We start from the raw sequence: 72089 nt of genomic DNA on the forward strand, positions 1-72089 counted from the left end.
TAGTGGGATGTTAACAATTCAAACTTTACTTTCTCTCACATCAAAGCAACTGTTTCCCTCCCCATCCCATTACATATATGTATCTCACCCCACCCCCACGTAATTCACACAAACCCACATTCTCCACTTCTTCTTCAACCATCTCAATAGTTTGCATGTACTAAATCAAAAATTAATCTTGATGATCAGCAATATATAAAGATGTAAGATTTTGTTTTGATTTTTTGCTAATATTTGAATGTATCTTGGATTTCAGCACTTTCATGTATCTGATTTCTGACATACATGCTTAAATATTTAAGATACATCATATTTAACTCAACAATATTATGAATTATCTATAAAGATACACACATGTGAAAGCGAGATACATGCTTAATCAAATTTACATGCTATACAAATCATTAATATTAAATATTAGACTCTTACATTTTAAGAATGATGTATACATTATTGAAAGTTATACATTATTTATCCGAGATACTCACTAAAAAATTAAGATACACGATAAAAACACATTCAACTGTACAACTAATTTCATTTTTATCATTTTTTTCCTGAAATTCATGATTATCTCCATAGATACATATCAACAAACTTCCAAGATACATCCAACAAAAAAACGAATCTGACTAATATCTTCCTGTCCCATTTCGTTTCTAATTTTTATTGGAGTAAAATTGTCTTTCATCGTGTATCTAATCTCCATGCTTGTGTGTACAATCGATTCCTAGTTGGGTTGAAATACCATCTACTAGATCGTTGTAGGTTGTATTATCTCTCAAAAGTATTCCATCAATAATTTTTGTTTTCAATTTCAGAGATCCACAAACATGAATGCCTCAACAATACTGTTATATTGGCCATTTGAAGAAAAAACACCTCGAAAATTGAAGCTTCAATAGAAGGAATTGATGAAGAAGATGATGTTTACAAGTTCAGAATTACTAACGTTTATGATCTGAATTTTTTAGTAAAATTAGTATAATAGTTGATACAGATTGATCCTCTAAATTCGTTTTATTGGTTAATTTTTCATATTCTACTCCTTTAATCAAGGAAATAAGTTACAACATTTAATTCAAAAGTCACAAATCATGTATCTCTGCCTTGATACACGTATCTGATGGGCCTTGATACATGTATCCCACAATAAAAAATGGTGTAGAATGTAATATCAAAAACTAATGAGATTCGCAGTAATTAGGATCTAAAGTAGGGGGATTTATGTAGTTTACCCTATTATGAATGGGGGAATATTGTATGTTGGGCTGAGAGAATGAGAGGTGTTTGGGTTGGATTGGAGAAAAATGGGCAGATTCACGTGTTGGGCTCCTGGGAAAATAGAAAAGAGTCCAAAATATAGATTCTTCTGGTGGGTTGAAGTGAAATGGCTACCATCACAATTAAAATTACAACTAATTGAGGTCAAAACTTTACCGAATCCAAATTGAGTGAGTGAAACGGCTAAAAGTTATATAAGACGAATTTATATAAATTAATTAAGGAACCTCTTAGTCTTAACGAAATAAAATAATCAACTTAATTATAAATTAATCATTTAAATAACTCAAAATTATAACTATAAATACTACTAAACTAAATTAATAAAATATTTATTTTAACGAAGTAGAAATCTTTTGAACATGATTTTCAAATATTTATAGAATATACTAATCATACATATAATTATATGAAATATATTTATCATTCAAAATGTTATAAAAGTCGATTGAAATTATTTAAACTAACCTTGAAACTATTTAAATTTTGTAAAGCTAATTATTCTAAATCGTTTGAAAATTAAGAAGCTCTGAAATTAATTATTATCAGGGAGGGTCGAAATTGGGTGTCAACATGGTTGTTCACTTGTTCGGGGTTTTTAAGTGGTTTGTGCAAAGTGTCAAGTGTTCTACGGTGAGAATTGACCCAATTAAATAATAATATCAGCATTTTAGGTCAAATTATTAGAAAAAAAGACATCTTGGATCAAACTATGAACAAAATAATTTTTTATTCAATTTTGCTTAGTGTAAAATTATTTGTTATCCTTTTCCATTGCTTTTAAAATTATTCATGAATTTTTTTTCCTCCCTTTCAACATTGTGGTTGTTCACTTGTTTGGGGATTTAACTGGTTTGTGCAAAGTGTCAAGTGCTCGACAATGAGAATTGACCCAATAAAACAATAATATGAGCAGTTTGGGCCAATTTTGTTTTTAAAAAATACATTTCTGAACCAAACTATGAACATAATAAATTTTTTTCGATTTTGCGTAGTGTAAAATTATTTATTATCTTTTTCATTGCATTTAAAATTATTCATGGGCATTTTTCTGACCTCCCTTTCAACTCTCTGGTTGTTCACTTGTTGGAGATTTAAGTGGGTTGTGCAAAGTGTCAAGTGTTCTAAAGTGAAAATTGACCCAATTAACTAATAATATGAACATTTTAGNCCCCATAAATTCTCGGAGGAAATGAAAACCTCTATATAAACCTCTTTAAAAAGGTTGAAATGGAGGATTTTTTGAAAAACAAAAACGTTGTTGTTGGTGATGTTGTTGATGATCATCATCAACAACATCATCAAGTGCCACAAGAAGATAACTCATCAGACAAGGAGACTAATCTTAATGACACTCCGCCTCGAGCCGAAATCAGTCCTTCACGACGTCGTCAATGGGGAATTCCATGGACTAAAGGAGAACACTCGTAATTAAATTAAATTTTTCTTTTTCATTTATTAAAGTTATGAATAACTTATACATAAACTACTTTACAACCTTTATTTTTATGTTTTCACACACATTTACAAGTTTTGTTTTGTTTTTTGCATGTTAGATTTGATTATTTTTTTTGCATGTTAAATTTGAGTTTTCTTGACATCTCCTTTATATGAAACCTTTTTTTTCTTGAAAAAAAATAAATAATAAAAAGAATGAAACTTCAAGAAACTCATCAAGAACTCAAATCATTCAATCTCAAGAATGAAATTTTGGATTTAAAATCACATGTTTGGCATGAGGGTGAATGAACCCAACACTATGAGAGCTTACATACCTCTTAGGGATCAATCCTTGGCAGTTACCTACTTGTCTACCTTAGCCCATAATCCAATCACATCCCAAGAACCCGTCTCTTTACTGGTTTATTCTTGTTATTTGTTGATGTTGTAGTTGATAATTACTATCAAAACCCCCATATTTGACACTTGTGTCACCCCTTAATTTGGAACCATGCTTTTATTCATAAATATTTTACCTATGATTGACTTGAACATATTTGTACTTGGCTCTTGAATCTTAACCATGTACCACTTCCTATGGGATTCGACCCCAACTCACTTAGTTGGGTTATATTACTGACTAACGATCATTGGAACTTAGTAATGGAAGAAGTGTTCTGATACATGAAATTAAAATGGCACCGTTGCCGGGGAGTGGTGTTTTTTGAGACTTTTTAGGTAAGTTAAATTTTGTTCTTGTTAGTTATAGTTGAACTTACTTAATTTTAGTTTTGTCTTGTGTATTTGTGTTTTGAAATAGGAAGTATGAGTGTGAACGGAAACAATGGTAGCCAAGTAAGCCACCAAGATGACATCGGAAACCTCAACGATGTCAACTAGCCTAATTCTAATGGCCCCCATCTTATGGGTGGTATTGGTGCCATTCGCTTGCCTCCGGCCGAAGGGAAAGCTGTGTTCCACATCATAAGTACTATGTTGCAGCTCTTGCAATTGAAGGAGCTGTTCAGTGGTTTGGCTCATGAGGATCCCCATGAGCATATACGAAACTTCATAGATGTTTGCAGGTTGTTCTCCTTCAAGAACATATCCCAAGAGTCGGTCCGGTTGAGGTTGTTCCCATTCTCTTTGATGGGAGAAGCATGCAAGTGGCTGGCTGAGTTGCCACGTGAATCAATCACTTCGTGGGAGGAGTTGGTCATCGCATTTAATGTGTGATTTTTTCCTCCCTCAAAGATGATGACTCTTCGGGATAACATTCAGAGCTTCAAGCGTCTGGAAGGCAAGCCAATTCATGAAACTTAGCTACGATTCAAGAAGTTGGTGCTCCAATGCCCAACTCATGGCTTGCCTGACAATGTGTTGCTGCAGTATTTTTATCGGAGCCTTGACTCGGTAAATAAGGGTGTTGCTGACCAACTTTATCCGGGAGGTTTGATGCAGCAACCTTATGTGATAGCAGCTCAACTATTGGATGACATGACCACGATAAATCGGGCTTGGTACACCTGTGAAGACCAGGTCTCCCCTCTCACGTTTAAACTGACCAAGGAGCAGATGGAGAAAGGCCAAGAGAGGGACCAGAACATGGCCAAGATCATGACACAACTTGACATTTTGTCCAAAAATGTCATGGGAGCTGGTGCTCGAAGTGTCAATGCTGTGGGTGTCGGGTGTGCTAATCCTGATGAGGCAAAATTTGAGGCTTTGTACAGCGAAAAGGTGAATTTCCTAGCCAACCAAAGTGGTGGTTATCGTTCAAACTACCCGAGGCAGGGTGGTAACCAAGGTTGGAATAGGGATGAAGGTTGGAATGATATGCTTTCTCGATCCTTAACAAGGTTGAGGGGTCAGATAAGATTTTGAAAGAAATGAAAGAAGATGTGTCGACCCTTAGCCAGACGGTTACCTCCCACTCCGTATCGATCAAACAGTTGGAAACCCAAATGGGTCATATCTCATCTCATTTGAAACCGAGACAGTAATGGGGTTTGCCTAGTGATACTATGGCCAACCCCAAAAATGAGGTTTGAGTGTGGACTTGCGTCGTGCCACGACGTTAACTAAGGCGCTGCTTGGGAGGCAACCCAAGTTTTTATTTGCTTTCTTTTTGAGTTGAAATAATGGTGTGTTAATTGTGTAGGTCAAAGTGGGGAAAGTGTTTGAAAAGTGCAGGTTGGCGAACAAAAAGTCCAGTCGGTGCATCGTCGAAGAGGTCGGCGTGCCTGACTTGATTCGCAGTTTGACTCAAGATAATTGGAAATTGGAGTTTGTAAAACTTGGCGAGCCCAGAAGCAAATTGGCGAATCGCCAACCAGGTCGGCGATCCCAACATAGACCACCGTTTGGACCCCCACAATAACTGGAGGTTCTGTAAAACTCGACGAGGTAAGTGCCCACACGGCGTGTCACTGAGTGGGTCGGCGAGCAAAACTAATGTCGTCGAATGGGCGCGAACTGGATGGTTTTTAAAGTCCAAAGGTTTAAACTTTCAAACTCTTTCACTTTCCCTCACTTTTGAACTTCCCAAACTCACTCCCGCACTTTAGTCCCTATATTTCTTGCATTTTCTTCGCATTTTAGTCGTCGAAATTGTGTTTGGAGTGGATTACTTTGCCGCCTAGCATTTCAATTTGTTTAATTGGCATCTAAGGTTGCTTTTCCGAACCCCGAATCTTAATTTAGCAATTTTGTACTCATTTGCAATGATTTTGTCTTAGTGTTGTGTGCTCGGCCTCTCTGATCTTAATTTAGTTAGTGTGTGCTTGTGTTAATTCTAAAATCTTGCCCATAATGCCTTTATTATTGAATTCCCGTGATTTTGTGCCTTAAAATTACTTAAAATTTATGGGTTTGTGCTCGCATGTTATTGGGTCTAGTCGGGTGATGTCTAAATAGCCCGTATTTGTGCCAAATGACGTATTTTGCCCAATGATGGAGCGGTTGACGTCATTGTTAAGGGCAAAAGTTGTCAAATGGCCAAATTTGGTTAAACCGGGAGAAGTCTAAGTATCCCGAGGGCATGGGAGTAATGGGTCTTAGTTTAATTTGATAGGTACATGTTTTGATTTTGTTTTCGGGGATTGCGGGGTTGAATTTGAGGAGTTAGGTTGAAAGTAGGCACGTTGGGTCGTTTGGCGAGTTGGGTCGAGCTCGCCAAACCACTCGACGGTTCGCCGAAGTTCCCCATACCGCCTTTAATTTCATGCTATTTGTGCAGTTTGGTTCTATAACTTTCGGCACGAAGCCTGAGGTCGCCGAATGCACTCGGCGACTCGCCGACAATCCTCCTTAATCACCCTTTGTCTGCGCCCCTTTCCCTTAATTGCACTGTAACCTTTGGCGGGCTAATCCTTGCTCGCCGAATGCTATCAACGATTCACCTAAAGGCCTTCCCATCGTCGACATGTCAAATTTTTCTGAGATTTTTGAGCCCATCCTTTCGGGTAGCCTAATCTAGCTCGCCAAAGAGATTCGGTGACTCGCCGACTGGTTCGGTGAGTCTATCTGTAACTATTTTTCTGTGCTTTTGCTTGAAGTGTTTCTCACTTTTTCCTGATGTTTTATAGATATAGTAAGGACAAACATCGACATCCCACCCCGAAAAGAGCATGGGGTATCAGAATGAATGAAAGAGGAGCAAACCCTTCCAAAAGGGGCAGAACAGAGCCTCCAACGGGAGGCAAGGACAAAGTCAAAAGGCTTGCATCTGAGGTTCCTGAGCACAACAGGGAGAAAATGTTTGCTGACTCTAGGGTAGCATTATCTGACGATCAGCCCCTACAGTCCCGGTGGATAGAGCTTCGTGCTAGAGCTCGTCATGACCTATCTAGGGTCCTAACGGCTGCTACTCGTCCTGCAGCTGATACAGTGCCAGCTCCGGCACCTTTTGTGGCTACAGTGCCACCTGTGGTTACTCCTCCCCGACTCCTTAATAGATTGAAAGTAGATGGGTTGCAGACTATTTTGGAGGAGAAATTGCTTTCTATAGAGGGCCTTGATGGCAGATATTCCGATGTGAGGGACATCCTCCACTTCCACCAGTTCGAGTAGTTCACTAGGCCCCGGGGTCCTTATATTCCTTCATGGGTCTGGGAGTTCTACACAGCGTATGGTGACTTGGTTCCAAAGAGCAAGAAGAAGGCAGCAAGTTTAGATCGGTTGAGTTGGTTGTGGTCCGGGGTAAGGAAGTTGGATGCAATAGCGAGTACCTCAATAACGTACTTGATAAGAGGTATGACTTTGACTACCCCAACCTGACTATCAGTACAACATCATTGGATGAACTCAAGGGCTGGCTAGCGCCCCTCATCTCAGACACTACCAAGAGGTGATTAGAGGCAGGAGTCCCGATCGAAAAAAGGGACTTGAGTGTAGCTGCACGTTATTGGTTTGGATTCATCAGCAGCTCTATTATGCCTTCCTAAAATGAGTCTGTTCTCTGTCATCCTAAGGTGGCCTGCCTTGGGTTAGTTATTTCGAGGAAGAGCATTGACTTAGGTTTTATCATATAGCAAGGGATGGTCATGAGGGCCAAATAGAGTCAGACCTCCTTGCCATTCTTGGTCCTGATCACGGAGTTGTGCCGGCGTGCTGGAGTACCTCGAGATTGCGAGAGATATTGAGGTTACCCCTTCTTCCTTTACTGACATCTAACGTATTGAGGCCGAGTACACACGAGAGGAGGCCGACAGGAGTAGAGCAGCTCTGGTGGATACATCCTCGGAGGTGGACATTTATTTGATACATGCAGAGACATCTTTGCCTACTCTGGCCTCCGGGCCTTCAGGTACATTTGCTCCAACTTCTTCTTCTTCACAGGCTCCAGGTGCATCTACCTCTGCCCAGCCCACCAAGATCACTCAGGCTATGATCCTGAAGATGGGGCCCTGGCCCTTTCAACTGATGTGAGGGCGACTAGACTAGAGAGATCTATCCCGTGGATGATCAAGGCTGCTATCTTAGCTGCACTTACCACTCTTCATACTTTCATTGACACTTTCACTACGAGAGTTAAGGCTTGTGAGAGAAATTAAGGGGAGACCTCTGGGGTTACGACTTTGAAAGCCGAAGTAGCAGATTTAAGGAAGGATGTAGACTATCTAAAGTCTTCTGACTTCACTTCATTACTAGAGGTTGCTGATGGTGTGGACGCTCCTGAGACTTCATAGATTCTTCCGGCAACTACTGGAGATGTACATAAGGATGATACATCAGTTGATGAGTTAGAGGCAGAGACTGATGATAAGTAGATAGAGTTAAAAGAGGAGAGAATATATGGAGAATTGCTAGATCTTGAGGAGATGACTACGCAGTCGGTGATCCAGCAGATATCACTGATAGAGACATCCATGGTAGCTCCTAGTGGACCTACTTCTTCTGAGGTGACTCCGGGCACTGGTGCCTAGGTTCCAAGCACCACACCGGGCACTAAGGCCCATATAGATGGAGCGACTGTGTAGAAATTATCCCCTTTTTTACCTCCCTCTCTGTCTTACTTTTTGACTTGTGGATATTATTTTTGCTTGCATTTGAGAACAAATGTTTTTTTTTTGTGGTGGGGTGAGGCCCGCTTTGTGTGATTGTTTTTCTATATATATTTTGGTTTTTGAACTATAACTGTGTTTTGTACTGTTTTTGTGGATGATTGAGCTTGTGGCTCCTTGTTTTTAATTAAAATGATTTTTGGACCGTTCCGAAAAATTTTGTGCCACCTTTTGTTTGTGTTTGAGTGTGTCCGTTCTCTTGTAAATTTGAGTATCGGTCTTGATCAATACCGATGACTTGAATAGTGCTCATAATCAAACAAAAATGAATGTGCAGCTACGATGAGGCCAAATGAAGTTGCATAGACAATATATGAACTTTTTGCATCTCGTTGTGACTAGCCAAGTATCGAATTGAGACTCTTGTGATGAACATTGCAGACTAGCGAAAGTGTGAAGTCTTGTTTTACATTGGTGTCAATGCCTTGTGTGATGAGCTTATCGTAAACCATGTATGATGACACTTAGAATTTCCCCGTTGGTCTGGTTTACTAAATGATGCAATCTTATGATATGATCTTAGGTAACTTTAAAGAGTATGGAACAATTTAACATTATACCTCTTTTGTGGCCAACCTTGTGAGTGTGTGATCCTTGTTTGAAAACCCTTTGAGCCTTATCCTTTTCTTGGAAGAAACTTGATGCAAATTGTAACCTTTCTTTGTCCATTACCCATAACGCTCATGATTTGTGGCTTGTGTGAATAGCCAACTTAGGTCAAAAGCCTAAGTTGGGGTGTGGTGAAAAGAGAAGGTAAATCAAGAAGTGCAAAGAAGTCCCCTCTTACACGTGGTTTTGAGAAAGATGGAACCCCTCCATACAAAAAAAAGAGAGAAAAAGAAGAGAAGAATGAAAAAGATGAAGAATTTCAAAATAAAGTTTGTGAAAGTGCAAAGAAAATGGGGTGTCCGGCATTCCATGGAAAATGAATAATGGGGTGACCTATGAGCATAAATGAGAATGATGAAGGGAAGGAACGAAAGTATTATTCACACCACATTTTATGAGGATAGAAGTCACTGAGCCTAAATGACTATAGCTTTACACTCAGCCCCGTTACAAGCCTTTAAAAAACTTTTTTGATCTTCAGTGAACTGAAAATAAGGGCAAACCTATGGGTGAAATCATGCATTGTATTCATCTTTGTGAGTGTGAGTGTTGCATTTGATTCCGGAGCTTTAAATTGTTGAACATTGTATGTGGATATGGAATCATCCTTTGTGTGAGGGCTTGACCACCTTTGTTGAGCTTGAACTTGCATTTGAAGCAAGTATTGTGAGCTTGAGATTCTTTGGTAATGGTGGGTCACAACTTGAATCTTTGAGTATACAATTGATCCTTGCATGAGTAAGTTGTGTCTTTTTGTGTGCATTAATGATTGCGTCTTGTGTAGCACTATTTGAGACATACTTTTTGAGCTGCTGAACTTGAGTTTTACTTAAGGACAAACAAAAGTTTAAGTTAGGGGTGTTGATGAGTCCACGATTTGGACTTATTTTGGGCTTTATTTTAATAGAGTTAGTGTCCTCAAATGCATATTTTGTGCCAATAACTGATGTAAATCCTTGGTTTTTCAGGTATTTGGATTGAGGAACAAAGCATGGACACTAATGAGCAAAAAGGAACAAGACAGCTGAAAGAACAAAGAAAATAAGGCGTGATGATCGCCGAACCCATTGGGCGAGTCGTTGAATGGCCATGAACTCACCTAAGGTTCCAGTGTGCCAAGCCCTGAAAGAGAAAATCAAGTGGGCAATAGAAAAGAGCAGTGGGTCAATCGCCAAACGGTTCCGCGATGCAGTACTAGATCCCCCGAAGTTACTGAACTTGAAGATGCTGAAGGCCAAAGCAAAAAGGAGATGAAATTGACCAAAGGGCGAATCACTGAGTGGATCGGCGATCCTGACTTATTGCGCCGAATGGTCCAACACTTTTTTTTGGCAACTATAAATACATTTTTAAATTCTTAGTTTAGTATCTAGTTTTGATTATAGACTCATAATTATCAGTTTTGAAGTTTGGAGCTTAGAACTGAGAGTATTCAGACAATATTTTCCTTAGCTTTGAAGATTTCCATTTTTGAGAAATTGAAAGTGGGATTTTGAGATTCTTCAACCTTGAGCTTTGTAAAGATGAAATTAATCATACCGAGTTGATGGAAACAATATTTGGTAACGATTTCTATCTTTTTATGATGTCTAGCTAAAATCCCAATTCTTGGGGTGTAATTATGTCATTATGGGTTGATTTAGTTGTTGAGTTTTGTTAATTGATAGTTTAAATGCTGTTTAAAAGTGATTTCAATCAGTAACTGTGGTTTAATTTAAGGGGTTGTAGTTGCAAATGCAATTCTAACTTCGTGTTTTTGGCTTGCTTGAAAAAAAGGTTTTAAAACCAAGATTACTGATTTGATGGTATGTGGGTATTGGGTTGTCATGGGTTCAGCTCGAGAGAGTGAATCCTTAACCCTTTTCCACACATTCAACTCGAGAGAGTGAATGGACTAAAGTGAAGGCTGTTCTTGATTGCTGCTAATTGGTGTTCGAGAGAAACTAATTTAATTCGGGGTAAACTGTTCAAGAGAAAGTTTATCCCCACTATAGTCTAGTTTATTCACTAATTACAACTATTTACTATCAATTGCAATTACCCACTTGTCTACCTTAGCCTATAATCCAATCACATCCCAAGAACCCGTCTATTACTTATTTATTCATGTTATTTGTTGCAGTTGTAGTTGATAATTACAATCAAAACCCCCATATTTGACACTTGTGTCACCCATTAATTTGAAACCATGCTTTTATTCGTAAATATTTTTACCTATGATTGACTTAAGCATATTTTTACTTGGCTCTTGAATCTTAAGCACGTACCACTCCCTGTGGGATTCGACCCCAACTCACTTAGTTGGGTTATATTACTGACTAACGATCATTGACACTTCATATTGAAAGAAGTCTCCTGCTACGTGAAATCAAATATCCCCTTTATCAAAACTCAAAATTTAGAAAAATTGGTGGCGTTGGAAAGAGGATTCAAAGACCTTTCATTTGATATCTTATGGGACATCTAACTCATCATATACTGAAAGTTATGGTCGTTTGAAGTTGACCCAAAACTCACAACTTAAGCTGAACTTGAACAAATCTCAAATTGGTTTTTTCCAAATTGGTTCTTTACAAATTGGTTCTTTCTAAATTTAGCTCTTTCTAAGGCTGGATGTTACAATATCTCCCCCTTGGGAATATGCGTCCTCGAATGAGATTACTCAAAGTAGACTAAGGGTGGCAATATCTAACAACCAACTCAAACACCCAACATGCAAATTAAAATAACATTTCGAGTTCAAATGTACTAAGAAAAGAATTAGTACCTTGATTTGGAATTTCTCTGGACTTAAAGAGATGTGGGTATCTCTTTTCATATTCTCCTCATCCTCCCAAGTAGCTTCCTCAACAAAATGATTCCTCCATACGACCTTGACTGATGTTACCTCCTTGGTCATCAATTTGCGAACCTTACGATCTAGAATCTGAACGGGTACCTCCTCATAAGATAGGTTGTCCTTAGTACCGAGTGAAGGATTACAAATTCACTTCTTCAACATCAAAATGTGAAATACCGGATGGACTGCTAGAGTGATAACTGTTGTTGTGAGAAAACTCGATGATAGGTAAGTGATCATCCCAATTACCCTTGAAATTGATCACACACGCCATCAACATATCCTCTAAAAACTGGATTATGTGCTCTGCTTGACCATTAGTCTGGGGATGGAAAACAGTACTCAAGTTTACCTTCGAATCCAAATCTTTGTGGAAAGATTTCCATAATTGTGCGGCGAATTGCGCACCTCTATCTGAAATAATGGACACCAAAACTCCATGAGGTCTGACTTCTCTTGAATATATAATTTTGCATAATCTATTGCTGAATAGGTAGTCTTTACCGGTAAGAAATGGGCAAATCAAATCATGCTGCCTGCGAGACTATATCAAACCAATAATGAAATACATATTGATCATTTTCCACTTCCATTCCAAAATATCTATGTTCTGAGCCGTACCACTGGGCCTCTGGTGCTCTACCTTAACTTGTTAGCAATTTGGGCACTTAGTAACGAACTCTGTAATACACATCTTCGTATTACTCCACCAATAAACTTCTCTCAAGTCACAATATATCTTTGTGGAACCCGAATGTATAGAGTATCTGGAGCTATGAGCTTCCTTCATGATCCTCTCTTGAGGTTCATCCACCTTGGGTACACATAATCTGCCATGATACCTCAACACACCATCTCCCCTTTGTTCAAAAGCCATCACTTTCTGCTTATGAACATTTACCTTCAATTCAAGCAATACAGGGTCTTGGTCTTGTTTCTCTTTTACTTCATACACTAATAATGATACAGCCCTATTCATCACCACTACTCCCCCTTCATTGGAATCCATTAACCGAACTCCCAATCGTGCAAGTCTGTGCACATCTTTGGCTAATTCTTTCTTGCCTTCCTCAACATGGGCGGTACTATCCATAGACAATCTTCTCAAAGCATTAGCAACAACGTAACATTAGCCTTACCTGGGTGATAGAGAATACTCATATCATAATCCTTAAGTAACTCCAACCACCTCATCTATTTGAGATTAAGCTATTTCTGACTGAATACATACTAAAGGTTTTTCTGATCGGTGAACACATCTACATGAACACCATAAAGATAGTGACACCATATTATCAAAGCGAACACTACAACATCCAACTCTAGATCATGGGTTGGGTAATTCTTCTCGTGAATCTTAAGTTGTCTGGAGGCATAAGCTATAACTTTGCCATTCTGAATCAATACACAACCCAGTCAAACTTTGGACGCATCGCAATACATAAAAATAACCTTGTGTACCCTCCGGTAAGGTCAATACTGGGTAGTAATCAACATAGTTTTCAATTCATGAAAGCTCTTCTCACAAGCTTCAGATCATTAAAAAATTGTTGTCTTCTAAGTCAACTTAGTCAAAGGGGATGAAACATACAAAAAACCCTCGACAAACCTTCTATAATAACCAGCCAATTCCAAGAAACTCCTAATATCAGTTGGAGATGTGGGTCTAGGCCAGTTCTGCATTGCGTCAATATTTTGAGTGTCAACGCAAATCCCATCACCAGAAACAATGTGGCCTAAGAATACCACTGACTCAAGCCAAAACTCACACTTGGAAAATTTTGTATACTACTCCCTATCCTTTAGAGTTTAGAGAACTATTCTGAGATGACTAGCATGATCCTCCTCATTTCTCAAATAAATCAGAATGTCATCAATGAAAACAATAACAAACATATCAAGATAAGGCTTAAACACTCTGTTCATAAGGTCCATGAATGTTGTAGGAGCATTGGTTAAACCAAAAGACATGACTAGAAACTCATAATGACCATAGCGGGTCCTAAATGCTGTCTTAAGAATGTCGCTTTCTCTTACTCTCAACTGATGATAGCCAGATCAGAGGTCTATCTTAGAAAAACAAGTGGCACCCTGAAGTTGATAAAAAAGATCATCAATTCTAGGAAGAGCATATTTATTCTTTATAGTAACCTTGTTCAATTGGCGGTAGTCAATATACATCCTAAAAGAACCATCTTTCTTCCTCAAAAATAAGTTCAGAGCTCCCCAAGGTGAGACACTTAGTTGAATGAAGCCTTTATTAAGACGGTATTTCACATGCTGTTTTAACTCTTTCCCCTATTACCAATACATTGCCTGTTCTTAGGCACTCTTTCGTGAAGTGACCATTCTAACACTTGAAGTAACCAGTGGAGCCATCACAACATGCTCCTGGATGGTTCCTACTACCCTTAGCACAAGCAGGAGTCCAATTACCTCCTCGTGCCACATTACATTGAGATTGTGCAGGTCTAGCTGTGAAGTTCTAAGAATTTTGATACTTGTACTCACCTTTGTTCTTCGGTGGAGGTGCACTAGTAGATGATGGAGCAGGTCCATTAGGCTTTCATTGAAAGGATGATCGGTTTGCATTACTCTTATGCTGCCTGGACTCATTTCCTGTTGTCTTAGCGTTCTTGTTTCAGAACTCTTCTGTATCCCTCAACTTATCTTCCTCAATCCATTGCACATGGATCATCAGCCTTGCTATGTCCATGTACTCTATCAACATTGCAGCCTTACCCTCTTTGCTTGATAGACGAGACAACCCATACACAAATAAACTCATCCCGCTCCTCATATAGGCAACCATCTCCGGAGCATAACAAGAAAGTTGAGTGAACTTGAGGCTGTACTTATACACACTCATGGTTTCTTGCTTGAGAGTGAGGAATTCTCTTACCTTTGCCTCTCTTAGATCACAAGGAAAGAAATTCCCTATGAAGGCACCTTCGAACACAACCCAACTCACAGTTGATGCTCCTTCAGCTCTACTCTTCTTCCATTGATCAAACCAGATTCTAGAAACACCCTTAAATTGGTATGCAACTAGTTCCGCATATTCAGCATCAGAACAATGCATAACCTCAAACACTTTTGGCAACTCTTTCACAAAGTTTTTCGGATCCTCAGTGACACTTGAGCCAGTGAAGTCTGGAGGATTCATCCTTAAGAACTCACAGATTCTAGATGTATCAACCACATCCTGTCGAACCCCTCTTTGTTTCCCAGCTTGGTTGGTCACCACTTGACTCAACATCTAGATAGCATCTCAAAACTCAACATTAGTGACCTCTTATTGGGGTTCCACTTCTGGTGCATTGGGGACCCTTTGATCCTGAGAATCAACATTCCTCTTAGCAGGACGACCTCGAACAACTCTTCGTGGAGGCATAATCTGAAAGATACGTGCAAGAATGAATTAAAAATAAACTTTATAGAGTTGAACTCTATCTCACGAAAAGAGTATGAAATAAGCGAGATAGTTCCTAAATGTCGTAGCATCCTAATTATAGATGTGGTGTGCTTCACATCGATAACTAGGATTTTACAGACACGGATTCATAGACACCCTAGGACTCTTGAACTCTGTGCTTTGATACTAAGTTTGTCATGTCCCGAGCCTACACCCTGGACGTAGCCGACACTCGAGAACCATTGCTGGCCTTAAGCGAACCCTTAGCCTTGCTCAACTCTCAGCAAAAGACTTACTCAACAATAAAAAAACTTCAAAAGTGAAGTTTTAAATCAGTGTCTCAAAATAATAAACTCAGAAATATATAAGAACATTCAACTGGCCAAAAGATGACAACTTGAGTCTCAATCATCAACTATGGAAATGAAAAGGACTCATGAACTACAACTGTCTATCTATATATGAAGCCTCTAATACTATGAGGGCTGTAGGGACTAGACCCCGAATCATCCTAACAAAACTGAAATAACGGAAATAAATAAGGGATCCCCTGGATGCAAAGAGGCTCACCAAACAACCTTGGAACTGCATATGGTATCAACGATTCGCCTGCTGATGACCCTGATCTCATGTATCTGCATCATGAAATTATGCACGCCAAATAGCATCAGTACATTGAATGTACGAGCATGTAAGAGGAATATTGAACATAACATAAAAGCTTGCACTTGGAAAGATAGAAACACACTCACCTCGACTCTACTCAACTTAACCACAAATCATGGATACTCAACTCAATGCAATATAAAACAACAATAAAAATGCAATAGTAACTCAATTTGTATGTAAAGATATAAAATAACTTTGTTTGGGAGATTCTCTAATCGACAACCATCACTATGAGCTATGTGATGATACAATATCTCGTCCACGCTGCCAGAATTTCCTTTACCTTGCCGGGGTATAAAACTCCTCAACTAATTGGATTCACTAAGCTATGCTTAAAAAGCAATTAGGAATCATCTAAAAGCTATGACCCTTTCTACCCACGTTGGCTACATGGCTTATGAGGAATTTGAGTTGTACGAACTTGCCCCCATATCGGTGCTCAATACTATTCCCAAAAATATAACTTAGCTCATGTGATTTAAAAATATTTTCTCATCCTCAAACTTTGATATTATTACTCAAAATGTTCTCTTAAAAGAGATTAAACTCAAAGCTACTCATCATTTGGAAATCTATGTTTCCTCTCATTATAAATGTAAAAACATTTACTTTTGGGAATACTTAATTCCCATAGATTAATTTTAAAAAATGAAACTCAACTCTCCTCATCCTCATACTTAAGTACTCAAGTCTTAAAACAAGTTTTAAAAGGTTGTAAAAGACTTCTCAAAATGACTTGAAAGAACTCTGAAGACTTTATTCTTAACTCTACCTTGAATTTGAATTATGAATTCAAGGGTTATGATTCATGTTATGAAGGATCTCTTGATGTTTAGATGTAGTATAGAGTAGTTAGAATCATAAAAGGAGTAAAGGTACACTTTAAAAGGACTTAGACGGAGCAAACGACGGAAAAAGGGTAGGGGCAGGCTACCCTAGCGCACTGTTGGTGCGGGACGCCAACCCCTAAACTTTAGAGACTCATTTGTGGTGCACTATTGGCGCGCCGCCCCAGACCTTCTGGCGCATCTGGGGAGCGCCGCTAAAGCCTCTCCCCAGAACTTCCCGGTGAATTTTCTTCTTCGATTATTTGGCCCTAATTCGACTAGAGTCGAATGGTTTCCACCCAAGTCGATTATATTCGAATACCCAACTTAAGTACCCCAAAAATCTACCAAAAACAACCCTTTAACTCCTAACATTCATCTTAAGAACTCATCAAACTCATTATTAACGATTTAAGAACGAAACTTCAAGAAACTCATCAAGAACTCAAATCATTCAACCTCAAGAATGAAATTTCGGATTTAAAATCACATGATTGGCGTGTGGGTGAACGAACCCAACACTATGAGAGTTGAAATACCTCTTAGGATCAACCCCTGGCAAAATTTCTCGACAAATCCCAAGAATCTTGATGAACGCCTTGACATTTCCTTTTTCTCCTCTTGAACTCTTTTCAAAATCCTAAGTGTATTTAGGATTGTGAAAACTAACCCAAATCAGTTTTGACCCCTAAAACATTATTAAAAATATTTAAAGTTGAAGGGGTAAGGAAAGGATCAAACTACCCCTCATTATTTCGGGTAGCTTCCCTTCACTGGACATGATGACTTCAAAAAGGCATATCTCCCTCATCCGAACTAGAAATTTAGAAAACTCGGTGGCGTTGTTAAAAATAATTCAGCGACCTTTCATTTGATATCTTATTGGCCACCTAACTAATACTGTACGGAAAGTTATAGTCATTTGAAGTTGACCCAAAACTCACAACTTAAGCTTAACTTGAACAAATCTCAAATTGGCTCTTTCCAAATTGGTTCCTTCTAAATTTAGCTCTTTCTAAGGTGGGATGTTACAGAAAAGAGTTTTAATTTTTAGTGCAAATAGTAGTCTAGTGATGAAGTTATAATTACAAATTGTCTTCATTTGGAGTACAATAAATGACATCTAAAGAGAGGAAAAAATAATAAATATTTAGACATGTTTCCCAAGAAGAAGTTTGGCATATTTTTTCTTTTGCAATGGTTTGTTAGTCGCACAACTTGCAAGGCAGTAATTTGTTTAGTCAATCTAAAACATTAGTAGTTGCAATTGTAATTTACTTGACAAAATTTCTTTTTTTAATAATTAAGTAGAAGTAATAATTAAAAGGGAAAAAAAAGATGATAATACACTTTAACATCAAATATGGACTATGTATACCCTCAATATCATAAACACGCTTGTTTGAGTCGACTAAAACTGAAATTTGTTTTTAATTATATAAGAATCTATTCAAAGATCTATAAATGTGTGTAATCTTCTCATCCTCATGCATTAATTTTTGTCGCTTTTAAAAGAACTCTTCTCAGCTATAAAAGGACACAACTATGTGACTCTCTAAAACATCAATTATAAATTGAATTGTTAGAGAGAAACATTACTCTACTATATGTCACTAAAGTCCCTCCCTCCCCCCACAAGTCTTCTTTTTTTCAATGGATTGGCCTGAATTTCTAGAAAGTTCAAACCCTCAAGGGTCAACAATTGATGTGTATGGTGTATCACTTTAAGATAATCATGAGGTGACTGCACAAATAGATAGGTGAATTCCTGAGGAGAAACATGTTTTTGAAAATGCTTTTTTTAGGTATAATAACCTAGGTTCTCAAATTGTTTTTTGAATTTATTGCTTCAAAATTCCCCCATAAATTCTTGGAGGGAATGAAAAACCTCTATATAAACCTCTTTAAAAAGGTTGAAATGGAGGATTTTTTGAAAAACAATGTTGTTGTTGGTGATGTTGTTGATGCTCAGCATCATCAACAGCATCATCAAGTGCCACAAGAAGATAAGTCATAAGACAAGGAGACTAATCTTAATGACAGTCCGCCTCGAGCAGAAATCAATCGTTCACGACGTCGTCGATGGGGAATTCCATGGACTAAAGGAGAACACTCGTAATTAAATTATATTTTTCTTTTTCATTTATTAAAGTTATGAATAACTTAGACATAAACTACTTTTCAACCTTTTTTTTTTTTGCATGTTAGATTTAAGGTTTCTTCACACCTCCTTTATATGAAACCTTTTTTTCCTTGAAACAAAAATAAATAATAAAAAGAATGAAACTTAAAGAAACTTATCAGGAACTCAAATCATTCAATCTCAAGAACGAAATTTTGGATTTAAAATCACATGTTTGGCATGAAGATGAACGATCCCAACATTATGAGAGCTTACATACCTCTTCGGGATCAACCCTTGGCGAAATTTTTCGACAAATCCCAAGAATCTTGACGAGTGCCTTGACCTTTCCTCTTTTCTCCTCTTGAATCTTCTCAAAACCTAAGCGTATTTAGGATAGTGAAAACTGACCCAAATCATTTTTAACCCCTAAAACATTACAAAAAACGTTTAAAGCTGAAGGGGTAAGGAAAAGAACAAACTACCCCTCATTATTTTGGGTAACTTTCCTTTATTGGATAGGCTGACTTTAAACGGGCATATCTCCCTCATCCAAACTCAAAATTTAGAAATATTTGTGGTGTTGGAAAGAAGATTAAAAGACCTTTCATTTGATATCTTATGGGCCATCTAACTAATCTAATACAGAAAGTTATGGTCGTTTGAAGTTGACCCAAAACTCACAACTTAAGCAGAACTTGAACAAATCTCAAATTGGCTCTTTCCAAATTGGTTCTTTCTAAATTTAGCTCTTTCTAAGAAGGGATGTTACAATATCTCCCCCTTGAGAATATTCGTCCTCGAATGAGATTACTCAAAGTAGATTAAGGGTGGCAACATCTAACACCTAACTCAAACACCCAACATGCAAATTGGCATAACATTTCAACTTAAAATGTACCAAAAAAATAGTTAGTACCTTGATTTCGAATTTATCCGGACTTAAAGAGATGTGGGTATCTCTTCTTCATATCCTCTCAGCCTCCCAAGTAGCTTTCTCAACAAATTGATTCCTCCATAAGATCTTGACTGATGCTACCTCCTTGGTCGTCAATTTGCGAACCTGACGATCTAGAATCAAAACGGGTACCTCCTCATAAGATAAGTTGTCCTCAATACCAATATTTTCAGTGGGTATAATGAGTGAATGATCACCCATACACTTCTTCAACATCGAAATGTGAAATACCGGATGGAATGTTACTAACTCTGGCGGTAGCTCCAACTCATAGACAACATTGCCAATCCTCTTAGATATCCTGTATGGACACTACAGTGGGAACTAAACTTCCCCTTCTTGCCAAAACTCATAACACACTTCATGGGTGAAACCTTCAAATACACCAAATCATCCACCTTTAACTCCAAGTCTTTTCTCCTAACATCAGTATAGATTTCTGACGACTCTGCGCTATTTTCAACCTTTCTTGAATAGTCTTCACCTTCTCCATAGGTTGATGAACCAAGTCTGGTCCTGTCAACTCAACTCACCAACCTCAAACCATCTAATAGGATATCTGCATCTTCTCCCATAAAGATCCTCATAAGGAGCCATTTGGATGATAGAGTAATAACTATTGTTGTAAGAAAACTCGATGATAGGTAAGTGATCATCCCAATTATCCTTCAAATTGATCACACACTCCATCAACATATCCTCTAAAGTCTGGATTGTGTGCTCTGCTTGACTATCTGTCTGGGGATTGAAAACAGTATTCAAGTTTAACTTCGAACCCAAACCTTTCTGGAAAGATTTTCATAATTGTGTGGCGAATTGCACACCTCTTTCTGAAATAATGGACACTGTAACTCCATGAAGTCTGACTTGTCTTGAATATATAATTTGGCATAATCCTTTGCTGAATATGTAGTCCTTACCGACAAGAAATAGGCTTATTTAGTCATCCGATATACAATCAACCAAATCGAATCATGCTGCCTGTGAGACCACGTAAAATCAGTAATGAACCCCATATTGATCATTTTCAACTTTCTTTCTAGAATATCTATGTTTGAGCCATACCACTGGTCCTCTGGTGCTCTACCTTAACTTGATGGCAATTCGGGCACTTAGCAACAAACTCTATAATACCAATCTTCATACTACTCCACCAATAGACTTCTCTCAAGTCACGATATATCTTTGTGGAACCCGGATGGATAGAGTATCTGGAGCTATGAGCTTCCTCCATGATCCACTCTTGAGGTTCATCCACCTTGATACCTCAACACACCATCTCCTCCTTGTTCAAAAGCCATCACTTTCTGCTTACGAACATTTACCTTCAATTCAAGCAAAACATAGTCTTGGTCTTGTTTCTCTTTTACTTCAGACACTAATGATGATTCAGCCCCATCATCACCACCACTCCTCTTTCATTGGAATCCATTGATTGGACTCCCAATCGTGCAAGTTTGTGCACATCTTTTGCTAATTCTTTCTTGCCTTCCTCAACATTGCCGGCACTATCCATAGACAATCTTCTCAAAGAATTAACAACAACATTAGCCTTACCTGGGTGATAGAGAATACTCATATCATAATCCTTGAGTAACTCCAGCCACCTCATCTGTTTGAGATTAAGCTCTTTCTGACTGAACACATACTTAAGGTTTTTGTGATCGGTGAACACATCTACATGAACACCATAAAGATAGTGACATCATATTTTCAAAGCGAACACTACAATAGCCAACTCAGATCATGGGTTGGGTAATTCTTCTCGTGAATCTTAAGTTGTCTGGAGGCATAAGCTATAACTTTGCCATTCTGAATCAATACACAACCCAATCAAACTCTAAACGCATTGCAATACATAGAAAAAGCCTTGTGTACCCTCCGGTAAGGTCAACACTGGGTAGTAATCAACCTAGGTTTCAATTCCTGAAAGTTCTTTTCACAAGCTTTAGATCATTAAAAATTTGTTGTCTTCTAAGTCAACTTAGTCAAAGGGTATGAAATAGACGAAAATCCCTCGACAAACCTTCTATAATAACCAGCCAATCCCAAGAAACTCCTAATATCAGTTGGAGATGTCGGTCTAGGCCAGTTCTGCATTGCCTCAATCTTTTGAGTGTAAACGCGAATGCCATCACCAGAAACAATGTGACATAAAAATACCACTGAATCAAGCCAGAACTAAGACTTCAAAATTTTGTATACAACTCCCTATCCTTTAGAGTTTAGAGAACTACTCAGAGATGACTAGCATGATCTTCCTCATTTCTCGAATAAATCAGAATCTCATCAATGAAAACAATAACAAACATATCAAGATAGGGATTAAACACTCTGTTTATAAGGTCCATGAATGCTGCAGGAGCATTGGTCAAACAAAAAGACATGCCTAGAAACTCATAATAACCATAGCAGATCCTAAATGTTGTCTTAGGAATGTTTCTTTCTCTTACTCTCAACTGATGATAGCCAAATCAGAGGTCTATCTTAGAAAAACAAGTGGCACCTTGAAGTTGATCAAAAAGATCATCAATTCTCAGAAAAGGATATTTATTCTTTATAGTAACCTTGTTCAATTGGCGGTAGTCATTACACATCCTAAGAGAATCATTTTTCTTCCTTACAAATAAGACCGAGAGCCCCAAAGTGAGACACTTGGATGAATGAAGCCTTTATTAAGAAGGTATTTCAAATGCTCTTTTAACTCTTTCAATTCAGCTGGAGCCATTCTATATGGCAGAATAGAGATATGACGAGTATCAGAAAAATATCTATACCAAAGTCTATTTCTCTCTCAGGAGGGTCTCTAGGAAGATCATCTGGAAAGACCTCTGGAAACTCAATCACAACTAGGAATAACTGAATAGGTAATATCTCAACACTAGAGTCATTAACTCGTACTAAGTGATATATGCAACCCTTGGAAACTGACTTTCTCGTCTTAAGGTACAAAATAAAACTTCCCTGCTGAACTACTCCTCCACTCTATAAATGACTCATTAGGAAACTTAAACTTTAAAACTCAAGTTCTACAATCAACTGGGGCATATTAGGCCTGAAGCCAGTCCATACCTAGAATAACATCAAAGTCCACCATATCTAGCTCAACTAAGTCAGCCATGGTGTCCTTTTTATTAACAAAAATGGTACAATCACAATAAAATCTCTCAGCTAGAATAGACTCACAAACAGGTGTGGAAACACTGAAGGGAACAAGAAGTTGTTTGTGAATAATGTCGAACCTCATAGCAACATATGAAGTTACAAAATATGGGCTCGCACCAGGATCAAATAAAGCATAAACATCAAAAGTAAAGACTTTTAGCATACCAGTGACAACATCTGGTGAATTCTCTTGTTCTTGATGAATGGTGATAGCATACAAATGGTTTCGTCTATCCCTGAAGTAGCTCCTCTAGCTATAGCTCGTCTAGCAGAGCCACTGAAAAAGATTGGGCTCTATTGCCCCTATTATCATTACATTTCCTGTTCTTAGGGCACTTCCTCATGAAGTGACCATTCTGATCACACTTGAAGTAACCATTGGAGCCATCACGACACGCACCTTAGTGGTTCCTACCACACTTAGCACATGCAGGAGTCCAATTACCTCCTTGTTCCACACTACCTTGAGATTGTGCAGGTCTAGCTTTGAAGTTCTAAGAATTTTGATACTTGTACTCACCTTTGTTCTTTGGTTCAGGTGCACTAGTAGATGATGGAATAGGTCTATTTGGCTTTTGTTAAATGGATTGTTGGTTTGCATTACTCTTCTGTTGCCTGGACTCATTTCCTATTGTCTTAGCCTTCTTGTTTCAGAACTCTTCTCTATCCCTCAGCTTATCTTCCTCAACCTGTTGCACATGGATCATCAGCCTTGCTATGTCCATGTACTCTATCAACATTGCAGCCTTACCCTTTTTGCTTGATAGACGAGACAACCCAGACACAAACAAGCTCATCATGCTCCTCATATAGGCAACCATCTCTGGAGCATAATGAGAAAGTTGAGTGAACTTGAGGTTGTACTCATACTCACTCATGGATTCTTGCTTGAGAGTGAGGAATTCTCTTAACTTTGCCTCTCTTAGCTCACAGGGAAAGAAATACCCCATGAAGGCACCTTCGACCACAACCCAACTCATAATTGATGCTCCTTCAACTCTGCTCTTCTTCCGTTGATCAAACCAAATTCTAGCCACACCCTTAAATTGGTAAGCAACTAGTTCCACATAATCAACATTAGAACAATGCATAACCTCAAACACTTTCTACAACTCTTCCACAAAACTTTCTAGATCCTTAGTGACACTTGAACCCATGAAGTCTGGAGGATTCATCCTTAAGAACTCATAGATTCTAGATGTATCAACCACATCCTGTCGAACCCCTCTTTGTTGCCCAGTTTGGTTGGTCGCTACTTGACTCAACATCCGAATAACATCTCGAAACTCAGCATTAGTGACCTTTCCTTTGGGTTGCAATTCTAGTGCATTGGGGATCCCTTGATCCTGAGAATCCACATTCCTTCTAGAAGGACGATCTCGAACAACTCTTCATGGAGGCATGATCTGAAAGATACGCGCAAACACGAATTATAAAGAAACTTAATAGAGTTGACCTATATCGTATGAAAAGAGTGTGAAAGAAGTGAGATAGTTCCTAAATGCCGCAACTTCCTAATTATAGATATGACACGCTTCACACCAATAACTAGGACTTTATAGACATGGATTCATAGACACCGTAGGACTTTTGAACTCTGTGCTCTGATACTAAGTTTGTCATACCCCGAACCTACACCCTGGACCTGGCCGACACTCTAGAACCATTGCTGGCCCTAAATGAACCCTTGGGCTTGCTCAAATCTCAACCGAAGACTTGCTCAACTATAAAAGAATTTTAAAAGTGAGGTCTTAACTTAGTGTCTCAAAATAATAAACTCAGAAATGCATAAGAACATTCAACTGGCCAAAAGATGGCAACTCAAGTCTCAAATAACAACAATGCAAATGAAAAGGAATCATGAACTACTACTATGTCTCTATCTATGAAGCCTCTAATACTGTGAGGGATGTAGGGACTAGACCCCCGATATTCCTAACAAATGTGAAATAACGGAAATAAATAAGGGATCCCTTGGATGCAAGGAGGCTCACCAAACAACCCTGGAACTGCATATGGTATCAACGATTCGCCTGCTGATGACCCTAATCTCCTGTATTGTATCATGAAATTATCCATGCCAAATGGCATCAGTACATTGAATGTACGAGCATGTAAGGGGAATACTGAACATAAAATAAAATCTTGAACTCGGAAAGAAAGAAACATACTCACCTCTCATTATAAATGTAAAAACATTTACTCTTGGGAATACTGAGTTCCCATTTATTCATTTTAAAAAATGAAACTCAACTCTCCTCATCCTCATACTTAAGTACTTAAGTCTTAAAACAAGTTTTGAAAGAATGTAAAAGACTTCTCAAAATGACTTGAAAGAACTCTCAAGACTTTACTCTTAACTCTACCTTGAATTTGAATTATGAATTCAAGGGTTATGATTCATGTTATGAAGGATCTCTTGTGTTTAGATGTAGTTTAGAGTAGTTAGAATCAGAAAGGGAGTAAAGGTACACTTTAAAAGGACTTAGACGGAGCAAACGATGGAAAAAATGTGGGGACAGCCGACCGTGGCGCATTGTTCGTGCGGGGCGCCAGCCCCTAAACTTCAGACACTCATTTTTGGTGCACTGTTGGTGCGCCACCCCAGACCATCTGCCACATCTGGGGCGCACCTCTCCCCCCAACTTCCTGACGAATTTTCTTCTTCTATTATTTGTCCTAATTCGCCTTGAATCGAATGGTTTCCTCCCAAGTCACTTAGATTCGAATACCCAACATAAGTACACAAAAATCTACTAAAAAACAACCTTTTAATTCCTAAAATTCATCTCAAGAACTCATCAAACTCATTATTAACGATTTAAGAATGAAACTTCTAGAAACTCTTCAAGATCTCAAATCATTCAACCTCAAGAACAAAATTTCAGATTTAAAATCACATGATTGATGTGTGAGTGAATGAATCCAACACTATGAGAGCTTAAATACTTTTTAGGGATCAACCTTTGGCAAAATTTCTCGACAAATCCCAAGAATCTTGACGAACTCCTTGACCTTTCCTCTTTCTCCTCTTGAACTCTTTTCAAAACCCTAAGTGTATTTAGGATTGTGAAAACTGACCCAAATCAGTTTTGACCCCTAAAACATTACTAAAAATATTTAAAGCTGAAGGGGTAAGGAAAAGACCAAACTACCCCTCATTATTTTGGGTAACTTCCCTTCACTAGACATGCTAACTTCAAACAGGCATATCTCCCTCATCTGAACTCAAAATTTAGAAAAATCGGTGGCGTTGTTAAAAATAATCCAATGACCTTTCGTTTGATATCTTATGGGCTACCTAACTAATAATGTACGGAAAGTTATAGTCGTTTGAAGTTGACCCAAAACTCACAACTTAAGCTTAACTTTAACAAATCTCAAATTGGCTCTTTCCAAATTGATTCTTTCTGAATTTAGCTCTTTCAAAGGCGGGATGTTACAGAAAAGTGTTTTAATTTTTAGTGCAAATAGTAGTCTAGTGAAGAAGTTACAATTACAAATTGTCTTCATTTGGAGTACAAAAAATGACATCAAAAGAGAGGAAAAAATAATAAATATTTAGACATGTTTCCCAATAATTTGTTTGGTCAATTTAAAACAGTAGTAATTGCAATTGTAATTTATTTGTGAGAATTTTCTTTTCTTAATAATTAAGTAGAAGTAATAATTAAAAGGGAAAAAAAGATAATAATACATTTTAACATCAAATATGGACCATGTATACCCTCAATATAATAAACAAACTTGTTTGAGTCGACTAAAAATGAAATTTGATTTTAATTATATAATAATCTATTCAAAGATCTATAAATGAGTGTAATCTTCTCATCATCACGCATTAATTTTTGTCGCTTTTAAAAGGACTCTTCTCAGCTATAAAAGGACACAACTATGTGACTCTCTAACACATCAATTATAAATTGAATTGTTAGAGAGAAGAATTACTCCGCTATAAGTCACTAAAGTCCCTCCCTCCTCCCACCCCCCCTCCCCCCCACACACATCTCTTCTTTCTTTCAATGGATTGACCTGAATTTCTAGAAATTTTCAAACCCTCAGGGGCGAACAATTGATCTGTATGGTGTATCACCTTAAGATAATCATAAGGTGACTGCACAAATAGATAGGTGGATTCCTGAGGGGAAACATGTTTTTTTTTTAATTTTTTTTTCTAGGTATAATAAGCTAGGTTATCAAATTGTTTTTGAATTTATTGCTTCAAAATTCCCCCATAAATCCTTGGAGAAAATGAAAAACCTCTATATAAACCTCTTTAAAAAGGTTGAAATGGAGGATTTTTCGAAAAATAAAAATGTTGTTGTTGGTGATGTTTTTGATGATCACCATTAACAACATCATAAAGTGCCACAAGAAGATAACTAATCAGACAAGGAGACTAATATTAATGACATTCCGCCTCGAGCCAAAATTAGTCGTTCATGACGTCGTCAATGGGGAATTCCATGGACTAAAGAAGAACACTTGTAATTAAATTGCATTTTTCTTTTTCATTTATTAAAGTTATGAATAACTTATACATAAACTACTTTACAACCTTTATTTTTATGTTTTCCCACACATTTACAAGTTTTGTTTTGTTTTTTGCATGTTAGATATGATTTAGTTATTTTTTGCATGTTAGATTTGAGTTTTCTTGACACCTCATTTATATGAAACCTTTTTTTCCTTGAAACAAAAATAAATAATAAAAAGAATGAAACTTCAAGAAAATCATCAAGAACTCAAATCATTCAATCTCAAGAACAAAATTTTGGATTTAAATCACATGTTTGGCATGAGGGTGAGCGAACCCAACACTATGAGAGCTTACATACCTCTTTGGGATCAACCCTTGGCGAAATTATTCGACAAATCCCAAGAACCTTGACGAATGCCTTGACCTTTCCTCTTTTCTCCTCTTGAACTCTTCTCAAAACCTACGCGTTTTTAGGATTGTGAAAACTGACCCAAATCATTTTTGACCCCTAAAACATTACTAAAAATGTTTAAAGCTGAAGGGGTAAGGAAAACACCAAACTACCCCTCATTATTTTGGGTAACTTTCCTTCACTGGACATGCTGACTTCAAACGGGAATATCTCCCTCATCCAAAATTGAAATTTAAAAAATTCAGTGGTTTTGGAAAGAGGATTAAAAGACCTTTTATTTGATATCTTATGGGTTATCTAACTCATCCTATACTGAAAGTTATGGTCATTTGAAGTTGACCCAAAATTCACAACTTAAGCTAAACTTGAACTAATCTCAAATTGGCTCTTTCCAAATTGGTTCTTTCTAAATTAAGATCTTTCTAAGGAGGGATGTTAAAATATCTCCCCCTTGGGAATATTCGTCCTCGAATGAGATTACTCAAAGTAGACTAAGGGTGGAAACATCTAACACCCAGCTCAAACACCCAACATGCTAATTAACATAACATTTCAACTTAAAATGTACCAAGAAAAGAATTAGCACCTTGATTTGGAATTTATCCGGACTTAAAGAAATGTGGGTATCTCTTCTTCATATCCTCCTCAGCCTCTCAAATAGTTTCCTCAACAAATTGATTCCTCCATAAGACCTTGACTGATGCTACCTCCTTGGTCCTCAATTTACGAACCTAACAATCTAGAATTTGAACGGGTACCTCCTCATAAGATAGGTTGTCCTTAATACCAATATTTTCAGTAGGTATAATGAGTGAGGATAACCCATACATTTCTTCAACATCGTAATGTGAAATACTGCATGGATTGTTGCCAATTCTGGAGGTAGCTCTAACTCATAGGCTATATTACCAATCCTCTTAGATATCATGTATGGACCAATACACCGAGGACTAAGCTTCCCCTTCTTGCCAAACCTCATAACACCCTTCATGGGTGAAACCTTCAAATACACCCAATCATCCACCTCAAACTCCAAGTCTCTTCTTCAAACATCAGTATAGGATTTCTAACGCCTCTGCGTTATTTTCAACCTTTCTTGAATAGTCTTCACCTTCTCCATTGCTTGATGAACCAAGTCTGGTCCTATCAACTCAGCCTTACCAACCTCAAACCATCTAATAGGATATTTACATCTTCTCCCATAAAGAGCCTCATTAAGAGTCATTTAGATGGTAGAGTGATAACTATTGTTGTAAGAAAACTCGATGATAGGTAAGTGATACCCTTGAAATTGATCACTCACGCCATCAACATATTTTCTAAAATCTGGATTGTGTGCTCTGCTTGACCATCTGTCTGGGGATGGAAAACAGTACTTAAGTTTACCTTCGAACCTAAACCTTTCTGGAAGGATTTCCATAATTGTGCGGTTAATGGCGCACCTCTATTTGAAATAATAGACATCGGAACTCCATTATGTTTGACTTTTTATTGAATATATAATTTTGCATAATCCTCTGTTGAATAGGTAGTCCTTACAGGCAAGAAATGGGCTAATTTAGTCATCCGATCTACAATCACCCAAATCGAATAATACTGTCTGCGAGACCACGTTAAACCAGTAGTGAAATCCATATTGATCATTTACCACTTCCATTCCAGAATATCTATGTTCTGAGCCATACCATTGGGCCTATGGTTCTCTACCTTAACTTGTTTGCAATTCGGGCACTTAGCAACGAACTCTGTAATACACATTTTCACATTACTCCACCAATAGACTTCTCTCAAGTCATGATATATCTTTATAGAACTCGGATGGGTAGAGTATCTGGAGCTATGAGCTTCCCGAGGTTTATCCACCTTGGGTACACACAATCTATCTTGATACCTCAACATACCATATCCTCCTTGTTCAAAAGTCATTACTTTCTGCTTATGAACATTTACCTTCAATTCAAGCAAAACGGGGTCTTGGTCTTATTTCTCTTTTACTTCAGACACTAATGATGATTCAGCCCCATTCAGCACCACCACTCCTCCTTCATTGGAATCCATTAATCGGACTCCCAATCATTCAAGTATATGCACCTCTTTGGCTAATTCTTTCTTGCCTTCCTCAACATGGGCGGTACTATCCATAGACAATCTTCTCAACGCATTAGCAATAACATTAGCCTTACCTAGGTTATAGAGAATACTCATATCATAATCCTTGAGTAAATCCAGTCACCTCATCTGTCTGAGATTAAGCTCTTTCTAACTGAACACATACTGAAGGATTTTGTGATCGGTGAACACATCTACAGGAATACTATAAAGATAGTGACACCATATTTTCAAAGCAAACACTACAACAACCAACTCTAGATCATGGGTTGGTTAATTCATCTCGTGAATCTTAAGTTGTCGAGAGGCATAAGCTATAACTTTGCCATTCTGAATCAATACACAATCTAGTCAAACTCTGGACGCATCGCAATACATAATAAAAGCCTTGTGTACCCTCCGGTAAAGTCAACACTGGGTAGTAATCAACCTAGTTTTCAATTCCTGAAGCTCTTCTCACAAGCTTCTGATCATTAAAAGTTTGTTGTCTTCTAAGTCAACTAAGTCAACTAAGTCAAAGGGGATGAAATAGATGAAAACCCATTGACAAACCTTCTATAATAACCAACCAATCCCAAGAAACTCATAATATCAGTTGGAGATGGGGCCTAGGCTAGTTCTGCATTACCTCAATCTTTTGAGTGTCAACACGAATCCCATCACCAATAAAAATGTGGTCTAAGAATACCATTGACTCAAGCCAAAACTCACACTTAGAAAGTTTTGTATGCAGCTCTATATCCTTCAGAGTTTGGAGAACTACTGTGAGATGACTAGCATAATCCTCATCATTCCTCGAATAAATCAGAATGTCATCAATGAAAACAATAACAAACATATCAAGATAGGGATTAAACACTTTGTTCATAAGGTCCATGAATGCTGCAGGAGCATTGGTCAAACCAAAAGACACGACTAGAAACTCAATATGACCATAACGGGTCCTAAATGTTGTCTTAGGAATGTCGCTTTCTTTTACTCTCAACTGATGATAGCTAGATCAGAGGTCTATCTTAGAAAAACAAGTGGCACCCAGAAGTTGATCAAAGAGACCATTAATTCAAGGAAGAGGATATTTATTTTTTATAGTAACCTTGTTCAATTGGTGATAGTCAATACACATCCTAAGAGAACAATCTTTCTTCCTCACAAATAAGACCGGAGCGCCCCAAGGTGAGATACTTGGACCAATGAAGCCTTTATTAAGAAGGTATTTCAAATGCTCTTTTAACTCTTTCAACTCAGCTGGAGCCATTCTATATGGTAGAATAGAGACATAATGAGTATCAAGAAAATATCTATACCGAAGTCTATTTCTCTCACATGAGGGTCTCCGGGAAGATCATCTGGAAAGACCTCTAGAAACTCACTCTTAACTAGGACTAACTGAATAGGTGGTGTCTCAACACTAGAGTCATTAACTCAGACTAAGTGATATATGCAACCCTTAGAAACTAACTTTCTCGTCTTAAGGTACAAAATAAAACGACCCTTAGGCACTGTTGAAGTACTCCTCTATTCTATAAATGATTCATTAAGAAACTAAAACTTTACAACTCAAGTTCTACAATCAACTGAGGCATATCAGGCATGAAGCCAGTCCATACCTAGAATAACATTAAAGTCTACCATATCTAGCTCAACTATGTCAGTCATTATGTCCTTATGATTGACAGAAATGGTACAATCACGATAAAATCTCTCAGCTAGAATACACTCAATAACATGTGTGGAAACATTGAAGAGAACAAGAAGTTGTTTGGGAAAAATATCGAACCTCATAGCAACATATGAAGTCATCAAATATGGGCTCGCACCTGGATCAACTAAAGCATAAACATCAAAAGAAAAGACTTTCAGCATACTAGTGATAACATCTGGTGAATTCTCTTCTTCTTAACGACTGGTGATAGCTTACAAACGGTTTGCTCCTCCGTCTGTACCTGAAGTAGCTCCTCTAGTTGTAGCTCTGTCTGGTGGAGCCGCTTAAAAAGATTGGGCTCTATTGCCCCCATTACCATTACATTGCCTATTTTTAGGGCACTCTCTCATGAAGTGACCATTTGGACCACACTTGAAGCAACCAATAGAGCCATCACAACACGCTCCTTGGTGGTTCCTACCACACTTAGCACATGCAGGAATCCAATTACTTCTTTGTGCCACACTACCTTGAGATTGTGCAGGTCGAGCTCTGAAGTTCTAAGAATTTTGATACTTGTACTCACCTTTGTTCTTTGGTACAGGTGCACTAGTAGATGATGGAGTAGGTCCATTTGGATTTCGTTGAAAGGATGATCGATTTCCATTACTCTTCTACTGCCTCGACTCATTTCTTGTTGTCTTAGCCTTTTTGTTTTAAAACTCTTCTCTAACCACCAGCTTATCTTCCTCAACCTGTTGCACATGGATCATTAGCCTTGCTATGTCCAAGTACTCTATCAATATTGCAGCCGTACCCTCTTTGCTTGATAGATGAGACAACCCAGACACAAATAAGCTCATCATGCTCATCATATAGGCAACCATCTCCATAACATAATGAGAAAGTTGAGTGAACTTGAGGTTGTACTCATACACACTCATGGATTCTTGCTTCAGAGTGAGAAATTCTCTTACATTTGCCTTTCTTAGCTTACGGGGAAAGAAATTCACCATGAAGGCACCTTTGAACACTGTCCAGCTCATAATTCATGCTTCTTCGGCTCTACTCTTCTTCCATTGATCAAACCAGATTCTAGCAACACCCTTAAATTGGTATGCAACTAATTCCACATATTCAGCATTAGAACAATGCATAACCTCAAACACCTTCTGCAACTCTTCCACAAAGTTTTCTAGATCCTCAGTGACACTTGAACCAGTGAAGTCTGGAGGATTCATCCTTAAGAACTCACAAATTTTAGATATATCAACCGTATCCTGTCGAACCCCTTTTTGTTGCCTAGCTTGGTTGGTCACCACTTGACTCAACATCCGGATAGCATCTCGAAACTCAGCATTAATGACCTCTTCTTGGGGTTGCACTTCTGGTGCATTGAGGACCCCTTGATCCTGAGAATCAACATTCCTCGTCGCAGGACGACCTCAAACAGCTCTTCGTAGAGGCATGATCAGAAAGATACACGCAAACACGAATTAGAAAGAAACTTTATAGAATTGAACTCTATCGCACGAAAAGAGTATGAAATAAATGAGATAGTTCCTAAATGTCGCAACTTTATAGATGTGACGCGATTTACACCGATAACTAGGACTTTACAGACACAGATTCATACACACCCTAGGAGTCTTGAACTTTCGCTCTGATACCAAGTTTGTCATGTCCCGAGCCTACAACCTGGACGTGGCTGACACTCGAGAACCATTGCTGGACCCAAGCGAACCCTTGGCCTTGCTAAACTCTTAGTGGAAGACTTACCCAACAATAAAAGAACATTAAAAGTGAAGTTTTAACTCAGTGTCTCAAAATAATAAACTCAAAAATGTATAAAAACATTTAACTGACAAATCATGGCAACTCGAGTCTCAACTATTAACAATGGAAATGGAAAGGACTCATGAACCACTACTGTTTATCTAAATATGAAGCCTCTATACTATAAGGGATGTAGGGACTAGACCCCCGATCATCCTAACAAAACTGAAATAATGGAAACAAATAAGGGATCCCATGGATGAAAGGAGTCTCAACAAACAACCCTGGAACTGCGTACAGTATCAATGATTTGCCTGCTGATGACCCTGATCTCTTGTATTTGCATCATAAAATTATGTATGCCAAATGGCATCAATACATTGAATGTACGAGCATGTAAGGGGAATATTGAATATAACATAAACGCTTGAACTTGGAAAAAAAGAAATATACTCACCTCGACTCAACTCAACTCAACTCAACCACATATTATGGATATTCAACTCAATGCAGTATAAAATAACAGTAAAAATGCAGTTTATATAAAGCATTTAAAATAGTAGATAACAACTCAATGTATTTAAAAATACAATTATAACTCAGTCTATATGTAAAGATATAAAATAACTCTATTTGGGAGATTCTCTAACTGACAACCATCACTATGAGCTATGTGATGATGCAACATATCGCCCACGCATCTAGATTTTCCTATACCTTGCCGGGGTATAAAACTCCTCAGCTAAATGGATTCACTAAACTATGCTTAAAAAGCAATAAGGAATCATCTAAAAGGTATGACCCTTTCTACCCACGTTGGCTACATGGTTTATGAGGAATTTGAGTTGTATGAACTTGCCCCCATATCGATGCTTAATACTACTCCAAAAAATATAACTTAGCTCATATGATTTAAAAATATTTCCTCATCCTCAAATTTTGAGATTATTACTCAAAATGTTCTCTTAAAAAAGACTATACTCAAAGCTCTTCATGAACTCATTTGGAAATCGATGTTTCTCTCATTATAAATGTAAAAACATTTACTCTTGCGAATACTTAGTTCCCATTTATTCATTTTAAAAAATGAAACTCAACTCTCCTCATCCTCATACTTAAGTACTTAAGTCTTAAAATAAATTTTAAAATATTGTACAAGACTTCTCTAAATGACTTGAAAGAACTCTCAAGACTTTACTCTTAACTCTACCTTGAATTTGAATGATGAATTCAAGGGTTATGATTCATGTTACGAAGAATATCTCGTGTTCAGATGTAGTTTAGAGTAGTTAAAATCAAAAAGGGAGTAAAGGTACACTTTAAAAGGACTTAGACAGAGCAAATGACGGAAAAGGGTTGGGCAGGCGACCGTGGCGCACTGCTGGTGTGGGGCGCCAGCCCTAAACTTCAGAGACTCATTTTTGGTACACTGTTGGCGCGCCACCCCAGACCTTCTGGCATCAGGGGAGCGCCGCCCCAACCTATCTCTAGAACTTCACGACGAATTTTCTTCTTCGATTATTTGGCACTAATTCGCCTAGAATAGAATGGTTTCCTCCCAAGTCACTTAGATTCGAATACCCAACATAAGTACACAAAAATCTACTCAAAAACAACCCTTTAACTCCTAACATTCATCTCAAGAACTAATCAAACTCATTATTAACAATTAAAGAACAAAACTTCAAGAAACTCATCAAGAACTCGAATCATTCAACCTCAAGAATGAAATTTTGGATTTAAAATCACATGATTGGTGTGTGGGTGAACGAACCCAACACTATGAGAGCTTAAATACCTCTTAGGGATCAACTCTTGGCGAAATTTCTCGATAAATCCCAAGAGTCTTGACGAACGCCTTGACCTTTCCTCTTTCTCCTCTTGAACTCTTTTCAAAATCCTAAGTGTATTTAGCATTGTGAAAACTGACCCAAATCATTTTTGACCCCTAAAACATTACTAAATATATTTAAAGCTGAAGGATTAAGGAAAACACCAAACTACCCCTCATTGTTTCGGGTAACTTCCCTTCACTAGAATGCTGACTTCAAACAAGCATATTTCCTTCATCCGAACTCGAAATTTAGATAACTCGGTGGCATTGGTAAAAATAATGCAACGACCTTTGATTTGTTATCTTATTGGCCACCTAACTAATACTCTACAGAAAGTTATAGTCGTTTGAAGTTGACCCAAACTCATAACTTAAGCTTAACTTGAACAAATCTCAAATTGGTTCTTTCCAAATTGGTTCCTTCTAAATTTAGCTCTTTCTAAGGTGGGATATTGTAGAAAAGAATGTTAATTTATAGTGCAAATAGTAGTCTAGTGAAGAAGTTACAATTACTAATTGTCTTCATTTGGAGTACAATAAATGACATCTAAGGAGAGGAAGAAATAATAAATATTTAGACATGTTTCCCAAGAAGAAGTTTGGCTTTTTTTTTCTTTTGCAATGACTTGTTTTAGTTGTACAACTTGCAAGACAATAATTTGTTTGGTCAATCTAAAACAATAGTAGTTGCAATTGTAATTTACTTGAAAGAATTTTATTTTCTTAATAATTAAGTAGAAGTAATAATTAAAAGGGGAAAAAAAGATAATAATACATTTTAACATCAAATATGGACTATGTATACCCTCAATATCATAAACACACTTTTTTGAGTCGACTAGAAATGAAATTTGTTTTTAATTATATAAGAATCTATTCAAAGATGTATAAACAAGTGTAATCTTCTCATCATCACGCATTAATTTTTGTCACTTTTAAAAGGACTCTTCTCAGCTATAAAAGGACACAACTATGTGACTTTCTAACACATCAATTATAAATTGAATTGTTAGAGAGATGCATTACTCCACTATAAGTTACTAAAGTCCCTCCCTCCCCCCCCCCCACATCTCTTCTTTCTTTCAATGGATTGGATTGGCCTGAATTTCTAGAAAGTTCAAACCCTTAGGGGAAAACAATTGATCTGTATGGTGTATCACCTCAAGATAATCATGAGGTGACTGCACAAATAGATAGGTGGATTCCTGAGGAGAAACATGTTTTTGTAAATGCTTTTTCTAAGTATAATAACCTAGTTTCTCGATCAAATTGTTTTTGAACTTATTGCTTCAAAATTCCCCCATAAATCCTTGGAGGAAATGAAAAACCTCTATATAAACCTCATTAAAAAGGTTGAAATGGAGGATTTTTCGAAAAAGAAAAACGTTGTTGTTGGTGATGTTGTTGATCATCATCAACAACATCATCAAGTTCCACTAGAAAATAACTCATCAGACAAGGAGACTAATCTTAATGAAACTCCACCTCGAGCTGAAATCAGTCGTTCACGACGTCGTCAATGGAAAATTCCATGGACTGAAGGAGACCACTCGTAATTAAATTATATTTTTCTTTTTCATTTATTAAAGTTATGAATAACTTAGACATAAACTACTTTTCAACCTTTACTTTTATGTTTTCACACACATTTACAAGTTTTGTTTTGTTTTTTGCATGTTCGTTTTGATTTACTTTTTTTGCATGTTGGATTTGAGTTTTCTTGACACCTCCTTTATAAGAAACCTTTTTTTCCTTGAAACAAAAATAAATAATAAAAACAATGAAACTTCAAGAAACTCACCAACAACTCAAAACATTCAATCTCAAGAACGAAATTTTGGATTTAAGATCACATGTTTGGCATGAGGTGAAGAATTCAACACTATGAGAGCTTACATACCTCTTCGGGATCAACCCTCGGTGAAATTATTCGACAAATCCCAAGAACCTTGACGGACGCCTTAACCTTTCCTCTTTCCTCCTATTGAACTCTTCTCAAAACCTAAGCGTATTTAGGATTGTGGAAATTGACCCAAATCATTTTTGACCCCTAAAACATTATTAAAAATGTTTAAAGCTGAAAGGGTAAGGAAAAGACCAAACTACCCCTCATTATTTTGGGTTACTTTACTTCACTGGACAGGCTGATTTCAAATGGGCATATCTCCCTCATCAAAACTCGAAATTCAGAAAACTAGGTAGTGTTGGAAATAGGATTAAAAGACCTTTCATTTGATATCTTATGGGTCATCTAACTCATCCTATACTGAAAGTTATGGTTGTTTGAAGTTGACTCAAAACTCACAACTTAAGCTAAACTTGAACAAATCTCAAATTGGCTCTTTCCAAATTGGTTCTTTCTAAATTTAGCTCTTTCTAAGAAGGGATGTACAATATCTCCCCCTTGGGAATATTCATGCTCGAATGAGATTACTCAAAGTAGACTAAGGGTGGAAACATCTAACACCCAGCTCAAACACTCAACATGCAAATTAACATAACATTTCAACTTAAAATGTAACAAGAAAATAATTAATACCTTGATTTGGAATTTATCCGGACTTAAAGAGATGTGGGTATCTCTTCTTCATATCCTCCTCAGCCTCTCAAATAGCTTCCACAACAAATTGATTCCTCCATAAGACCTTGACTGATTTTACCTTCTTGGTCCTCAATTTACGAACCTGGTGATTTAGAATCTGAGCGGGTACCTCCTCATAAGATAGGTTGTCCTTAATACCAATATATTCAGTAGGTATAATCAGTGAAAGATCACTCATACACTTCTTCAACATCGTAATGTGAAATACCGAATGGACTGCTGCTAACTCTGGCAGTAGCTCTAACTCATAGGATACATTGCCAATCCTTTTAGATATCCTGTATGGACAACTACACCATGGACTAAGCTTCCCCTTCTTGCCAAACCTCATAACACCCTTCATGGGTGAAACCTTCAAATACACCCAATCTTCACCTTCTTCATAGCTTGATGAACCAAGTCTGGTCCTATCAACTCAGCCTCACAAACCTCAAAACATCTAATAGGATATCTACATCTTCTCCCATAAAAAGCCTCATAAGGAGCCATTTAGATGTTAGAGTGATAACTATTGTTGTAAGAAAACTCTATGATAGGTAATAATCATCCCAATTACCCTTGAAATTGATCACACACGCCATCAACATATCCTCTAAAGTCTGGATTATGTGCTCTCCTTGACCATCTATCTGGAGATGGAAAACAGTACTCAAGTTTACCTTCGAACCCAAACCTTTCAAGAAATATTTCCATAATTGTGTGGCGAATTGCGCACCTCTATTTGAAATAATGGACAACGGAACTCCATGAAGTCTGACTTCTCTTAAATATATAATTTTGCATAATCCTCTGCTGAATAGGTAGTCGGCAAGAAATGGGCTAATTTAGTCATCTGATCTACAATCACCCAAATCAAATCATGCTGTCTGCGAGACCATGTCAAACCAGTAATGAAATCCATATTGATCATTTTCCACTTCCATTCCAGAATATCTATGTTCTGAGTCACACCACTAGGCATTTGGTGCTCTACATTAACTTGTTGTCAATCCGGGAACTTAGCAACGAACTCTGTTATACACATCTTCATACTACTCCACCAGTAGACTTCTCTCAAGTCACGATATATCTTTGTGGAACCCGGATAGATAAAGTATCTGGAGCTATGAGCTTCCTCTATGATCCTCTCTTGAGGTTCATCCACCTTGGGTACACACAATCTACCTTGTTACCTCAACACACCATCTCCCCTTTGTTCAAAAGCCATCACTTTATTCTTATGAACATTTACCTTCAATTCAAGCAAAATAGGGTCTTGGTCTTGTTTCTATTTTACTTCAGACACTAATGATGATTTAGCCCCATTCATCACCACCACTCAACCTTCATTGGAATCCATTAACCGGACTCCCAATCATGCAAGTCTGTGCACATCTTTGGCTAATTCTTTCTTGCCTTCCTCAACATGAGTGGTACTATCCATAGACAATCTTCTCAAAGCATTAGCAACAACATTCGCCTTACCTTAGTGATAGAGAATACTCATATCATAATCCTTGAGTAACTCCAGCTACTTCATCTTTCTGAGATTAAGTTCTTTCTGACTGAACACATACTGAAGGATTTTATGATCGGTGAACACATCTACATGAACAGCATAAAGATAGTGACACCATATTTTCAAAGCAAACACTACAACAGCCAACCCTAGATCATGGGTTGGGTAATTCTTCTCATGAATCTTAGGTTGTCTGGAGGCATAAGCTATAACTTTGTCATTCTGAATCAATACACAACCCAGTCAAACTCTGGACGCATCGCAATACATATAAAAAGCCTTGTATACCCTCTGGTAAGGTCAACACTAGGTAGTAATCAACCTAGTTTTCAATTCCTGAAAGCTCTTCTCACAAACTTCAGATCATTAAAATTTTGATTTCTTCTAAGTCAACTTAGTCAAAGGGGATGAAATAGATGAAAACCCTCGACAAACCTTCTATAATAACCAGTCAATCCCAAGAAACTCCTAATATCAGTTGGAGATGTAGGTCTAGGCCATTTCTACATTGCCTCAATCTTTTGAGTGTCAACGCGAATCCCATCACCAGAAATAATGTGGCCTAAGAATACCACTGACTCAAGCCAAAACTCACACTTGGAAAATTTTGTATACAGCTCCATATCCTTTAGAGTTTGGAAAACTACTTTGAGATGACTAGCATGATCCTTCTCATTCCTCGAATAAATCAGAATGTCATTAATGAAAACAATAAAAAAAAACATATCAAGATAGGGATTAAACACTCTGTTCATAAGGTCCGTGAGTGCTGCAGGAGAATTGGTCAAACCAAAAGACATGAATAAAATGTTGTCTTAGGAATGTCGCTTTCTCTTACTCTCAACTGATGATAGCCAGATTAGAGGTCTCTCTTAGAAAAACAAGTGGAACCCTGAAGTTGATCAAAGAGATCATCAATTATCGAAAGAGGATATTTATTCTTTATAGTAACCTTGTTCAATTGGTGGTAGTAACCACACATCTTAAGAGAACCATCTTTCTTCCTCACAAGTAACACCGAAGCGCACCAATGTGAGACACTTGGTCGAATGAAGCCTTTATTAAGAAGGTATTTCGAATGTTTTTTAACTCTTTCAACTCAGCTGGTGCATTTCTATATGGCAGAATAGAGATATGAGGAGTATCAGGAAAATATCTATACCGAAGTCTATTTCTCTCTCAGGAGGGTCTCTGGGAAGATCATCTCGAAAGACCTCTGGAAACTCACTCACAACTAGGACTTACTGAATAGGTGGTGTCTCAACACTAGAGTCATTAACTCGGACTAAGTGATATATGCACCCCTTGGAAACTAACTTTCTCGTCTTAAGGTACAAAATAAAACGACCCTTAGGCACTACTGAAGTAATCCTCCACTCTATAAATGACTCATTAGGAAACTAAAACTTTACAACTCAAGTTCTACAATCAATTGAGGCATATCAGGCATGAAGACAGTCCATACCAAGAATAACATCAAATTCCACCATATCTAGCTCAACTAAGTCAGCCATGGTGTCCTTGTGATTGACAAAAATGGTACAATCACGATAAAATCTCTCTACTAGAATAGACTCACCAACAGGTGTGGAAACACTAAATGGAAAAAGAAGTTGTTCGGGAATAATATCGAACCTCATAGCAACATATGAAGTCACAAAAGATAGGCTCGCACCAGGATCAAGTAAAGCATAAACATCAAAAGTGAAGACTTTCAACATACTAGTGACAACATCTGGTGAATTCTTGTTCTTGACGACTGGTGATAGCATACAAACGGTTTACTCCTCTGTCTATCCCTAAAATAGCTTATCTTGTTGTAGCTCAGTCTGGCAGAGCCACTGAAAAAGATTGGGCTCTATTGCCTCCATTACCATTACATTGCATCTTCTTAGGGCACTCTCTCATGAATTAAACATTCTAACCACACTTGAAGCAACTAGTGGAGCAATCACGACACGCTCTTTGGTGGTCCCCATGTAACGACTCGGAAAATGATAGAGTGAAACTAGAGCCTCACATGTGAGTTTNCGGACTAAGTGATATATGCACCCCTTGGAAACTAACTTTCTCGTCTTAAGGTACAAAATAAAACGACCCTTAGGCACTGCTGAAGTACTCCTCCACTCTATAAATGACTCATTAGGAAACTAAAATTTTACAACTCAAGTTTTACAATCAATTGAGGCATATCAGGCATGAAGACAGTCCATACCAAGAATAACATCAAATTCCACCATATCTAGCTCAACTAAGTCAGCCATGGTGTCCTTGTGATTGACAAAAAAGGTATAATCACGATAAAATCTCTCAGCTAGAATAGACTCACCAACAGGTGTGGAAACACTAAAGGGAAAAATAAGTTGTTCGGGAATAATATCGAACCTCATAGTAATATATGAAGTCACAAAAGATAGGCTCGCACCAGGATCAAGTAAAGCATAAACATCAAAAGTGAAGACTTTCAGCATACTAGTGACAACATCTGGTGAATTCTCTTGTTCTTGACGACTGGTGATAGCATACAAACGGTTTACTCCTCTTTCTATCCCTAAAATAGCTTATCTAGTTGTAGCTCAGTCTGGCAGAGCCACTGAAAAAGATTGGGCTCTATTGCCTCCATTACCATTACATTGCATCTTCTTAGGGCACTCTCTCATGAATTAAACATTCTGACCACACTTGAAGCAACTAGTGGAGCCATCATGACACGCTCTTTGGTGGTCCCTACCACATTTAGCACTTGCAGGAGTCCAATTACTTCCTTGTGCCACACTACCTTGAGATTGTGCAGATCTAGCTCTAAGGTTCTAAGAATTTTGATACTTGTACTCACCTTTGTTCTTTGGTGAAGGTGCACTAGTAAATGAGGGAGCATGTCCATTTGGCTTTCGTTGAAAGGATGATCGGTTTGTATTATTCTTCTGCTGCCTGGACTCATTTCCTGTTGTCTTAGACTTCTTGTGTCAGAACTCTTCTCTATCCCTCAGTTTATCTTCCTCAACCTGTTGCACATGGATCAATAGCCTTGCTATGTCCATGTAATCTATCAACATTGTAGCCTTACTCTCTTTGCTTGATAGACGAGGCAAGCCAGACACAAACAAGCTCATTTTGCTCCTCATATAGGCAACCATCTCTGGAGCATAACGAGAAAGTTGAGTGAACTTGAGGCTGTACTTATACACACTCATGGATTCTTGCTTGAAAGTTAGGAATTCTCTTACCTTTGCCTCTCTTAGCTCATGGAGAAAGAAATGCTCCATGAAGCCATCTGCGAACATAACCCAGTTCATAATTGATGCTCATTCAACTCTACTCTTCTTCCATTGATCAAACCAGATTCCAGCAACACCCTTAAATTGGTATGCAACTAGTTCCACATATTCAACATCAGAACAATGCATAACCTCAAACACCTTCTACAACTCTTTCACAAAGTTTTCTAGATCCTCAGTGACACTTGAATCAGTGAAGTCTGGAGGATTCATCCTTAAGAACTCACAGATTCTAGATATATCAACCATATCATGTCGAACTCCTCTCTGTTACCCAGCTTGGTTGGTCACCACTTGACTCAACATCCGGATAGAATCTCGAAACTCAGCATTAGTGACCTCTCCTTGGGGTTGCACTTCTGGTGCATTGGGGACCCCTTGATCCTGAGAATCAACATTCCTCCTAGAAGGACGACCTCAAACAGATCTTCGTGGAGGCATGATCTGAAAGATACATGCAAGCACGAATTAGAAAGAAACTTTATAGAGTTGAACTCTATCGCACGAAAAGAGTATGAAAGAAGTGAGATAGTTTCTAAAAGTCGCAGTTTCCTAATTATAGATATGACGCGCTTTACACAGATAACTAGGACTTTATAGACACGAATTCATAGACACCCTAGGACTCTTGTACTCTGTGATTTGATACTAAGTTTGTCATCCCCCGAGCCTACACCCTGGACGTGACCAACACTCGAGATCCATTGTTGGCCCCAAGCGAACCCTTAGCCATGATCAACTCTTAGCGGAAGACTTACTCAACAATAAAAGAACTTTAAAAGTGAAGTTTTAACTCAGTGTCTCAAAATAATAAACTCAGAAATGTATACGAGCATTCAACTGACCAAAAGTGGGCAACTCGAGTCTCAAACATCAACAATGGAAATGAAAATGACTCATGAACTGCTACTATCTATCTATATATGAAGCCTCTAATATTGTGAGGGATGTAGCGATAAGACCCTCGATCATCCTAACAAAACTGAAATAACGGAAATAAATAAGGGATCCCCTGGATGCAAAGAGGCTCACCAAACAACCCTAGAACTGAAGATGGTATCAACGAATTTCCAGTTGATGACCCTGATCTCATGTATCTGCATCATGAGATGATGCACGCCAAATAAGATCAGTACATTGAATGTACGAGCATGTATGGAAAGTACTGAATATAACATAAAAGCTTGAACTTGGAAAGAAAGAAACATACTCACCTCGACTCTACTCAACTCAACCACAAATCATAGATACTCAACTCAATGCAGTATAAAACAACAATAAAAATGCAGTTTATGTAAAGCATTTAAACTAGTAGATAACAACTCAATCTATTTAAAAATACAATAATAACTCAGTATGTATGTAAATATATAAAATAACTCTGTTTGGGAGATTCCTTAACCGAAAACCATCACTATGAGTTATGTAATTATACAACATCTCGCTCATGCTTCCAAATTTTCCTATACCTTACCGGGGTATAAAACTCCTCAACTAAGTGGATCCACTAAGCTATGCTTAAAAAGAAATAAGAAATCAACTAAAAAGTATGACCCTTTCTACCCACGTTGGCTACATAGTTTATGAGGACTTTGAGTTGTATGGGCTCGCTCCCATATCGGTGCTCAATACTACTCCCAAAAATATAACTTAGCTCATATAATTTAAAAATATTTTCTCATCCTCAAACTTTGAGATTATTACTCAAAATGTTCTCAAAAAAGCTCATCATGAACTCATTTGGAAATCGATGTTTCCTCTCATTTTAAATGTAAAAATATTTACTCTTGGGAATACTTAGTTCCCATATATTCATTTTAAAAAATGAAACTCAACTCTCCTCATCCTCATACTAAGTACTCAAGTCTTAAAACAAGTTTTAAAAGATTAGAAAAGACTTCTCAAAATGACTTGAAAGAACTCTCAAGACTTTACTTTTAACTCTACCTTGAATTTAAATTATGAATTCAAGGGTTATGATTCATGTTATGAAGGATCTCTCAATGTTTAGATGTAGTTTAGAGTAGTTAGAATCAGAATGGAGTTAGAATCAGAATGGAGTAAAGGTAAACTTTAAAAGGACTTAGACAGAGCAAACAACAGATACAATGGTTGGGGCAGGTGACCCTGGCGCATTGCTGGTGCAGGGCGCCAACCCCTAAACTTCAGAGACTCATTTGTGGTGCACTGCTGGCGTGCCGCCCCAGACCTTCTGGCGCATCTTGGGCGCGCCACCCCAGCCTCTACCCAAAACTTCCCGACGAATTTTCTTCTTCGATTATTTGGCCCTAATTTGCCTAGAATTGAATGGTTTCCTCCCAAGTCACTTAGATTCGAATACCCAATATAAGTACACAGAAATCTACTCAAAAACAACCCTTTAACTCCTAATATTTATCTCAAGAACTCATCAAACTCATTATTAACGATTTAAGAACGAAACTTTAAGAAACTCATAAAGAACTCAAATCATTCAACCTCAAGAACAAAATTTTGGATTTAAAATCATATGATTGGTGTGTGGGTGAACGAACCCAACACTATGAGAGCTTACATACCTCTTAGGGATCAAGCCTTGGCGAAATTTCTCGACAAATCCCAAGAATCTTGACGAACGCCTTGACCTTTCCTCTTTTCTCCTCTTGAACTCATTTCAAAACACTAAGTGTATTTAGGACTGAAAACTGACCCAAATCAGTTTTGACCCCTAAAACATTATTAAAAAAATTTAAAGTTGAAGGGGTAAGGAAAAGACCAAACTACCCCTCATTATTTTGGGTAACTTACCGTCACTTGACAGGCTGACTTCAAACGGGCATATCTCCCTCATCCAAACTTGAAATTTAGAATATTCGGTGGTGTTGGAAATAGGATTAAAAGACCTTTCATTTGATATCTTTTGGGCCATCTAATTAATCATAGACGGAAAGTTATATTCGTTTGAAGTTGACCCAAAACTCACAACTTAAGCTTAACTTGAATAAATCTCAAATTGGCTCTTTCAAAATTGGTTCTTTCTAAATTTAGCTCTTTCTAAGGCAGGATGTTACAGAAAAGAATTTTAATTTATAGTGCAAATAGTAGTCTAGTGAAGAAGTTACAACTACAAATTGTCTTTATTTGGAGTACAATAAATGACATCTAAAGAGAGGAAACAATAATAAATATTTAGACATGTTTCCCAAGAAGAAGTTTTTTTTTTCTTTTGCAATGGCTTGTTTTAGTTGCACAACTTGCGAGGCAATAATTTGTTTGGTCAATCTATAACAGTAGTAGTTGCAATTGTATTTTACTTGAAAAAATAATTTTATTTTCTTAATAATTAAGTAGAAGTAATAATTAAAAGGGAAAAAAGATAATAATACATTTTAACATCAAATATGGACTATGTATACCCTCAATATCATAAACGCACTTGTTTGAGTCGACAAAAAATGAAATTTGTTTTTAATTATAAAAGAATCTATTCAAAGATCTATAAATGAGTGTAATCTTCTTACCATCACGCATTAATTTTTGTCGCTTTTAAAAGGACTCTTCTCAGCAATAAAAGGACACAACTATGTGACTCTCTAACACATCAATTATAAATTGAATTGTTAGAGAGAAGCATTACTCCACTATAAGTCACTAAATTCCCTCCCTCCTCCCATCCACCTCCCCCCCTCCACCCTTCTTCCTTCTTTCAATGGATTGGCCTGAATTTCTAGAAAGTTCAGACCCTCAGGGGTCAACAATTAATTTGTATGGTGTATCACCTCAGGATAATCATTAGGTGACTGCACAAATAGATAGGTGGATTCCTGAGGAGAAGCAGGTTTTTGAAAATGCTTTTTCTAGGTATAATAACCTAGGTTTTCGAATTTATTGCTTCAATATTCCCCCATAAATCCTTGGAGGAAATGAAAAATCTCTATATATTTCTCTTTAAAAAGGTTGAAATGGAGAATTTTTCAAAAAACAAAAATGTTGTTGTTGGTGATGTTGTTGGTGATGTTGTTGATGATCATCATCAACATCAACATCAACAACATCATCAAGTGCCACAAGAAGATAACTCATCAAACAAGGGGGCCAATCTCAATGACACTCCGCCTCGAGCCAATCACGACGTCGTCGACGGGGAATTCCATGGACTAAAGGAGAACACTCATAATAAAATTATATTTTTCTTTTTCATTTTTTAAAGTTATGAATAACTTATACATAAACTACTTTACAATCTTTATTTTTATGTCTTCACACACATTTACAAGTTTTGTTTTTTGCATGTTAGATTTGATTTACTTTTTTTGTATGTTAGATTTTAGTTTTCTTGACACCTCCTTTATATGAAACCTTTTCTTACTTGAAACAAANTGAATAACTTATACATAAACTACTTTACAACCTTTATTTTTATGTTTTCACACACATTTATAAGTTTTGTTTTTTGCATGTTAGATTTGATTTACTTTTTTTGTATGTTAGATTTGAGTTTTCTTGACACCTCCTTTATATGAAACCTTTTCTTACTTGAAACAAAAATAAATAATAAAAAGAAAAATATTTTCAGCTATATTATAAATATTTTTTCCGTCAAGAATTTTATTTGTTGTTTGGTGATTGATTTCAGTTACTTTTATGACTGCATGAAGATATCATTAATATTCTAATTTTGATATAGGAAAAATCCAATCATCATTTTCAAGGAGTCTTGAAATACAATAAGTCACTTACTACAACATGTAAAACTGACCTAGCTTGTTGGTGCATATAAATTTAAAATTCTTTAAATTAATCTTTTGTTATAAACTTTATTTCAGTTTGCTTCTTTTTTTTTCAACAATTTTTTAATCACGTGGCATGGTATATATAGGTTGTTTCTCATGGGACTGAAAAAATTTGGGAAAGGAGATTGGAAGAGCATCTCAAGGCACTATGTTCTTTCGAAGACACCGACTCAGGTGGCAAGTCATGCTCAGAAGTACTTCTCTCATCGTACTAGTAAGACTCTAGTGGATCGTCCTCGCCCTAGCATCAATGACATTCAAACTGTCACGCTTAATTCTAGGAGGACGATGAAAACAACTGTGACAACAACTCCTCAGATCAATAACAACATACTTGCTTATAACAACACTTATCAAGTTGGTTCATCATCAATGCCTTTTCACTATTCTAATTACACATTTAGTGGTCCAACTTTGCTAACAAATCCAATGGGGAGCTATCATCAAGGTGAAGCATCAGGAAGCAACTCATTCGTTATGGAACAAAACAACAACAACAACAATCTCTATAGGCCAGTGTCACCTCGCCTTTTTCTTTTGATGTACTTGTCTTATTCTAGGGGGAATAACCACCAAGTCTAAATAGAATTGGGAATCTATTGTGTTCTAGTTATTTATTAATTTTAAAATTCTATACTTTTGTAACATCCCACCTTAGAAAGAGCTAAAATTAGAAAGAATTAATTTGGAAAGAGCCAAATCTAAAATTTTACAAGTTATGCTTAAGTTGTGAGTTTTGGGTCAACTTCAAACAACCATAACTTTCAGTACAAGATGGGATAAGTGGCCCATAAGATTTCAAATGAAAGGTCTTGGAATCCTCTTTCCAATGCCACCGAGTTTGCAGGATTTCGAGCTCATATGAGGGAGATATGCCCATTTGAAATTAGCATATCCAGTTAAGGAAAGTTACCCAAAAATATGAGGGGTAATTTGGTATTTTCCTTACCCCATCAACTTAAAACAAATTATGGTAATATTTAGGGGTCTAAACTGATTTGGTTCAATTTTCACAATCCTAATTACGCTTAGAAAAGTACTTCTGTAGTTTGGGCCCTGGCGCCCTGTGCCAGCCAGTGTGCCCCAACAACTGTTTTGTAGTTTATGGGCTGGCGCCTACCAGTGCGCCAGTGTCGCCTGCCCCCACTCGTTCTCTGTCATTTAGCCTGTCTGAGTTCTTTCAAAGGGTACATTTACTCCCCTTTGATTCTAATTATTCTAAACTACTTCTAAAAATCTAGAAATCATTCATAGCATGAATCATAACCTTGAATTCATAATTCAAATTCAAGGGAGTTAAGAGTCAAGTCTTGAGAGTTCTTTTGAGTCTTTTGAGATGACTTTTGCAAACCTTTTTTAAAAATTGTTTAAAGACTTGACCATTTGCGTTGAGTAAGAGTAGAGTTGAGTTAATTTTCTTTAAAATGATATATGGAAACTAAGTATTCCCAAGAGCAAATTTTTTTACATTTAAGATGAGAGGAAACATCGATTTCCAAAAGAGTTCATGAGCAATTTTAAGTACTATCTCTTTTTTTGAGAAATCATTTGAGTAATAATCTCAAAGTTGAGGAAGAGGAAATGTTTTCTTTAAAACATATGAGCTAAGTTATATTTTGGGAGTAGGGTTGAGCACCAATATGGGGGAGAGTTCTAACAACTCACATCCCCCATAAACCATGTAGCCAACGTGGGTAGAAAGGGTCATACTTTTTAGATGATTCCTTATTGCTTTTTAGCATAGACTAGTGGATTCACTTAGTAAGGAGTTCTATACCCTGGCAAGGTATAGGACAGTTCTGCCAGCGTGGGCTAGACGTTGTATCATGACATAGCTCATAGCGATGGTTGTCAGTTAGGGAATCTCCCAAACAGAGTTTATTTTGTATTTTTGCATACAAACTAAGTTATATTGCAAGTTCAAATACATTGAGTTATTATCTATAGTTTTAAAAGCTTTTCTTTATATTGCATTATTGTTATTGCTTTATATTGAGTTGAGTTGAGACAAGGTAAGTTGTTTCTTCTGTTCCAGTTCAAGTTTATGTCATGCCTTAAATTTATCCTCGCATTCTCATACATTCCATGTACTGACGCCATTTGGCCTGCATCTTTTATGATGCAGATACAAGTAATCAAGATCAGCATCCAGCGCTTCATTAATCTAGTTACGTTCCAGAGTTGTTTGGTGAGCCTTCTTGCTTCCGGAGGATCCCCTATTTACTTTAAGTTATTTCATTTTGTTATTAGGATGTCGTGGGTCTTGTCCCGACGTCTATCTCAGTTAGTAGAGGCTTCAGAGATAGATAGACATATTTCATGAGTCTTTTCATTTCAGTTGTTCATGTTGAGACTTGAGTTGCCTTTTGGCATAGTGGAATGTGTTATTTATAAAACATTCTGAGAATTTCTTTGAGACATTGAGTAATGTTGTGCTTTTTAGTTCATCTTAATTATGAGTAAGTCTTCCTCTAAGAGCTAAGTTGGGCCAAGGGTTCGTTTGGGGCCATCAATGGTTCTCGAGTGCCAGTCGCGTCCAGGGTATAGGCTCGCGGCGTGACAAAGTTGGTATGTGAGCACAGAGTTCAAGAGTCCTAGGGTGTCTATGAAGCTATGTCTGTAGAGTCCTAGTTATTGGTGTGAAGCGACCACATCTATAATTAGGAGGCTACAACATTTAGGAACTATCTCACTTCTTTCATACTCTTTGTATGATAGAATTCATCTTTATAAAGTTTCTTTCTAATTTGTGCTTGCACGTATCTTTCAGATCATGCCTCCCCGAAGAGTTGTCTGAGGTCGTCCTCCTATGAGGAATGTTGAGGATCAAGGGGTACCTAATGCACCGGAAGTGCAACCCCAAGGAGAGGTCACTAATGTTGAGTTTCGGGATGCTATCCAGATGTTGAGCCAAGTGGTGACCAACCAAGCTGGGTAACTAAGAGGGAATCGACAGGATGTGGCTGATACATCTAGGATCCGTGAGTTTTTAAGGATGAATCCTCCAGATTTCACCGGTTCAAGTGTCACTGAGGATCCGAAAAACTTTGTGGAAGAGTTGCAGAAAGTTTTTGAGGTTATGCATGTGATGAGCTAGTGGAACTAGTTGCATACCAACTAAAGGGTGTTTCTAGAGTAGGGTACGATTAATGGAAGAAGAGAAGAGATGAAGGATCACCAATTGTGAGTTGAGTTGGGTTGTGTTTGAAGGTGCGTTCATGGGGCGGTTCTTTTCCCCATGAACTGAGAGAGACAAAGGTAAGATAATTCCTCACTCATAAGCAAAAATCTATGAGTGTGCATGAGTATAGCCTTAAGTTCACTCAACTGTTCCGCTATGCTCCGAAGATGGTTGCTGATATGAAGAGTGGGATGAGTTTGTTTGTTTCTGGGTTGTCTCGTCTGTCAAGCAAAGAGGGTAAGGCTATGATGTTGATAGGGGATATGGACATAGAAAGGTTAATGATCTATGTGCAACAAGTTGAGGAGGATAAGTTAAGAGATAGGGAGGAGTTCCAAAACAAGAAAGCTAAGACAACTAAGAACGAGTCCGGGCACCAAAAGAGTTATGCGAACTGGTAATCTTTTCAACAAAAGCAAAATGGACCTGCTCCGTCATCTTCTAGTGCACCTGCACCAAGGAACAGAGGTGAGTTCAAGAATTAGAATTCGCAAAACTTCAGAGCTAGACCTGCACAGTCTCAAGGTAGTGTGGCACAAAGAGGTAAGCCAATATCTTTTTTTCCTTTATGAGAACCAAAAAGAGCTGAAAAACTTTTTATTTTTACCTTTTCGAGAACCGAAGAGTTGTTTATCTTATTTCTTTTTGCTTATGAAAATTGAAGAGTGTTTTTTCCACCATGGCTAGATCATACATGAGACCAACGTGGAAAGAGGCATAGATGCAGTACAATACAATGATGGCTAGTTGACCACGTGGAATGAAATAGAAGGAAAGTTGTGAGTTGAAATGACCAAAACGCCCTTGATAAATAAAATTACTTACCAAAGACAGATGAGCTTATAATGGATATTGAAATCTAATACTCTTTTTGGAAAGTTACCAGGTAATTGGAATTGATATAATTATTAGGATAGTAATTACTAGCCTAGTAATTACACAACCTAGTAATTACATTGACATGGTTGTTTGTCACAGTGTAATTACAAATGTACTGTTTGGTTGCACAATTGAAATTATAAGGTTATATTAAATTTTAAGAATAAAAATTAATTATCTAAAATTAAAAATTTATATTAGACAGATAAGAGACTTTATAAGTGGTATTTAATTAAGGGAAAAGGTCTTAATTTACCCCTGAACTTTATGATTTGGAGCGGATATACCCTTCATTTAAAAAGTGGCTCATATATGCCCCTGCTGTTATAGAAATGACTCATATATGCCCTTTTACTTAATAGATTAATATTTAATAAATTAAAAATTCATATTTTAGCTTTAATTTTTAAAAAAATGCTATGTGGATTTAAAAATACCCCACCTTCCACCATACCCATCCGACCCAATTGGAAACAAAAAAACCCCACCCACTCAAATTAACTTCACCCATTTCATTTCATTGTTTCCACCTCAACAGAAACAAAAATAATTTTTTTTTATAGGATCTGGTGAGCTCTAATCAAAAGCCCCATCTTTTCCATCCTTATTTCTATAAAAACCCTATCGTTTTCATCCTTGTTTCTATCTCATAAATTACCATTGGCTTCAATGGTGTCGTCTTCATTCCCGATCTCAGGATCATAGAGCAAACAAATTTTTTTATTTTTGTTTTTGTTGAGGTGGAAACGATGAAATGAAATGGGTGAAGTTAATTTGAGTGGGTGGGTTTTTTTTGTTTCCAATTGGGTCGGGTGGGTATGGTGGAAGGTGGAGTATTTTAAAAGCCACATGGCATTTTCTAAATTAAAGCCAAAAAAATGAATTTTTAATTTATTCATATTAATCTGTTAAGTAAAAGGGCATATATGAGTCATTTCTATAACGGTAAGGGCATATATGAGCCACTTTTTAAACGGAGGGTATATTAACTCCAAATCATAAAGTTCGGGGGTAAATCGGGACTTTTTCCCTTGAATTAAATATTTAAGATATATATTATCTTTTGAAAATATATTAATCAACAAACATATTTTCTTAACTAGTATTATAAAAAAAATGATTAATGTTTTTCAAATTAGAATATACTAATTAGATTAATAATAAAAACTAAAAGCGCAAAATTTCTATCAACATCATAAAATACACGTATACAAAAAAAAGTTAGTATTATAAATATAATGTCATAAATTATGATTTTTTTTTATAAAAATACAATCTATCAAGTCTAACTAAAAAAAATGACTTGCAATGTGAACTATCAAGTCAATACTACAAAAACAAATGAAATTGAAAATATAAATAAGTTTTTAAATTTGATTCTTTAAAAATATAAAACTCTTATGTCAAATTCAACATAACGTACATAAATGTGATTTAAAGGAAAAGAAAAACGTAAATCTATAACCTTATTTAACGATGAATTGCCCTTCAATTTAAAAATTAGAAATACTAACAAAATTATACTAATGAAGAAAATAAGGTTAAAAAAATAATTATTCCCCAAAAAAGTAAAATATTTACCCTTAAATGCCACATTACTTTCATACTCTTTTTTTTATTTTAAAATGACATATAATTCGCGCGCTGACGTCAGCGCCCATCCTTTTTTCCCTCTCTAATACCAACACAGTGTATTATAGTATATGAATATACTCTTGTAGTATCTAAGAGTAACTGAGCAGTGTTTTCATAGAAGGACTGCTTCTTCCTCCTTGATACCATGAAAGTATAATATACTCTGATGGTATCAATAAGTAACTGAGCACTATTTTCGTTAAGGTTTGGTTCAGTTCTTAGATGTGATTACTCAATCATCCATGATACCATTACAATATATTTGCATACTGTCGTGGTATCATTGATGTATGTTTCAATACTTCAATATTTTAATTTAAAAGCAGTTTTAAGAAAAAATCATAATTTAGGTACATATTTTTAAAATTTGCAAAAAGAGATTTTTTTTTTATAAAAATATATTTTCTACTAATTTAGAGTTAATAAATAAGATTGTGCCTTTAATAATTTTCTCTTAATTGTTTCTTAATTATTTCTTTAAAAAAAAAAAAGTTCAATCCTATATGATCATGATAGAGTATCAATATATTGATGGAGTATCACAAAGGATTAAGCTTTGTCATATATGATATCAATATGGTATCAATAGATCGATGGAGTACAAAGAATATATTTTCAACTAATTTAGAGTTTAATAATTAAGATTGTAACTTAAATAATTTCCTTTAAATTGTTTCTTATTTATTTCTTACCCAAACCTATATAATAGCACTAGTGTATTAAATATATCGATGGAGTATCACAGAGGATTAAGCTTAGTCCTATCTGATACCTATATGGTATCAATATACCGACAAAATATTAGAGGAATCATTCATAGTAGTGATGCTAACAACATGCTAACATTATAGCCATGGGTTCATTAAGGATAAATGGTTAGGGTTGAGTCGACTTGATAAATAGTTTCACAATTGAATCTATTTTGTGTAGTTACATAGAATAACTAAATAAAAAAGATATTACAAAAAATCGCATGAAATCACAAGAATTAAAAGTTAAAAATGAGAATAAAATGAAATAAAAAAATAATATTTTTTTAGAATAATAAAATAAATTCAAAATAATAAAACTAAAATTAAATTAAATTAAAATAAAAAATAAGAAATAAGAAATTAAAAAGTAATCAACTTGTAATTAGACAATGTAATTACCAACAATTTTCAATTACATCCAATTACATGCTCACCAAGTAATTATATGATAATCAAATATGACAAATATTTTAATGAGTAATGCTGAATGATCATAAAATTTGGCCAGAAATTTAAAAAGTATATACTAATATTTTTTTTTATTTTAAAATAAACTGACCTTTTTTTCATTTTTTAATTAAAAGATATTAAAGTTAAAAGAGTAAAAAAAAAATTCAAAAAATAAAATAATATAGCGTAAAATATTTTATTTTACCATTTTGGCGAAAAGATTTTTTCCTATTTTAATTACCCCAAATCCAATAGCACATTGCTTTCCAATTAATAATGTGGGATTCCAGATTGTTTGATTAAAAATAAAAAATTAAAATGTTGGAATCCTCATTGTAATTTTTTTTTTAATTTTCTAGAAACAAATTCAGATTTTGCGCTATGCTTTGATCAAGTTTGACACTTTTCTTCTTACTGGCGAAACTAAGGTTCCATATCTCCTTCCTTATTCATATCTTCAGTGTTATTTTTCCTTTAATTTTGACCAATCTCGCCCCTGTTATAGATCAGATTTTGTTCCTTTATGGTGTATTTTTTAGGTAATTTTGACACACATCAAAGATTGTATTTTGGTGTGTTTCTGAGTTTGTTATATTTTTCAGATTAGAGAATACCTTGGTGGGTTTAGAGGGAATTTAAAAAATAGACCTTTTATTGTTGAATAACCTGAATTTTGATTTAGATTACAGAGTAATTTGGTGGCTTTTGTGGGAGTTGGAGAAATTGATTTACTTTTTGTTTTTGAGTGGAAGAACTCAGCAAAAGTAATCAAAGATTGTATTTTGGTTTTGTGGGGTTTGAGGAAAATTAAAAGTTGGTTTTTGTTTGTGTGGAAGATTGATTGACCTTTGGTGTGTTTTGAGGTTAATTTTTGATTCAGATTGAAGAGTACTTTTGTGGGTTTTGAGGGTTGGGTGTTTGTTTGTGAGGAAGGGAATAGACAACAGTATATCAAAGATTATACTTTTGGTGTGTTTTGAAGTTCAGATTGAAAAAAAAAAACATACTTCTTGTGGATTTGAAGGAGTCGGAACATTGTTGGTTGTGTGTTGGTGGGGAAAGTTAAGCTACACTCATCAAAGATTGTACTTCTGGTGTGTTTTGAAGCTCAGATTTAAGAAAACATACTTCTTGTGGATTTGAGGGAATCGAAAGGTTGTTGGTTGTGTGTTGGTGGGGAAAAGTTAAGCTAGAGTCATCAAAGATTGTACTTTTGGTTTTTTTGAAGTTCAGATTGAAAAAAAACATACTTCTTGTGGATTTGAGGGAATCGAAAACGTTGTTGGTTGTGTGTTGGTGGGGAAAAAGTTGAGCAACAGTCATGTTCTATGGTACAGTGGTGTGGGATCCGTGGCTAATTGTTGCTCAAATTGGGTGTATTCAATGCTTATACTATTTGACGTTAGGGATATTCTTGGAAATTCTTGTAGGGTCTCGTGTTTCTCGAATGAGTCTTGTCTATTTCTTTGATTACGCCACTGTTACTGCTTCAACTGTCACTGGATGGTGCGTCATTGCTTCCTTTCTTCTCAGTTCACTTGCCGGGTGAGATCTTGTTTTATTTTCCGTGTCTTCGCATATAAGTTTTTCAATTGCTTGTCAATGGCATTGTGGTTTAGAGTTTGTAACATTTTCCCTAGTCATAATGATAAGTTGTCTTTGTTAATAAGTTGTATAAATTGTGTTTGTTTATTCCCCTTTCTGTGAAGATACTAATTATATTAGCATGGTGATGAATTTTTTGCTATATGCTTGTTCATCAAAAGAAAAAGAATTTAAGGTACGAACAGTACACAAAAATAGGAAGTCTGCACAAAAATATGGTTCCCTACAAATAGCACCTAGTCAATTTCATGGTTCACGAAGAAAATTAACTACACGTAACAAAATATTGGCCCTCTTCTACTAAAAATCATTTCCCACCCCATCAAAGGCTCTCATGTGTTCGTTTACTCTCATTTTTTATTTTTTATTTTTAGTTATATTTACTTAGTGAAGAATTTGAGTATAAGTAACTAGAAGTGGTCATTCACTGTTGAGTGTTTGTGGTTTTGTTAAATCAAGCAGTGTTCCAACCTTTTCTGCTGTAAGGACCGGTAGAGGATTATTTTGCTTGTATGCTTCATTTGGGCTGGTTGTTTAATTTGTTATGTTAATGAATTTCTAAATTTTCATATGTTCTCTCCTAATTGCTACAGGGAAAGTGTGAGAAAGGATATTAATTTATTGATATCTCATTTACTAAAAACTTACCCACCTCTTCTCTTTGCTTGACATGAAGTAGAATAAAGAAGAAAAATTAAGATAATGGAAGACCTTATTGCCCAAAAACCTGCATGGCCAAACAATATTTGTAGTATATTAGTTTAGGATTAAGGTTGGACTCATAGAACTTCTAGTTTTAGAGTACTCCTAGTATGATAAAAAAATCTAAATTATGAATTGTGGATTGGTGTGGGTGGTTTGGATCAAAGGAGGATACAGGATTTGGATTCTCCGAGTGCCAAGTAGATCATTGACTAAATCAACTTTAGGCTTCGAAATTGGATTGTTTGTCTTTTCAGTCTATATGACAAATCAACCAATAAAATACGAACATTAATAAGGTGACAATTTATGTATTATATATACTGCAAATTCACATCCTACATTTAATTGAAATTATGAAATGAACAAAGTTAAAACTTTCAATAATATTACTAATATCATAAATATCCATCATTCATTTATAATTATCTATGGTGAATTTTCATATTCTAAAAATGATCAATGATAACATCATTAGTTACATTTGCAAAAACACTTATGTAACACATTAAACAATCATTTAAATATTGACCATTAATACTATTTTGCACTTCATTCTTTATGTGCTTCATGGATGAGAATGCTCTCTCCACACTACGCAGTTACCGTAGCAATAGGTAAAATTAGAGTCAACTTCACAAGTAAATAACCTTTGCCAAATCATGAAATCCTTGCAAGTTAGAGAACTTGGGATTACCACCTCACATATGAATAATGGAAGTATCGAGTTGGTAACTCAAATCTTGAATCTGTCAATTATCAAACTCACATTGATAACACTTTGTTAAAGTCTCGATCCTACCTTTGTCAACGTTAGAGAAAGAATTGGCCAGATTCAAGCTACCTATCCCAAAAAGTAAATAACTACTCACTACATCAAAACGATCATTAAGCTCTTGAAGTTGCACATCACTGACAACAAAAAAGACTTCAACGCGCTACGGGTGCGAAAAACAAACACAAGAAGGCTTACACTTTGATTTTCCATGAAAATAAAACTCATTCAACTTGAGAAATCAAGATATCATGAGTATCATGGGAATCACAAAATGAAGAAACATCTTCCGACAAAGATTCTCATCCAGATTGACTCATATCTTGCAATCTTTTCTTTGAAAGTTAAGAAACTCAACGACATTAACAATATCTTGATTTTTTTTTTGTAAAATCTTAACTCATTTGACATTGCCAACACTTTGAATATCAAGTGAAGCATAAAAACAAATTTGAATGTTTTAATTTTTGTCAAATATATTCTGCTTATTGTTTATCACTTGAGGTGGAACCCTCATATTCAATATTTCAAGCACATGAACAATAAATGAGAAAATAATAATAAAATTATCTAAAGTTTTGAAATGTGATCTCAAACGAGTATCACTTGGTCTTTGTAGCCCATGTTCTTGATGTAATCCTTGACCACTATGAACTTCACCGGATTTAAGTAATTGCTCTAACTTTTCAGTTTGGTGATGATAGAGTTCATCTCTACGCTTGAAAGATCTTCCAACTACATTCAATATATTATTAACATGATCAAAAAAGTCTTTAACATTCGAATGTTTTTTAGCAATAACTACAAGTGTTAGTTGCAATTGATGAACAAAACAATGAATGTAATATGCTGATGGATTATTTTTTATAATCAAAGTTTTGAGACCATTTATCTCCCCCTTCATATTACTAGCTATATCATAACATTGTCCACGTATTTTGGATGGACTTAATGAGTGATCAAAAAAACAAAAAAAAATCTTTGTTCAATGAGCATGCCGATGTATCAATAACATGGACAAACGATCGTTCTACTTCACCATTCTTATCAACATACTACAAAACAAGAACCATTTTAAACACATGTAACCTCTATTAGAATTCTAACACCTGTAACCCTAATCACTCAAAGATATAATCTTCATCTCAACAATTCCAAGTCGTGAAATGGCAATTCCAAAGACATCTCACTCAAAGAACAAATGACTCTTGTTTTGCGGTATATTGATAAAAATGGTGAAGTAGTAGACTGATTTATCGGTCGTATCCATATTAATAATACGTTGTCATGCTCATTGAAGAAATTTATTCTTTGCTTTTCGATCACTCACTAAGTCTATCAAAAATACGTGGACAAAATTAAGATGGAGCTAGTAATATGAATGAAGAGATAAAAGGTCTCAAAACTTTGATTATGAAAAATAGTTCATCAACGTATTACATTCATTGCTTTGCTCATCAATTTACAATTAACACTTGTAGCTATTGGTAAAAAACATTTGGATGTTGAAGACTTTTTTTATCATGTTATGAATGTTGCTGTAGAATCTTTCAAGCGTAGAGATTTACTCTATCATCACCAAGCTGAAAAGTAAAACAATTACTTGAATTCGGTGAAGTTCATATTAGTCAACCATTACATCAAGAACGAGGGCTCCAAAAACAACGTGATACTTGTTGGGGATTGCATTTTAGATAACTTTATTGTTATTCTCTCATCTATTGAACATGAAGGTTTCACCTCAAGTGATAGAAATCAAGCGGAAAATCTGACGAAGTATTAACCATTCAAATTTGTATTTATGCTTCACTTGATGTTGGTAATGTCAAATGAGTTGAGCAAGATTTTACAAAAAATTAGATCAAGATATTGTTAGTGTTGTGAAGTTTCTTAACGCTACAAAGAAAAGATTGCATATAAGGGAAACTTGATGAGAATATTTGTTGAATGAAGTTTCCTCATTTTGTGATTCACATGATATTTTGATTCCCAAGTTAGACGAGTCTTATTTACCTGAAAAGTCAAAGCGTAAGTCTCCGGTTATTTGTTATGCACACCACTTGTGTGTTGAAGCCTTTTTTGTTGTCATTGATGTGCAACTTCAAAAGCTTAATGATCGTTTTGATGTTGTGAGTATTGATTTGCTTCTTGCAATGGGTAGCTTGAATCTGGTCAATTCTTTCTCTAACTTTGACAAAGATAGAATCAAAACTTTAGCAAAGTGTTATCCATGTGAATTGGATAATGGCAGATTTGAGTTACCAACTCGATACTTTCATTATTCATATGTGAGGTGGTAATCCAAGTTCTCCAATTTGCAAGGAATTCGTGATTTGGTTAACACATATCTTCTGAGGTTGACTCTGATTTTACATGTTGCTACGACAACTGTGGAGAGAACATTCTCATCCATGAAAAATGTAGTGGGGAATAGCATTTGTGATCAATATTTAAATGATTATTTAGTGTGTTACATAAATCGGTGATGTATTTGCAAATGTAAGTAATGATGTCATCATTGACCGTTTTCAAAATATGAAAACTTGTCGAGGGCAATGGTAAATGAATGATGGATATTTATGAAATTAGTAATATTATTGAAAGTTTTAACTTTGTTCACTGATTTCAGATGAATGTGGGGTGTGAATTTGTTGTATACATAAATTGATCTTATTACTATTCATATTTTATTGATTGATTTGTCATATAGACCGAAAAGATGACTAGTTCGATCTGAAGCCTAAAGTTGATTTGATCGATGAGTCTACTTGGCACTCGGAGACTCCAAATCCTAGATCCGTCTCTGGTTCTATTTGCCAAATAGAAATTGGTGGAAACAGGGAAGAGGGAGCTTGTAATGTAAGAAAAGACAACAAATGCAATACCAGATAAGACCAAAAAAATTCGTGAAGAATGAATTATATTTCTTTTACCTTTCCTCCCTAGTTGTGAACTCTTTTCCTTTCTGGAATAAGGTAAATACTCCAAAGTTACGTAATTATGTGACCTTTTTATTGTTTTCCACTGCACATGCTGTTCTCAGTTGAGAAAAATACTGACCTGTGAAAAGCTTCCAAATTTCCAGAGAATTTGATTGACCTGCATAATTGAATTTCCAATGTCTTATTCCCCAACACAGAGCTGGCATTTTACTCTATTTGATTGAGAGGGCAAAGAAGTGCCTAGATTTTTCTGCAACACTCTACATCATCCATCTTTTTATATGCATTGTCTATGGTGGTTGGCCTTCCTCATTAACATGGTGGATTGTGAATGTTACTGGGCTTGCTGTGATGGCATTGTTAGGTGAATATTTGTGTATAAAACGTGAATTACGAGAAATTCCCATTACAAGATACCGATCAAGTAAGCTCCTTTATTATTCTGCTATGGTCTCTTTCTATCTTGTTGGCGTATGTATCCTCACTTTAGTTGGGTGTTTTTCAGCTATTCTAATGATTTTTCCTTGGGATTTATGATTATTGCATCTTCTTAATTATGATGTGAATTGACATTCTGTAGATGTTCTCTGTCCATTCTTGTCTGTAGCTATCTTTTTTTTTTTAATCTATATATTTGATTTTGCATCTATGTATTGAACCTTACTTTACCTCACTTGTGGGATTTCACTGGGTATGTTGTTGTTGTTGTATATTGAACCATACTGGTAGTTTTCTAAAATTTCTCTTTTCTATGGTGCTTTGGCAACAGTTTGTCATAGCTATGAATGGTGGCATGTATGAACCTTGGGAACTTTAACTCGAGTTTTTTTTACTTACAAAAAATGTTTTGGAATTTATATATATTGGATACAAATTAGTACTTATATGTGCTGTGTTAAATGTAATGAACAAAATTTAGAGCAGTAGTTGCAGTTGAAAATTTGTGATTATTACCACAAACATGACAAAAGTGGAAGTCAGGGAGAGGAAGTCAGAATCTGAGAAACTGATGGACGTTAATGGGATAAAAGTGCAGAATATTGTTAGAGACCTCGAGGTTGACTTTTCCTTGAACACCATGTCTCTTTCCAAGTGTCTTTCTTCCACTTGCTGGTCCTTATTAACTGAGAGGTTTGTCATTGTCAGCGTCATGGAGATTAAGTTCCAATGGATAAAGAGGGATCCTTAGATACTATGTCACCGTGGGAGAGTTTAAAATGAGTAATGCTAACCATTCCATTATTTACACAAACTCTTTGATGACTTATTGGCTGCTTGCTTGAGAAGTAAGTTTCACAAAGATGGAGCAGATTTTTTGGCAGTAACTCATGGAGTAATAAATTGTAGAGTATGTTCAAATTGTACCAGGTGTTTGGGATTTGTTTTGATTGTGTCCTTGGTATTACAAAAAAGTCTAAATTTCACTGTGTCAGACCTTCATATGAACTAGGGGAAAAGCTATAACTACCCAATTAATGAAGTAGTACAAATTGAGAAGCTGGCGAAAACATTTTAGGGGGGGTGGGGGAGTAGAGGAGCTACCCTCCATCTTCTTGGGCATGCCATTAGGTGCAAAAAGTAAGTCAATGAGCATTTGGAGTGGCGTGATAGAGAAGTGCGAGAGAAAATTAGCAAACTGGAAAAGCCAATGCTTATCTGGGGGGGGGGGGCTTACTATGATCAACAGTGTGTTGGATGCCTTACCAACATACATGATGTCTGTTTTCCAAGCACCAGCTGGTGTAATCAATAGATAGAGGTACACAGAAAAACCTTCTTTTGGCAAGGAAATGAAGATAAGAGAAAGTATCATCTTGTCAAATAGGAAGAAATGAACATAAGCAAGAAGATTGGGGGTGCGGGCATCAGAAACATGAAGTTTCAGAACCAAAGCCTTATGATGAAGTGGTTATGGAAGTTTTCATCTGCTGAGAACTCATTGTGGAAGGAGGTGATTGCTGCAAAATATGGAATGAGGGATAAATGGATGACAACAGAGGTGGCCTCTCCATATGGGTCTAGTGTATGGAGATCTATCAGGGATCTATGGGATTTGGTGCTAGAAAGATCACACTGTAAGTTGGGAAATGGCAGAAAGGTGGTTTTCTGGATGGACAAATAGTGTGGACAGGTTCCACTAAGCCAAAGGTTTCCTGACCTCTACAACCTATGTCAAATGCAGCAAGCAACTGTAGCAAAATTATGGAATGATCAGGGGTGGAATTTGCACTTCAGGAGAAACTTAAATGATTGGGAGATGTGTAGATTAGCAGAGCTTTTTTTCATCCTAGCACAATTTAGTAACTCGTCTGTTGAAGAGGATTCACTGGTATGGAATGTGGGAAGCAAAGGGTGGTTCACTGTTAACTCAGCATATGAAGATCTCAACATAGTTGGCATTGAGGAAGTAGAATGGCCTTGGAAGAGGATATGGAAAACTAAGATACCCTATAAAGTAAACTGTTTTACTTGGTTGTTAGCTAAGGAGACAGTTTTGACACATGAGAACTTGAACAAAAGAGGTTTTCACCTGTGTTCCAGGTGTTTTTTGTGTGAAGAGCAAGGAGAGACAGTCAACCATCTCTTCTTACACCACAAGTGGACAAGCCAGTTGTGGCAAATGTTCACCAATATGAGAGAGATTAAATGGGTGAAACCAGAAAGGATCAAAGAGGTTTTGAAGTGCTGGAATAGAGATGGAAATGCAGGAAGAAAGGAGGAGAGATGGAAGATTGTCCCATCATGTATATGGTGGACAGTATGGCTAGAGAGGAACTAGAGATGTTTTGAAGGAAAGCAGAGCAGCATACAAAGACTTAAAGCTTAATTGTTTAGCTCTGTATTATTTTTGGTGTAAACAAGTAGTCTCAGATAGCTCAGAAGTAATCAGCACAACTATAGACTGGCTGTAACTTGGTAGTTATAGGATCCTATGTAATTACAACACTTTTCGAGGGGAACTACACTTTTGAGGTAGTATACCTACGGATAAATATAGACTAACTGTTACTTTTCTCAAAAAAAAGAGTCTAAATTTCATCCTTCACAAATGTCATTCCTAGTATTTGGAAAAATGTCTTGCATACCATTAGCTGTATGCTCCTACCTATATTCCCAAAGGTGCATCTTTTGAGTGTTTTAACCGATCCACTTCCTTGTTGTATCAATGCAGAAAGGGAGACATTTTAGGAAAACTTGTCAGTCTTTCTGTAATTTGGTTAAACTTCTTTTTCTGTGAGGTAAACACTGTGTCAAAGCAACTCAACCTCCCCCCTCAGTGCCTAATATATCTTCATAACCCCCTCTTTAGAAGCTTAAGGTGGATTCTTCGTAGAACTCAAGATCAAGTACTATCTAATTTAAGTCAGAAGAGGACTTTGCCCATAGTTATGCTGAGGATCCATATTTTCTTAGCAAAAGAATGACGAGCTTGAACCAAAGAAGGAATTGAGGATTTAGTTTACTGGAAGCCATGTTTATTACTAAATACCTACCACCCCCAACCCCAAAAAAGAAAAGAAAGAAAGAGTCAACTAGATTTTAAGAGAAAACAGAGTTTTTAAAAAAATGACCTTTTTGTCGTGCTTGAATCACGTGGTCGGAAAATATTACTAATGCAGATAAACGTATACTTATCTTAAATTGTAGGAATGGAAGACACTAGGAATACATGCGACAAAATTGAAACCAATCCAGTGTTGTGGAAATTAAATAAAGATGGATCCTTTTCCTTATGCTTTGGCACTCGTCTTTACTTCTGTGGTTTTACTTTCCCCCTTTTTCCTTTCCTTTTCTTTGAATATTGTCTAGTATTTTAGTTGGACACTTTGTTCTAGTCGGTGTTGGTAACACTTCGCCCCATGAGTATGAAAACTTAAATCCTTTTAGAGGCTTGGAGACTCATCACATAATGACTAATGAAATATAATGGCATGCATATTATTCAAAGTACACGTGTACATATTATACATAAATTCTATATAGCTGTGTATTTCTGCTAGTTCAACTAATTTGAAATTCATCTTATGTAGGTGTTTGACTAAGTAGATGTTCAACAGCAAACAACATTTTTCTTTTAGTCATGCAGCCGGTGGCTTCTTTAACTCATTTACTATTTGAGAAGATTTGAAGCGTCTCTATGCAATTTATCTCATGCTTGTGGCAATGACATACTGGGGACTGCTAGGAAATTGCCAAATTCACAGAGGAAGACACGCTAACCACCTGAGTTACTAGGTGATTTCTTTTCAATCCGAAGAAACTTAGAAAGAAAGTATAGCAACTTTAATTAACAAGCTACTTGTACATTAAGTTATTCACTCAGGATTGATCATTTGTCAAGTTGCAACGTTTTGCAGCCAATATTCTGTCAGATAGTTAGAACTTAGAAGTTCTTTGGTCCTACTTGTTCCTGCTGGGTTGTCTTTCCTTGTGTTTGAACCAGGATAATACGAATGGTTGAAGAATTTGTTCGAGTTACTAATATATCAGAAATTCAGAATAATTTTCCAGGTCCTGAATAGAAGAAAAAGCTAGTCAAGTTGCTAAATGTAAAATTTTATGAAGTATTATTTAGAACATGTGGAACGGAAAGCGTTTTTTTTTTAATGTTTCAAAGTGCAGAAAGCGATGGTACAGCAAAAACATTTCATCTTCCTTGATAATGAATGAAGAGAAAAGGTTGGAGGTACTTGTTCAAATCAAGTTTAGTACCTCTTTTTTCCATTTTCCTCATGAGTCTGTTTATCTTCTTTGGTGATGTATGGTAATAATGACACAGTATATTGTGCTGTTTTATAACAATGGAACGCCAACTATTTGATGTTTACTAGCATATAAATTTGACATAGAATGGGAAACGTGGTTAGTAAAGATTCATATAGTTGACTCTAACTTGTTTGGGATTGAGACTTGTTTATATTGTTCGAGATTGAGAGAAAAACAAAGAAATCACTTGACCATGATGATGAAACACAATATAATTTGAGTTGATGAACTACTCTCCAACGTTATAATTTTCAAAAATTTCAGAAAGACTTATTGGGAATCGCCGATTGAGTCAATTCAACCAAGAAAGACATTGGGACCTCTGAATGTTGCTTGGATTGAGTTAAGTAAAGACTGGCTAGTTACATAGTTAAGTAGGGTAATACCCAAGGACTACAGTGAATTGAAATTCATACACTTGACTCAAATTTGAACTAAACTCTTACATAAAAAAAACTTCAACTGAGGATCTGATATTGTTAACTTTCCAACTTACATAGTTAAGTAGGGTAATACCCAAGGACTACAGTGAATTGAAATTCATACACTTGACTCAAATTTGAACTAAACTCTTACATAAAAAAACTTCAACTAAGGATCTGATAGTGTTAACTTTCCAACTTACATAGTTAAGTAGGGTAATACCCAAGGACTACAGTGAATTGAAATTCATACACTTGACTCAACTTTGAACTAAACTCTTACATAAAAAAACTTCAACCAAGGATCTGATATTGTTAACTTTCCAACTTACATAGTTAAGTAGGGTAATACCCAAGGACTACAGTGAATTGAAATTCATACACTTGACTCAAATTTGAACTAAACTCTTACATAAGAAAACTTCAACTAAGGATATGATATTGTTAACTTTCCAACTTACATAGTTAAGTAGGGTAATACCCAAGGACTACAGTGAATTGAAATTCATACACTTGACTCAAATTTGAACTAAACTCTTACATAAAAAAAATTTCAACTGAGGATCTGATATTGTTAACTTTCCAACTTACATAGTTAAGTAGGGTAATACCCAAGGACTACAGTGAATTGAAATTCATACACTTGACTCAAATTTGAACTAAACTCTTGCATAAAAAAACTTCAACTAAGGATTTGATATTGTTAACTTTCCAACTTACATAGTTAAGTAGGGTAATACCCAAGGACTACAGTCAATTGAAATTCATACACTTGACTCAAATTTGAACTAAACTCTTGCATAAAAAAACTTCAACTAAGGATCTGATATTGTTAACTTTCCAACTTGAGTTGGAGTAGTATCATCACCTGCCATTTCAACTTTATCTTATATTGGCAATTCAGTTTCAGTCTTCCACAAAGATGAGATATCAGCCACAGCTTCAGAAACTGTCAGATATATTCCATTTAGTCCAAAGCCCTCAAGAGCATTAGATTCATGTAACTTTTCCATAACATTCCCACCTGGATTTGCCAGCACAAGCTGAACACAACAACAAATTTTGTAAGAATTCTTTGACTAATGGAGGAAACAAAAGAGCCATCTTTTATATGGCTGATGTACTTACCTTAAGAGATCGTTTATCCAGCGTCTTTCTTAGTTCACATATTGTGTCAATGCCACTTGAGTCTATGGACGACGCAGCTGTTAAACAAAGATGGTGTTTTGTCACTCAACATGTTAGATACAGAATATCAGCAAATTTCTCTTCTTTTTTTCTCTTCAACTGACCTGTCATGTCGATAATTACACATTTGATTGCAGTTTCTTGGTTGGCTTCTATCCTCTCTTCCTCTTCGCGTATCCATCTCAATATCCTGTAGTTAACAAAATGGAATTCCAAGTAAATGAAACTGTGAAATAAATACAGAATGTGCAGCCTATGTTAGTAACTAACCTTTCTTGTAAGTAGGTAGAATTTGCAAAGTAGATAGGAGCTTCTACAGCTAGGATCAGGAAAGAAGGAATTCTAACAGCTGTTCTATATCTGTTCATGTTTTGATATACTTGAGTTCCAGGAATATTGCCCAAGACACCAGTATTTGGCCTTGTAACATGCAACAAGATCTTAAAAACTGAAACTCCAACCTAAAATTTCATGACCAAAAACCAGAAAATATTAGTTAGGTAAGATCAGAAGGACCTAAAATCTGAAACTTTCGAGGGGATGCTTACTGCAATGGCTAGGCCGAGAGGTACTGAGATGAAAAGAACACCAAAAAACGAACACAAGCAAGCTAAGAAATCGAGCTTGTCAACTTTCCATAACCGTAATGCAGCCTGATAATCAATTAGGCCAATTACTGCTGTTATAATGATTGCTGCCAAGATGACAATGGGAGTGTAATAGAACAGTGGCATTAGAAACAGCAGGGTGATTAACACAGCTGTTGCCATTATTATGTTTGAAACAACCGTTTGTGACCCAGCGTTGTAATTTACTGCTGATCGAGAAAATGATCCTGTAAAAGTAAAACTTATCTAGGTAAAAAAGGAGAGAAAATCTTACTTATACATATAATAGCTAAAACCACAGGCCAGTAACGCCAAGGGCAGAGATCCCTTGGCGTAAGTGTTTTTTTTTTAATGCCCTTATTTAAATTTCTGGCTCCGTCACTGAATGAGGTTGGTACCTGTTGTAACATAGCAAGAAGAACAGGATCCAGCCATGTTCATTAGTCCAATAGCCATCATTTCTTTGTTTCCATCAACTTGGTAATTCTTCAAAGCAGCAAATGTCCTTCCTACTGCAATCCCTTCCTGTAAGTCCATGAAAACGTTGATCACGAACCACTTCTTTACAATTTCTATGACCAATCACTCGTTATGGATAAAAACGACTTACTGTGAGTGCTAAGATCCCAGATACAATGCCAGTTTTGATGGCAAGAGGCAGATAAGGACCACTCAGATATAACATGTTCATCGAGGGTGGATTTAGACCCTTTGGTAAGTGTCCAATCTGCAATAACTCAAAGTTATTTCCAGTTTTATTCTGCTTAAAACTTACGTATCAACGTAAAGTTGATGCATATTACTTACAGTTTGAATCCCATGAGCTTTCGACTTAAGGCAGGCAACTACAAGAGTTGATAGAACAACTGAGGCCAACGGAGATGCTGCTGAAAGCCAGAAAAATTTCGGATTCCTGGTGCTCTGATACCACAAAAGAAGATTCAACAACGTCAAAATTCAGAATATTAGTATGTTTTCTTTTTCTGTACATAAACCAAACAAATACATACGATTTGCCTTGTTGTTAGCAGGAACGCGAGGAAACACATGCCCATAACAATGGTTTGCCAAGACCACTGCAGACAGATATAGAAGATTAAAATTTCAATTTGTTGAGTAAACAAAGATTGTTGCTTTTTCGACAATCTTATTAACTCAGATTTAAGCTTCTTCTTACTTCGTCTTTGTGCTGGAAAACAGAAGACAATACAGGAACTATTTGCATCTTGCTTGTGAAATGGATCATTCCTAGCAACCCTTTCAGTTGTTGCAATGAAACTATGACTGCTGCACCAGCCATGAACCCGACTAACGTTGCCTTTGACAGAAAATCGATGATAAATCCCAACCTACAAACGTTTAAACTAACTGAGTTCTAAAATAATTCATAAACACAAAGTTCTAAAATTCATTTTTCAGAATCCTTATTAGTTTACTTAAGTTAGAATGATTTGGATTTGCATACAGTGGAAACGATATATTAAGGATTCATATAACCGACTCACAACTTGTTTAGAATTAAGACAATTCAACTCAATATCACCATAGCTATATGGCTAAAGACGGAGATTAACTCATTAACCCGTCTATCGCCCTACAAAGGTAGAGGTAAAGTCTGCGTACATCTTATCCTTCCCAAATCCACTTGTGAGATTACACTGGATATATTATTGTTCGTTAACCTCAGAATCTTTGTTATTGCATAGTGCATAAAATTCCACTCCCTTTCTTTTTTGTTGCTTTCATTAGTGCAATGTATCTAAATGATTCTTCTTTCTAAAACTTGTTTCCACTTAGTCATTAGAATTATTCTCCCTTTTTCTAAGCCAATTAGAAAGTCAAAATTAACAACTTTTATTGCTTTTTTCAAGTGGACGAAAAGGATTTAGGCTATATACATTAACGATTACCTGAAGAATCCGAGTGAAGCCTGAAAGACTCCAGCAAAAAGTGTAGCTGTAAAAGCCAATTGAAGGTAAAGAATTGGTTGTTCAGTGTAAGAAACAACTTCACTTAGCATTGTGCCCATCACAAGTGATGCAATTGAAACTGGACCAACTGCTAAGTGTCTTGAACTTCCCAAAACTGAATAAATCAATGGTGGCACAAAGCTTGAATCTGCATTATTAGATTGAACATAGCATTATTACAGTGATGGAAGCAGAATTTTTACTGAGAAAATTGTATGAATTATGTATTTATAGTGATGGTCTGTACAAAACTATTGTGACATAATAAGTAGGTGCAATAATGTTTTGTATCCACTCATATTAAATATCTTGCATGTCTCTGCCTTCAATTAATAGAACAAGTGTTGAATCCACTTTTAAAAAAAATCATAAACTTAACATATCTCATTTCTATTATAAATTTGTTTTTAGTTTATATCCTTTTTTATAGAAGATCTAAAGGCAAAAAAAAAATCAAATTATAAAGGGCTAATTTCACCATCTCCCAAACACTAATAACAAATCACAATTTTCCCACCGGAAAATGTTTAGGGGCTTTTTACTAGATATTTTGACTGAATCGGTGAAAAAAAAGAAAAGAAAAAAAGAATAATGTTTTCATACGAAAAAATGTGAAAAATTCTCACTATATCTATGAGAATCTGTTCTATAGCATAAATTTCTTAGTGATTCGTGATTGAAAAAACTTTTGTCTTAGTAGTGAAACTAATTAAAAGTTGATATCAAATGTTGTTATATTCTGTCTCATTTCACTCCAATACAACTAAAAACCCATTATCATGGTTAAAAAATGTTCAACTAAATTCTAAAATCATACAAATTCTATAAAGTAAAAATCAAATATATATGCTAAACAAAATTAAGAATTGTAGGGAACTTACATAATCCAACAATAGGTGGCAAATTAGCAAGTTTAGCATAGCTAATTCCTTGTGGTATAGCAAGACTAGCAATGGTAAGTCCAGATATGATATCAGGCCTTAATAACTTGAGATTATACTGAGGGCCCCACTCAAAAACAGGAAAAAAAAATTGAAGTCCCAAATACAACTTCATCAAACATGTTTGATTCTTGAACTTATGAAGTGGATCATCTGGGAAAAACACTTCTAACAACCTTTGTCTTAGTTTTTCAAGTGTTGTTTTGTGTGGTGGCAAACAAACTCTATGCACTTCAAGTGGTGGTACATCATGATTTGATATTGGTAATTCAAAACCCTCTTCATTGCATGCATGTGTTGATAAATCTTCAACTCTATTTGAACTTAGTACCATATTATAATAAGAGGCCTTCGATATCAATCAATCGAGTTCAGACTCACAAATGAATAGAAAGCGAACCGAAAATTTTTAAGACTAAGTTGGGAGAGTGGTAGAGAGGTAGTTGTTTGGTGGTAAATGGAGAAGGACACTTACCATCCTTTTATAGGGACAACATTAACTATCACAATCCCCAAGGAAAATAAAAAATAAAAATAAGAAAGGTGGTGCTATGGCAACATTCAGAGGACAAGATTATTTTGGTTTTTGTTTTCTAATGTTACAAAAAGGAAAAAAAAGTCTATGCAATATTTGTTGGACGTTTGAACAAAGTTTTATATTGATAGCTAAAAAAAGAAAACGAAATTTACTATTGAATATTCTTAAGTATTTCCCTCAATGCCTTCTGAGTCGAGGCTCAATAAGGGGTTTACCCCCACAAAGTGCTCATTCGATTGGTAGAAGTTGTGTCGAACGATAGAAGTTGTGACAGAGATGATAGCGGTTGCAGATTATTTGAGATTCCAAAAAAAAACTTTATTTCATCATTTTAATACAAATAATGAAATAAATAATTTTGAAACTAACTGATATTCTTAGCTAGCGCTTGGCCATAAATTTTCAAATATTTTTGGCAAATATTATTTGGTTAAAATTTGGGTGAAATTTCACCATGTGTTTGGCCATAGTATTTGGGAAACATATTTTACTTTATTAGAAAATATGATTTACTTACACCCATAAGTTTTAAAAACTATCAAAACTAACCATAGATTTGTATTATAAGTCAATTGGATCTTCGTTGCAACAAATAATAAGTAGTGTCCATGACACTAGAGCAATATGATACTTCGAAGTGAGTGCAACAAGCATCATTCCATATATTGTGAAGTAGACAAAACACATGACTTTGTTACCCTGAGTCGATTGTTCATTATTTTCATTAATAACCATATCATCACTTTCATATTCACTGAATATTTCATCACTACTTTGATGTTTATATAAAATATTATGTATTACAGCGCAAACAACTACTATAGAGGGTGTTTTTGTAAAAGATAAAAATTTGGTGTAGAATTTGAATTTTTAGAAGATCCCAAATACTAGTTTTTTCTAGTATTTGAAAATTTGGATTATTTGCCAAAAATATTTGCCAAATAATGACAGATTGTATGGACAAACACTATTTATCAAATTTTCTCCCAAATTTTACTTGAGAAATCTATAGCTAAACGAATCCTTAACCAAATATAGAATAAAATAATCTTACACTTTATTCCGAGATTATTGTCCCCTATCCCTTATATCAAAAGAACCCTTAATGATGTGAAGTATTTTTTGGAGAAAACATACATGGCTAGCCTGACAACAATAATGGTTGTGCTGTAACAACATTCAGAGGACAAGATTTTTTTGGTTTTTGTTTTCTGATGTTACAAAAAGAAACCTAAAATTTGATGCTAAAAAAAGAATTACGATTTAAAATGTATGAGTTCTATTGGCCATTGGGATTATAATTTTAATCCCATCAAAAGAGAATAAAAGAGTCCTACATATTATCTTAAAATTATAACCCATATCCCATAAAATAAATGCAAAAATTATAATCGTTTAATTGATGGGACAAGAATTATATAATTTAGAGACCAAATGCG

The 72089-nt window shown here is 36.1% G+C and overlaps 3 protein-coding genes across 4 annotated transcripts; 2 read left to right on the forward strand and 1 right to left on the reverse strand.

The window, feature by feature from the left end:
- The first annotated feature begins 24870 nt into the window (after nt 1-24870).
- Nucleotides 24871-47877, forward strand: LOC125861271 (transcription factor DIVARICATA-like). The gene is made up of 4 exons (XM_049541207.1): nt 24871-24947; nt 27071-27219; nt 36586-36697; nt 47382-47877. The coding sequence occupies exons 1-4, from the start codon at nt 24871-24873 to the stop codon at nt 47875-47877; spliced, it is 834 nt and encodes a 277-aa protein (XP_049397164.1).
- Nucleotides 47878-54585: 6708 nt separating this feature from the next.
- On the forward strand, nt 54586-64495 carry LOC125862335 (uncharacterized). The gene is made up of 3 exons (XM_049542386.1): nt 54586-55737; nt 60414-60640; nt 64248-64495. Exons 1-3 carry the CDS (start codon nt 55514-55516, stop codon nt 64253-64255), a joined length of 459 nt encoding a protein of 152 aa, XP_049398343.1. The 5' UTR covers nt 54586-55513; the 3' UTR covers nt 64256-64495.
- Nucleotides 64496-65180: 685 nt separating this feature from the next.
- On the reverse strand, nt 65181-70574 carry LOC125862288 (probable sulfate transporter 3.4). Of its 2 annotated transcripts, none has more exons than XM_049542330.1 (13): nt 70053-70574; nt 69112-69319; nt 68379-68550; nt 68212-68277; nt 68009-68122; nt 67812-67928; nt 67600-67726; nt 67142-67428; nt 66864-67054; nt 66698-66783; nt 66534-66610; nt 66216-66448; nt 65181-65439 (listed from the first exon to the last, which is right to left on the reverse strand). In XM_049542330.1, the coding sequence occupies exons 1-12, from the start codon at nt 70444-70446 to the stop codon at nt 66293-66295; spliced, it is 1995 nt and encodes a 664-aa protein (XP_049398287.1). In that variant the 5' UTR covers nt 70447-70574; the 3' UTR covers nt 65181-65439; nt 66216-66292. The 2 variants fall into 2 exon arrangements, with proteins under 2 accessions (XP_049398287.1, XP_049398288.1); XM_049542331.1 differs by having other exon boundaries at nt 65181-65400; nt 66178-66448.
- Between the last annotated feature and the right edge of the window lie 1515 nt (nt 70575-72089).

Source organism: Solanum stenotomum, chromosome 4, assembly GCF_019186545.1.
Source record: "Solanum stenotomum isolate F172 chromosome 4, ASM1918654v1, whole genome shotgun sequence".
NCBI classification, from domain to species: domain Eukaryota; kingdom Viridiplantae; phylum Streptophyta; class Magnoliopsida; order Solanales; family Solanaceae; genus Solanum; species Solanum stenotomum.

Bases quoted from the DNA above. Each gene is read 5' to 3' on its own strand.
- LOC125861271 (XM_049541207.1), top strand. From the start codon at position 24,871: ATGCAAGGAGGCTCACCAAACAACCCTGGAACTGCATATGGTATCAAC. The intron at 24,948-27,070 runs GTATTGTATCAT...TTTTTTTTCTAG, and splicing joins GCTGATGACCCTAATCTCCT to GTATAATAAGCTAGGTTATC. The intron at 36,698-47,381 runs GTAATTAAATTA...TGGTATATATAG, and splicing joins TGGACTGAAGGAGACCACTC to GTTGTTTCTCATGGGACTGA.
- LOC125862335 (XM_049542386.1), top strand. From the start codon at position 55,514: ATGTTCTATGGTACAGTGGTGTGGGATCCGTGGCTAATTGTTGCTCAA. The intron at 55,738-60,413 runs GTGAGATCTTGT...TCCCCAACACAG, and splicing joins CTTCTCAGTTCACTTGCCGG to AGCTGGCATTTTACTCTATT.
- LOC125862288 (XM_049542330.1), bottom strand. From the start codon at position 70,446: ATGGTACTAAGTTCAAATAGAGTTGAAGATTTATCAACACATGCATGC. The intron at 68,551-69,111 runs GTAATCGTTAAT...AAACGTTTGTAG, and splicing joins GCTTCACTCGGATTCTTCAG to GTTGGGATTTATCATCGATT. The intron at 66,784-66,863 runs GTTAGTTACTAA...TGTTAACTACAG, and splicing joins TCTACCTACTTACAAGAAAG to GATATTGAGATGGATACGCG.